Below are 57,086 nucleotides of genomic sequence, written 5' to 3'. Positions count from 1 at the left end.
AAAAAAAAAAAAGAAAGAAAGAAAGAAAAAAGAAAAAAAGAATGTGTTTCTGTTATTATGTTAGGCATATACCTAGGAGTGGAATTGCATATATTCAACTTTAGTAGACACTCAGGCATCATGCTTTTAAAACACATCATTATGAAAAGTTTTAAACATACAGAAAAGTTGAGTGAATAATAGAGTGAGCACCTGTGTACTTAACCATCTAGATTATGCCATTAGCACTCTGCATTTTACTATAATTTATCTTATCTTCATAGTTTGTCCATCCGTCTATCCATCTATTCATCCATCTCTCTCTCCTTCTGTTTTGGTCCAGTATCTACTTATAAGAGCAAAAACCTTTCCAGTTTCACTTCCCCATCTCTCTTCCTCACACCTCATTAGCCATAATTGCTCCCACGCCCATGACTCCACCGATCACTTCCAGGGAAATGGAGTGGCATGATTGACGTGGATCAGTCATGCCCTGGAATGAGGCCCCCGCCCCTCTGTAGCACAAGGCCACCTGATACCTGAACAAGATCAGAGTCTGGTATTGAGGAGGAAGAGGGAAATGGCTGTTGCTTCACCATTCAACTGAGTTTTTCACACCATCTCCAGAGACCACCTCGACAGGCAAGAAAATGGGCTGTGTGGGACTTGAGCGTCCCCCAGGGAGAGGAAGCGTCTTCTGCACGGCTGTGAGTGGGAGCCGACAGTTGGCTTCCTTGCCTCATTTGCTCCTCCTGATGTTCCTCTTGGGCTTTAGCAGTTTCAGGGAGCTCAGGGAGCAGGGAGTAGATCAGCTTTTCCCATCAGGGCATGAGGGAAGCAGGATGCCTGGCACCCAGCCCTGCTTTCCTGGGCGGGCCAGGTAAGTTGGAGCTGAGCCCCGACCTGTCCCTAGGGTTCTGACCTTGGGGTGCTAGTGTCAAGTTGGAAGAGGCAGGGCAGAGCTAAGAGGCCGGCCTCTGAGCGCTTAGCATGTACCATATGTGCCCCTGGCACGTCCCAAGTGCTCAGGACATATTCTGCTAAGTCAGTGTTTCCAAGATTGATCCTGGGCTTTGGGTAAATTTCTGCTCCTCCCAAGGTCTCAGGTTCCTAATCTACAAAAATGGGAAAGTAAAGAAACAGAACAATTGATAGAGCAATCTCTGTCCCACTTTTTAGGGTTTCTCGTCTCTGGATCAGGAAGCAGTATCCGTCACCTCCTCCAATCCTTCCTTCACTAAAGGACTAGAGAGAAAGAAGACCTCTGGACCTGTGGGTCTCAAAGTGCGACCCCCGCAACCAGCAGCCTCAGCAGCATCTGAGAACTTGTTAGACACACACATAGTCGGGCACCCCCCGATCCCAGGCCTCCTGATTCCAGTGATTTCTATGCAGCTTGAGAAACTCTGAGGTCCCCAGGTGACACTCACACTGCTGCTCCGGAACTGTACTTTGGGAACCCCTCAACCCTGACTATATGCTAGAATCAATAGGAACTTAAAAAAAGGTGAAACTCAGCCTCACCCCTAAAGATTCCGAGTTGATTGATCTGAGATGGAGGCCTAGGTGGTTCCAACCTGGAGCCAGGGTGGAGAACCATTGCTTTCAAAGCTTGGGGGGGATGCTCTGTCGCTTAACTATCTACCTACATTTGTGTATGCGTCAGTTCATTCATTCTTTTGCGTGTATACTTGTTTCTTTGTTTCTTTGGGGAAGCATATTTAATGTGCTTTTAGGTATTCTCACTGGTTCTTCCAGCCAGCCATTGCAATCCACATAGTTGTTGAACCTTTACAATGCAACAGGCATGTGCTCAGTGCTGGGGAAGCAATGTCAGGAAAAACAGTCCCTGTCCTCATGGGATTGACAAGTCTAGCTGGGGAATGAAAATGGGAAGAGATTAGTGGGGTACACTTATGCCCAGATGGGCAAGTCCAGAGGCCCTAAGAACACAGTGAGGAGGGCCTGGTGCAGGGAAGGGTTCTGAGGGAGAGGATGCTCCAGAAGGTTGCAGTGGGCAGAGATCACCTCCAGACTCCTTTAGCTCTTAGGCAGTATAGAAACCAAATTGACATCAGGCAGATTAACAAGAGGAAAGCGTACACTTTGTATTAGTTTTACATGTACCCAAGGATCTTCACAAGAAAGTGAAGTCAGAAGTGGCCAAAGCAAGATGCTTTTATACTTTTTGGACAACTGTAAACTTGAGAAGAAATGACAGGACAAAGAAAATTTTGATAGGAACAACAAATTTTCTAGGGGAGCCACTAGGAGATACATGGGGTACTGGTACGTGGAACTAGTGGATGTTGAGGGTTACTATTTTAAGTATATTCAGTCATATTTATCCATCGCAGCCCCTAAGTCTCAGTCTGTGGTTACAAGGGCTATTTTCTTACCCTGGTATGACAAAGGGTCCCCCCTCTCTCCGAAGGAGTCTTTATCACTTGCTATATGCAGGAAGAGACAGGTCAGCTAGCCCTTTTGGAAATTACAATTACTCCAATGTTTTCAACTCAAAGTAATCAATATGCCAATCTGGCACATTTTGTGATGGTGCATCCTTCACTCCTCCAGGGATCCAGGAGTAGAAGCAGGAGTTCATCAAGGAGACCAGAGAGTCAAAAAGGGCACATCTGGCAGAGGGCAAAGTCCTCTACATCCTATGTTCATGGATTGGAAGAGAAAATATTGATAAGATGGCAATACACCCCAAATCAATTGAAAGATTCATGCAACCTTATCAAAATTCCAGCTGTTTTCTTTTGTTTTTTGTTGTTGTTGTTGCACAAATTGGTAAGCTGTTCTTAAAATTCCTATGGAATTTTCAGAGAGGAGAGCAGCCAGATGAGTGTGTATGGGCAGCTAGATGGGGCTAAGGGTGGAAGGCCAGATCAGACAGGGCCTTGCAGGGTATGGAGAGAAAGTTGAACTTGATTCTCAGCATGGTAGGAGACAGTTGGAGGGTTTTCAGCAGGCGAGTCACCTCGCCTGGCTGTGCTTTAGAAAGAGCTCTCTGGCCATGGGTTGCAGCATTGAGGGGAAGCTGGCCTTGTGGCTGCCAGGTGAACCCTAGCAGTGGTATGGCAGGAGGAGCTGGAAAGAAGAGGCCTGCTTTGAGATATATGGGGCGGGACAGGGGAGAAGCCCAGGTCAGGGCCCCACATCACAGGCTGTGGGGGTCTGGGGCTGGGGAGCCGGGGTCTGGCTGCGGCTGAGGAGGTGAGATTCTGAATATCCCAGTTGGCTGTCAAGCCCCATGTGGGGCTAGCCCACATGACCACTATTTGTTTGGGGGTCTCTTCCTTCTTTAAAGTCTAATGAGGCCATGGTTTTGTTGCAAAACAGCTTAAAAATTATTTAAGTGCAAGGGCCAATTTAAAGCGAATGTTTCAGTGGACCAGGACAGGACTTGGCTACATGAGGTAGGGGTGAAAAGAGAGCCAATGTGGGTCTTACCCTGTGTCCCAGGTCCCTTCTCCCATTGGACCAACTCAGAAACCACCTGCTGCCAGCAGAATCATGAAGTCAGCCCCTCCCAGGCGTCCAGCCACCATCCTCTTACTCCTGTTAAGGTGGGGCCTCTGCTCGCACACTCCAAGGACAGGGTGCTCACTCACTACCAAGGCAGCTGGTTCTATTGTTGGACAGTCCTGACCATGAGAATGTCCACTTCCTTAGGTACTGGAGCTTGTCTCCTGAGGTTCCCCTCTTACCCCCTAATACACACACCTTTGGCTTCTCTCGGGTCACAGAGTACTCTGCCCCTTTTTCTTTCATGCGCGCATGTGTGCATTCATTCAATGTTTTTTTTAAAGCAAGTCACTTCATTTCTGTAAGCGTCATTAAGTGGGAGTAATTAGACCTGCCTTACGGGTTTTCATAGGTATTAATGACACAGAGGTTGGGCAGCACTTAGCTGGTGTGTATTGCAAAATGTTGGCTCTCAGGAATAGGAAACTCTTAATAAAAGTGGATCTTTTTTAATCATTGGCACGTGGCAAATTTTGTGCCAGGCCTGGGGACACAAAGACAAATTGAGACACAGTCTCCCCAACAACCTTCAGCCCCTGAGAGGCTCATAGGCTGGGGTGCGAGGAGCACAGTGCCAAGGAGCCTTGGAGCACAGGAGGGTGCTCAGCACCTCCTGGGCAGGCTCCCGGGAGGTGACTTCTCAGCTGGGACCTGAGGAGAAGTTTACCAGGAGAAGAGGGGCAATGACAGGTGTGGGAGTGTGTGAGTGGGGACGGGTCCTGGTGCAAACCAGAGCCTGCTCATCCTTCCACCATCCCCCTCCCCACCGTAGGAACCTGTTCCAAACCCTGTACCTTTCTCATCAAATGAAGGTGACTCAGCTTCTTCCTAGAGTGTTTGTGTTTCAAATAATTCCAGACTTAGAAGTTGTAAAATTCAGTCGGGCACAGTGGCTCATGCCTGTAATCACAGCACTTTGGGAGGCTGAGGCCGGTGGATTACTTGAGGTCAGGAGTTTAAGACCAGCATGGACAACATGGTGAAACTCCATCTCTGCTAAAAATACAAAAAGTAGCCAAGTGTGGTGGTGCACGTCTGTAGTTTCAGCTACTCGGGAGGCTGAGGCAGGAGAATTGCTCGAACCCAGGAGATGAAGGTTGCAGTGAGCTGAGATTGCACTACTGCGCTCCAGCCTGGGCAAAAGAACAAGACTCTATCTCTGAATAAATAAGTAGAAGTTACAAAACTCATATAAAGAGTTTCTGTGTACTCTTCACCCAGATTCCCCAAATGTTATTTTCCACATTTGCTGGCTTTATCGTTCTCTCTTATGCTGTCTCTCCACACACATATTTCATATGTATATAGTGTATTTTTTTTTTTTTTCAGAGAGAGTCTCACTCTGTTGCCCAGGCTGGAGTGCAGTGGCATAATCTCAGCTCACTGCAACCCCTACCTCCCAGGTTTAAGCAATTTTCCTGCCTCAGCCTCCCGAGAAGCTGGGATTACAGGCACCCGCCACCATACCCAGCTAATTTTTGTATTGTTAGTAGAGATGGAATTTCACCATGTTGGCCAGGCTGGTCTTGAACTCCTGACCTCAGGTGATCTGCCCACCTCGGCCTCCTAAAGTGCTGGGATTACAGGCATGAGCCACCGCGTCCAGCCTATACCATATTATTTTTTTTCTGAGTCGTTTAAGAATAAGTCGTAGACAAGTTTCCTCTTTAGCCTGAATACTTCAGCATGCATTTCCTAAATAAAGGACATTCTCTTACATAACCACAGTGTATTGATCAAAATCATGTAATTATCATCCATACAATATTATTATCTCATTTACATATTTTATTCAAGTTTCGTCTATTGTTTCACTAATGTCCTTTACAGCAAGAGAAAAGATATTTTCTCTGGTCCAGGATCCATTTCCGGAGAAAATTGCATTCGTTGTCGTATCTTTAATCTGAACAATTCTTTGGTTTTTGTCTCTTATGACCTTGACATTTTTCAAGAGCATAGGCCTGTTGCTTTGTATACTGTTCCTCAATTTTGGTTCCAGGATTGCTTTTAACAGTATTTCTTGATGTGATGTGTGGCTGACTTTCTCCACTAGAAAGGCTTGAGATGCTTATTAGAATGTAATTTCTGGGCATCAGCCTAGACTTCCTGCATCAGAGTGTCTGGGATGGGGTCTGGGTATCAACTTTCTGCCCAGCACTCTCTCTGATTCTTATGTGCACTGCTGGGTTAAAGCTTTCTTCTTCTGAAATGCAGCTAAGGGTTTGTGCACTGGGCTTCTGGGCTGGTGCTTCCTGGCATGGTCCTTGTGAATTCAGTCTGTGCATTTTACCCTGAAGCCCCCTGCAGGCCCAGGAGGTCAGTGCAGGCCCTCGTCTCCAGAGGGGTTGGCGGAAGATGTGGGGCTAATTTCTGAAGCTAAAATCACCTTTGCAAAAATTGTAGTAGTAAGGGAAATCGAACATACCTGACTTCATCTTGCTTCTACGAGGCTAGTTTGCTTTTGCTTATTCTTGTGCGGAGGCCATAGTAGCCCCTTCCTGGAGCTGTTTCCTTCTTTGTCTGAAAATTGCAATCTTATTTGTAAAGACTAACAAAAGGTAACAAGGTTAGAATTATGCTAGAGGCCTACAACTTTGCTAAAGAATAGGTTGAACTATAACCATCCATTGCTTGTTTAGTTTGCTTTTCTGTAAGTTGCTTACTGCCCCAGAGTCACATAACCGGAGGTTGCAATATTTGTAACTGCTCCTATAGATAACTTCACTATTGTGAAACCTAAAGGACTAGTATTTGAGATATTTTTCAGATTTAGCATTCCAGGAGATCCAGAGATGCCACATGATCTGAAATCCCCTCCCAGGAACTGACTCAGCTGCTCAAAGACAGTTTAGAGACACCTGTGATTTCTGTCCCCAGCCAATCAATTGTTTCAGTTTCCCAGCCCTCTGCCTGCCCAAGTGCCCTTAAAAACCCTAGCTTCTGAATTCTTGGGGAGGCAGATTTGAAAAACATCTCCCATCCTTCTGTTTAGTTACTTTGTGATAATTAAACCCTTTCTCTACTGCAACACTGCTGTCTCAATGTTCTGGCTTTTTCTTGCAGTGGGCAAGAAGAAACCCTTTGGGCTGTGGCAAGACTCCAGCAGGAAAGGGGTAGAAGCCCCCCATATTGATGCCATGGGCTTTTCCTGATCCCTCTCTTGCCTTAACTCTGCCTGGTCTTAGATCTTTGCCTTATACCTTGTGCCATGTTTGTGACCATGGAGGCCACTATGCTATAGTGGAAGGATCTGGGCTCAGGTGTTCAGTCCCGTGACTTTGAGCTGTGTGGCTTTGTGAGAAAAAGTTGCTTTCCCTCTCTGAGCCTGAGGATATTCATCTATAAATGTAGGTTAGTCCTTTCTGTGCTGCTATCAAGGAATATTTGAGACTGGGTAATTTATAAAGAAAAGAGGTTTCTTTGGCTGACAGTTCTGCAGGCTGTACAGGAAGCATAGTGCCAGCATCTTCTCAGCTTCTGATGAGGCCTCAGGAAGCTTTTACTCATGGTGGAAGGGAAGGGCAGTGAGTGTGTCATGAGAGAGGGAGTGAGAGAGATGCCAGGCTCTTTTAAACAACCAGCTCTTGTGCAAACTCATTACTGTGGGGAGGGCACCAAGCCATTCATGAAACATCTGCCCCCACAACCCAAACACCTCTCACTAGGCCCCACCTCCAACATTTGGGGTCACATTTCAACACGAGATTTGGAGGAGACGAACATGCATACCATATCAAAAGGCCAATAATTACCTGCAGTGTTCTTTAGGTTTGTGATGAGGAGTAAACAGTATTCCATGAGAAAGTGCCAGGCACACAGAAGGCATTCAGGACATCAGGATATCTTTTCCTTGCCTCTGCATTCCTGTAATTTGGAGAACTGCTGTGGGGAGTACAGTAGGCTAGTGGCCCCAGTTGCAGTGCCTTTGGGATGTCCCACAGTGTTGAGCCAAGTTTACACTCTCCCTGGCAGCACTGACTGCGTAGTGGAGTTAATAGGGCCTGGGCATTTCTTCAATGTGGAACTCTTCAAAGGACAGCCTTTGCACTGGGGCTCCCTGGCGGACTGGCTGAGACTGTCCCAGTGCTGCACTGTGGTCTATGACTCTTCCCACCCATGCCTCCTTCCTTCTCCTGCTGTCCAGTCATCAATGTGGTCAGATGTCTTCCTGCCTGGCCCTGCCCTTTCTCCCCTGTGTCATTTAAGGGTGCTTACCCCAATAGCTAGAAGAAAAGATCTGAAATGTTCCCAACACAAATAAATGATAAACATTTGAGGCGATCGACATCCTAAATGCCCTGATTTGATCATTTATACATTGTGTGTATCAGAATATCACACGTACCCTATAAATACATGCAATTATTATACATCAATAAAAAATTTTAAGGTGTTTACCCACAGGTCCCTTTTGCTGCTATATTTGTCTTGGCATCTGCTTCCTGGTGGACCTGAACTGACACCAACCTCGAGTAAACCACCAAGACATTCTCTTTGACAGTATCAGGTGAAACATCAGTAAACATATCGCTGGAACCCTTGCTTTCTCCTTTGCCTATGTTAGGATATTGTTAGAGTTGTCTGTCATAGTTGTCTCCTCTCCCATGTCCCATTAGCATTTTTTGGTAAAAGAAAATTTTCCTCCAAAAGCAAAATAAAGTCCTTAATCGTATGTGCATTATAATGAGATGCCTTGTCAGTAAATTGTCCTCCTCCATATTGACAAGCCCACGTGACTTTGTATGTTTTGTTTTGTTTTGTTTTCTTAGAGATAGGGTCTCATTCTGTTGCCCAGGTTGGCATGCAATGGTGCAATCACAGCTCACTGCAACCTTGAACTCCTGGGTTCAAACCATCCTCCTGCCTCAGCTTCCTGAATAGCTGGCACTACAGGCATGTACTATCACGCCTGGCTAACTTTTTAAATTTTTTCTGTAATGATGGGTCCTTGCTATGTTGCCTAGGCTTGTCTTGAGCTCCTGGTCTTAACAACCCTCCTGCTTTGGCGTCCCAAAGTGCTGCAATTACAGACATGTGCCACTGTGCCTAGCCATGACTTTGTGTATTTAAAAATATAGTTTATTATGTATTTCCTATTATAAAAATAATGCTCATGTCTGACACAGACAGAAGTGCTGGATGTCAGAGTGCAGGCACGGTGGGAGCCAGTGTGCACAAAAATGAAGATGGAAAAGGGACTTCAGTGTTATAGCTGGAGCACTGACATGAGGAGTCACCCACACCCCATGGGGTGGTCCCAAGAGAGAAGTGAGAAAAATCTTGTAGAGTGGTTGGTACAGAGCCTCAGACTTAGTAGGGCCTGAATGAATAGTTGTTATCATTATCACTATTGCCATGACTGCCACTACTTCAACACCTGCCTTCTCTGAGCTGCCCTGACAGTGGCTCAGTGAGCCTTTAGGGTGTCCCAGGGAAGGTTCCACGAGGATCATAAAAGGGATGGTTTGTGAGGACAGAGAGAAGAGTAAGCAGCTGACGCTATTGTGTGGTCACAGAAAGTCATCAGAATGGCCCGATCTGAGTGTTTCCTATGTACCAGGCCCTGTTCTAAACACCTGACACTTACTAAGCCATGAATCCTCAGCCCTCAGTGGAAGATGCAATTGCTCTCACATTTCCATCCAAGAGAGGGGCTACACCAACACAGGGTTGGAAAAGGGGATGGCCAAAAACATTTTCCCAGCCTTTGGCTCAAACTCTAAAAGGTTTGGAAGTATAGAAGCCAGGAACTAGAAAACACAAAGACTTCCTTGGGAGAAGAGATATCTATATCTATCTATCTATCTATCTATCTATATCAATCTATACACATACATGTGCATATGCATATATCTCTGCATATAGATATACATACACATGTACATATGCATATACATGTACATATACATACACATATATCTATCCATATACATCCTGTGATTTATTTTCAACATACATAAGATAGTGTTAATATCCTCAATATATTAAAAATAAGTCTTCCAAACAAATAGGACACATACAAAAACAGGATGCTGGCTGGGCACAGTTGCCCATGCCTATAATCCCAGCACTTTGGGAGGCGAAGGTGGGAGGATGGCTTGAGGCCAGGAGTTTGAAATCAGCCTGGTCAACACAGTGAGACTCTGTCTCTACAAAAGAAAAATTAAAAAATTAGCTGGACGTGGTGTCTCATGCCTGTAGTCCCAGCTACTGGGGAGGCCAAGGCAGGAGGACAGCTTTAGCCCACGAGTTCGAGGCTGCAATGAGCTGTGATTGTGCTACTGCACTCCGACCTGGGCGACAGAGCGAGAGCCCGTCTCTAAAGTACAACAAGATGCTTATGAGCTATAAATTCACAAAATAAATACAAAAGGCCAGAAAGGACATGAAAAAAAAGTCCAGCATCAGTAAAATTCAAAGAAATATAGGCTCAACTATTAAGCTATATTTAGCTGTGAAATTGAAAAAGATTTAAAAAAAAATAATAAGACCTAATTTTGGAAAAGGTCTGGGGAAATTGTCACTACCATATACTTCTGAGGGGAATAAAAATGGTCACCACTTTCCCTGAGGACAGTTTGGTACCAGGTATGAACAGCCTTAAAAATGCACAGACTGCTTAACTCAGCGATTTCACTGCTGGGAGTTTATTAGAAAGAAATAGAGATGTGTACAAAACTTGAGCTTCAAAACTGTGAGCCACTTTCATGATCTGTATTAGTTGGATCAAAGGTCGTGATCACCTAGCCCGGAAAATGTTTACTCCTCAAAGCAACCTTTGGTTTAAAGAAAGAGAAATACAAAGTCTGCAGTCAAACATTTTGTAAGACATAGACCCTACCTGGGGTCCTGAACCTGTGACGGTCCCTGGAAAAGTCAATGGGACATCCAGAACCTTTTTTTTTTTTTCCATATTATAGAGCCCAGAGGAAATCACATAATTACAAACCATCCGGGTAAGCTGAGGACCCCAAATGCCACATTTCTTTGCTTTTGCCTGGAATGATATCAGCTTAGTGCTGTCACCCTGGTTACCTCATGCTAATCAGGAGCTCTAATTAGCAGCCACATCTGATTAATAAAAAGGGGGGAAACAGCTTAATGATTAAGCGACAGTTTGGTAGACAAAATCCTTCAAAACATGGGGCTCTGGGTGGGGGATGGACCCCGATTAAAAAGGTTCTTCTAAGGGAACATTTTAGGAACCATTGCTGTAATAACACCACTATTTTTTTTTAAGTGCTCAGTTTGGGCTAGGCACCATGCTATGTTCTTTCCTTGTTTTAACTCATTTCACTTTAACAGCAATTTTGTGAGGAAACTGGGGCACAAAGAGATTTAAGCAACGTGTTCAGAGTTGCTGAGAGAGTGAACGGCAGAGCCGGAACTCACATGGAGAGCTGTCTGACCCCAAAGCCAGTGCCCGCGATGGCTGTTCCATAGCCATTCCTTGCCCATCCATCCATTCTGCCATCCAGCCATTCATTCATTCATTCATTCATTCATGTATTTGTTGAGCTTCTACTGTGTGTCAGGCACTGTTCTGGGCCTCTAGGACACAGTAGTGAATTAACAAATGTCCCCATCTTCCCAGAGCTTCCTTTATTTTTATTTTATTTATTTATTTTTTTGAGACAGAGTCTTCTCTGTCGCCCAGGCTGGAGTGCAGTGGCATGATCTCGGCTCACTGCAACCTCTGCCTCTTGGGTTTACTTGATTCTCCTACTTCAGCCCCCGAGTAGTTGGGATTACAGGCACCCACCACCATGCCCAGCTAATTTTTGTATATTTAGTAGAGATGTGGTTTCGCCCTGTCGGCCAGGCTGGTCTCGAACTCCTGGCCTCAAGTGATCTACGCACCTCGGCCTCCCAAAGTATGCTGGGATTACAGGCGTGAGCCACTGTGCCCGCCCCAAGAGCTTCCTTTATAGTTGGGGGAGATAGAAATTAAATTATTAAGCATGCGAATGCTGAGAATAATAAAAATAAAGCAGGGTGAGGGAACAAAGAAAGATGAAGGAGCATGTTATTTTGGCTAGGGTGGTCAGGGAAGGCCTCTGTGAGGAGGTGGCAATTGAGCAGAGACCTGAATGAAAGGAAGGAACCAGTGGTGAGGACAGCCGGGGAAGAACAGACCAGGTAGAGAAACCTCAGACTCTTATTTTCCAACTGCCCTACAGTGAGTGGTCTAAGGTCAGTTCCTGTAATAAAGTCCTGATTCCATCACATCCAATGGTTCCACTTCCCAGGCTGAGCCTTGACTGACAGAGAGTTAGTGAAGATAAATGTGGCGACATGTTAACAACTGGCAAATCTGGGTGAAGCACAGATGTGTCTGTGGAACTATTCTTACAACTCATCTGTAGAATTCACATTTTTCTAAATACACTTTAAAAAGATAAAAATGTTGAGGAAGGAATCAGTGAGTGAATGAAAGAGTGCCGTTGTTCACTACATGTGCTCCTGTTCTCCTGCAGTTTTGGATCTTTATTTAGTTGACCCCATGCACAGCGAAAGCACCTCCCTCGTGGAGCACACAATCATTTTCTATGACTCTAAGACTCTGGGGAGGTCCAGTTCTGTTTTACTGGGTTTTGAGCCCCAGTCTCTCTCTGCTAGGGAAAAATAGTTCTGTGTGTATGTGTTGTTGTTCTGATGAAAGAGGATTTTGTGCCCCCACCCCAAAGAATTGAAGGTCTGATGTTGTATATCATAGAACCTTTATTATTTATCCTCTAAATTCTTAGAAACTTACATAACGCCCGTGCTCTAGTTATGACACCATTTATAGACATTTAAAATGCATCTTCATTTATAAATATTTTACATTTGGTCCATAGAACAGATAATTTTACTAAATAATACTGTATTTTTTAAAACAGGCTCTGTATATACTTTGAATATGTATATATTACATATATTTTTTATATAGAGATAGATTTACTTGGTGTTCTGAGAATAAATCCTTATTGCAAAAAAAGCATATATGATAATACAATATTCCCCCCCCCGGGCAAATACTAAAAAAAGTTACACATATTCACAGTTCTCACAGTAATTGTACGACACTTAATATTGTGCTCTATAAGATAGGTTTGGATGGAAATCAGTTAGGGGATTTCTTGCCAAACATCTCACTTAGAATTGCTTACAAACATTAAATACACTGCATTTGTCTCAGAGAGACTTGGTCTCAGTTTCACATTGAAGAACAAAGAGAAAGTTGGAAGTCTTCCTGCCCTTAGTCTAAAGGAATTCACACACAGACGGGGAAGTAGAACCATGAGACACAGTGATGGGTTCCTGTCATTCTAAACCCTATCATTTAATAATACGTATGCATTCTGATCATGGATTCACCAGCTGGCACTGGGGATGCCTTGGCAATGAGACTAATTTACAGATGACCTCAGGAAAAGGCTTCAGATTTCCTACACAATATCAAATGAGACCTACGTGCCACACGTGAGGATGAATGCGCATGTTGTGCGTTCATATGTGTACACATATTTTTTTTTTCTCTACAATAATGTGCTTAATATTCTGAGGGTAATATCTTATTGCAAGAACTGGTATGCTGGTCACTTTCGGATGAGAATGACAAGAGATTAAAAACCCCACAGTCACAGTTATTTACCATAGTTATTAAGGATTAGTCATAAAACACGGCTTGTGAGCTAACTAGCTAAGGAGCTACGGGGCACGATGTATGATTTGCTACGTGGGAACCCATCTTCCTGGCAAATGAGACACGCGGAGCTACTGGAGCTTGCAAGAAACTGTCTTCGCTTGAAGTGCCGCCGCCGCCACCACGGAGCCCAGTTCCAGAAAGGAACAAATCATACTTCCCAATGAAGCATTTTGAATCTCGGAAGCACATTGCGGGGGATCCTCTGGATTAACACTAGCTCCTCAGTTAGTGGGCTGGGTAGGTTTTAGTGGCAGTGAGGAGACTCCCGCTGAGGAATTTCAAGGAAGGTGAGGTGGCAGCAGCTTGGGGTGGGTGGCAGTGAGGGTGGTAGTTTAAGAAGGAGAACGAAAGATAACTGTGGATCCGTCTTGACTGTTGGACAGATCCTTCACCTTGATTTCCCCTACAACTGTTTTGTACTCTGTGAAACTGGGCAGCTTAAGAGAAACCAGAGCTCTGGTATAGGAAGTTTCCCCAGTAGGACCTGAACCCCCTGGAATGGCGATAAAAAGAGATCAATTGTGCTTGTGGCAGTTTTCCAGCAAGCAGGGCTTGTCTGGATGGATTGCACTGGGCCAGGTCCAATCAGAATGGCCCGGCGGGGAAGGGACAGGGACATCGGGCTGCAGAACGCTCATTCATTCGGGCGGCGGGGACAAGGACACTCCACAGACTGCAGGAGAAGCGGCCCTGGGAATATCGACGGATGCCCTTGGGTTTTTTTTTTTTTTTTGTCCAGCTGCCTTGGGAAGGAGAAAACCAAAACACGAAAGCCAGAGCTCCGCTGACTTCTGGTACTTAAGAGCAAGCCGTTCCCGGGAAGTCTCCATTGTACAAAATGCCCTTTTCCTGTGCATGGAGCAGCGTTCAGAGGGAAAGTAACTCCTGCAAAGTCCGAGATAACAGTCATGGGTTTCGGCAGTAAGAGAACAGTCAGGAACAGGTTTAAAAGCCAGGGGCACAGGTGGCCTCGCTGCATCACGCTCCCTGGCAGGATAAAAATGATCTACCGCGGCGGTTACCAAGGCCGATCGTGGGACGCTGATGGAGCCTGGATTAAAAAGGTCACCAGCCCGCCGGATGCCGGAAGCCACCGGGTATCCTTGCCCATGGCAGGGCCCACCTAGGGATCTAACTGTCCTCCCACCTCCCCTTTCTGCGTGGTGATGGTGTCTGGACTCGCCACTCGAGGTAGGTTGAGATGGAAGGTATCCTCAGACATCAAGTGGGGGTCGCACTCAGCCAGGTCGGGGGGTGAGAATGTCGGGTCGGTGAGCGGCCCTCACCCTAGATGTAGGCCTCCTTGCTGGTGGAGCTGCCGGCCTGGGGCTGCTCGGGACCATTTTCTGGGCGAACGATGTCTTCGCTGGGTTGGACCATGACTTGGATGCGCTGTGGGTACCGGGGAGGAAGGCATGAGGCTCTCTGGGGAAAATCCCAGGCTAGGATGACCGGGAACCTGCAGCTTCCCTCTCCTGCCCTCTCTTCAAGTGCATCCTGTCTGCTCTGCCTGCAAACTACACCCAAACTCCAGCCACATCCGCACATCCTGCATCCCTGCCACAGCCCCTCTCACTGGGGTTACTGCAAAAACTCCCAGTCAGCCCTCAGCTTCCACTCTCACCTTCATTCTGTCCTCTCAGCAGCAGGAGAGTTCTGTGAAAACCAGACTCAGATCACGCCCCTGTACTCCTCAGGACCCACGGAAGGCTCCCATTTCACCAAGAGGCAGCGCCAAAGTCCTCCAAGGCCCTACATGACCTGGATCCTGCCACCTCCCAGTCCTCAGGGTCCTCTCCTCTTCCTCACGCATCCACCCCATCTGCATGGGACTCCCCAACGCCCCGCAAACACAGCAGGCATGTTCCCGCCCCAGGGCGTTTGCACAGACCTTGCCCTCTGTCTGGCACAGCCTTCCTCTCAGACAGCGGCAGCTCGCTCTCCGCCTCCCTAGGTCTTGGCTCAAATGTTTCGCCTTCTCAGTGAGGCCTCACCCGGCACTCCCTAAACCCCCTACCTACTTGATTTTTCTCTATAGTGCTCCTCCCCACCTCACATGGTTTTATTTTGTTAGTTGCTTATCTGCCTCTACCAGAATGGGAGCTCCAGGTGGGTGCAATTACTGCTTATCTTGTTCATGGCTGTGTCCCCGGCACTGACAGTAGTGTCTGGCACATCATCAGGGTTCCATCCATGTATGCTGAGTGGACGGATCCCCCACTGCCTTCGTCATCCTGCCCCGTCAGCTCACACCCTGGCCTCAGGTATGTCTTGGCCCTTCCTACCGCTGGGCCTTTGCACAAGCTGTGCCCTTTTCCGCTAGGGCATCCCCTTAACCTCTTGCCACGCTAAGACCCAGCTGCTATTTGAGGCTCTTCAGCGGATCATGAAAAAGGAAAGCTTTGGAACTGCATTGGGAAGAAAGGGCTGAAAGCCCTGGCTCTGCTCACAGCTTCCCGAACTGGGAACCTGCTTACTCAACCCCTGTGGTTCCTCAGTTTCTTCATCTGAGGTTGGAGGAGGATGGCCCAGTAACTCCACGGCGGCACATAACCTGCAGCCCAGCTTCCCTGTGCCTCGGACCTGAGAGCGCTTCCTCTGGGTCTGGCAGGTGCATTTCCCAGGGAACTACAGTGGACAGCCACTCATCCAGGGCCTTCTGGGGCGGCCCTCACGCTCTGACTCTCCACTTCTCCCAGTGGCATCTTTTCGGCCTGCACACACCTCATCAATGTCTCTTTGGTGGCACCTCCAGCACTTCTTTGCTTCCCTCAAGAATCAGTGCAATTTAACAAAGTGCGGGCATGGACAGAGAACCCTATGTGATGGTGAGGCCCCTGCTGTGGGCAGCAGGTCTTTTGTGCTTTGTCTTTCCTTGCGGGTAAGACCGCATGTTCTCTATATCAATCCTGCAAATGAGATCTAGAGTGAGCTCTGAGCAAATGTGATCCCATCCTCCATCTGTTCCAAGCCCTTCATGACACCCCATTGCCGCCAGGATAAAGTCCAAAGTTCTTGTCCTGGTTTTCAAAGCCCTACATGATCTGGCTGGACCTGCTTACATCCCAGCCTCATCTCTTGTCACACCCTCTCCTCACACCCCTTTCCACTTTACCCTCCAGCCACCTGATCTCCCTTCAGTTCACCCAATGCAGTTTATACCCCTGGACCTTAGCACATGCTTTCCAACCTCTCCTCCCCTCCCTCTTCTAGGAACATTCTTTCTGCTTCTACTTTTAAGTTTGGTTTAGCCCCAGGCCTCGCCTTTGTTATCCCCTCTTCTGGGAAGCCTTCTTTAATCCTCCTTAACCCAGGTAGGGCTACGGGAGGACTGTTTGCTCCGACCCCCTTGGCTTTCCCTAATCTCAGTGTCTCTAATACTCTACTGTCATTGGCTATTGACTTGTCTGTCTCCCCAGCTGGACTGTGAGCTCCACAAGGGGTGGGGCTGTGCCTGGCACAATGGGAGAAGGGCTCTGGCAATTTGAAGGGTGGGGGAAGGGCTTACCTGCTTCAGGGAGCCCTTTAAGGTGAGGAACATGTAGGCCATGTACCCGGGGATGAGGACCATGGAAGACAGAGCCATCAGCCAGCCCACACCCTGGCCCCACTTGGGGAAAACATAGTTTCCCATGGTGAGAGGCGTCATCTGCACAGCACTGAAAATGAACACGCCCTGGAAAGGGGGGAGGGGAGAGAAGGGAAGAGGAGGAGTCAGTCAGCCAGGATGGACCACCCTGAAGCCAGCAGGCTGACTGCCCTCCACCCTTACCGCGAGGCTGACCCTTACAGAGGCCCAAAGTCTTAGGAGTCCTGCACTCAGCGCCACTGCTAGCACTTAAGGTGCCTTTGTGCATAATAGAAAAAGACACCCTCTCAGGGAAGATCAGTAGGAAAAGGCAACCCGTCTAGGGAGACTAATTAGAAAAGGGAACCCCTTCCTCCAAGTTCCCCAGCTTCAAAAGCGGAGCAAGGGTGAGGTATCAGCTCCCAGTGTGCCGCTGGCGGGGTCCCCTTACGTGGTACACAACATATGCAGTGGCTCTGCCACCACCTCAAGAACCTCGGGTGGCCTCTTCCAGGCCTGCCCCTGCTTCAGCTCCTGCTGGTGGGGATAAGGGACCCTGAGAAGGAGAGTCTCCAAGTGCCAAGAGCTTGGCCTTGGTTCGAATCCCAGCACTGACTAGCTGGGTGATACTGGTTAGGTGAGCCCCAGATCCTGCAGCGGTAAAGTGGGACAATAATACCTCTTTTCTGAGGTTTGTGGAGGATGATATGATGTGTCTTGTACCGTACAGGGTGCAGAATAGATGCCCAACAAATGGTAGAGAGAAGTATTATTAAGGAACAGGGTTTCTGGGGGCCTCTTCTACCTGCCTCTGCCTCTAGAGGTTTCTCCCTGGACCTGAGTCCTCCCAGGGCTTGGTCTAGCCTCATCCTAATAGGGCTAGTCAGGCCTTGTTCTTACCGCCACAATGATTGGTGTGAAGAAAGACCAGCAGAGTTTCCACCAGATGCAGGGCCTGGATCCAACCATCTCTTGGATATTATCATAGAATCGGTTGACACCTGTGACATTGAGAGCAGAAGGGATGGATGAGCTGTGGGTGCTTCAGAGTCAAAGCCTGGTTCTACCACTTTCTCACAGTGTGACCATGGGCAAGTCACCTAACCTCACTGAGTCTCAGTTTGCTTGTCTGTACCGTGGGGGTAATGCTCTGGGGGTCCTCGTTACCAGGTATTTTTCAATAGCCCAATTCTCACAGCAAGTGGGTTGTGTAGGTGAGCAAGTCACTTTAATGTGAAGATATCTACCAACAAAAGCAGACTGACAAGATGATCCCCCCAACCCTTGCCACTCTCAGTGTCCCTCCCACTCAACATCTATCCCAGCCATTCCTTCAAAGGCTTTCCTGGGCAGGGGCTGTTTTTCCCTGATGGTCAGATGCTATAAGAAACTGGCAGTCTGCCGGACGCGGTGGTTCACGCCTGTAATCCCAGCACTTTGGGAGGCCGAGGCGGGAGGATCACCTGAGGTCAGGAGTTCGAGACCAGCCTGGCCAACATGGTGAAAGTCCGTCTCTACTAAAAAATGCAAAAATTAGCCAGGTGTGGTGGCAGGCACCTGTAATCCCAGCTACTCGGGAGGCTGAGGCAGGAGAATCGCTTGAACCTGGGAGGCGGAGGTTGTAGTGAGCCAAGATTGTGCCATTACACTCCAGCCTGGGGGACAAGAGTGAGACTTCATCTCAAAAATAAAATAAAATAAAATAAATAAAAGAAAAAGAAATTGACAATCAATTGCAAAGAAGAACTGCAAATCTCATGAAAAAGAAAAAGCCCAAACCCCAAACTGGTGTCTCGAAGTTCACCAGAGTGGCTTTGGGCACTGCTCAAATTACAAGCAGAGTCACTGACCAGTGAGGATCTGACCATATTAGAACAGTTAGACAGAGAAGGTGTTCTTGGGAGTGTAAATTAGTGCAACCTCTATGTAAACCAGTACAGAGATTTCTCAAAGAACCAGAAATAGAACGACCATTTGATCTAGCAATCCCACTACTGTCTATCTACCCAAAGGAAAAGAAATTATTATATCAAAAAGATAACTGTACTCGTGTTTATTCACAATAGCAAAGATATGGAATCAACCTAAGTGTCCATCAGTGGATGGCTGGATAAAAGAAATATGGTATACCTACACAATGGCATACTATTCAGCCATAAAATAGAATGAAGTCATGCCTTTTGCAGCAATGTGGGTGGAACTGGAGGCCAACATCTTAAGCAAAACAACTCAGAAACAGAATATCAAATACTGCATGTTCTCATTTAAAGATGGGAGCTAAACACTGGGTACAGGTGGAATAATAGACACTGGAGACTCAGAAGGGTGGGAGAATGGGAGCTGGGGTAGATGATGAGAAATTACTTAGTGGGTAGAATGTACAGCTGGGTGTGGTGGCTCATGCCTGCAATCCCAGCACTTTGGTAGGCTGAGGTGGGCAGATCATGAGGTCAGGAGATCGAGACCATCCTGGCTAACACAGCGAAACCCCGTCTCTACTAAAAATACAAAAAATTAGCTGGGCATGGTGGTGGGCGCCTGTAGTCCCAGATACTTGGGGAGGCTGAGGCAGGGGAGTTGCTTGAACCAGGCAGGCGGAGGTTGCAGTGAGCTGAGTTTGCGTCACTGCACTCCAGTCTGGTGACAGAGCAAGACTCTGTCAAAAAATAAATAAATAAATAAAATAAATAAAAATAAAAAAAAAAGTACATTATGTGGTGATGGGTACACTAAAAGCCCAGACTTCACTACTACACAAGATATCCAGGTAACAAAATTGCACCCATATCCCTTAAATTTATACATATAGAACAAACATAAACAAAAAAGAAGGGACAATGACAAGAGGGATGAGGTGGTAGATATTGCAAAGGGGACACAAAATATCATGTTTCTTTAAACATTTGCTCTGATGGGACGATCAAAGGTGCAGGAAAGGATGTCTTCATTTTTTACTGTCATGCAGTTGGCTCAAGAAACTTAGGCCACAAAATAAATAAAATCAATGTTTCTTTTGTTATTTGTTTTAAGATAGTGCACACTTTTAATTACAGCCTAGCTTTTGTTAAATATATAACTTTAAAACTTTAAAAAATAGTTTTGGTTTCCCTTTTCTGGATAAAATCTCCAAAAACCCTTTTTATTCCAAAATTTATGAAGAAAGTTGGCACCTATTTTAAATGAATTCATTTAACTGCTCTTATATCTTCCAAACATGGGGGACCCCTGGACTAACCTCATTTAATTGTAATGTGACAAATAAAAAAATACATAAATGTAGGGAGAAGACCTGGGGTTCAAATTGCACTTGTTGAATGATGACTGAAGAAAGGAATGAATAGATGAATGAGTGACTGAATAAGGGAGGAGGGGCTGATACTCACCATAAAACCAGGAAATAGAGACACATTCAAAGAACACGAGGAACAGCAGGCTCATGCCACTGGCAGAGTAGTAATCAAAGAGTTTGAAGACGTAAATGCCCCCCTGCAAGAGGAAAAGAGGTGAGAACAGGTGCATTGCCCCCGATGGCCATTGCATCCAGTTCACAGATGACATGGACTCTGGAGGCTGATGGGGCTGGGATTAGGCTGCACTGCAGCAAGAAGTCTTCAGGGTAGATTAGATGAAGCACTGAGGGCTTTGTGACCATGAGAGGTTGTGGACATTGACAGTCTGGGGATTGGGAAGGAAATGTCCAGGTGGTAGAGGAAAATGCCAATTTCTGGTAAGGTTGGAGGGCAGAAAGAGGAGTTGGTCACCAGTGCCATCTTTTTACAGTGTAAATCAGTCATGTCTCTCCCCTGCTTAAAACCTTTCATGACTTAAAGGAGACAATAATATAACACATAAATAAGCAGAGAGAGAGAGATCTAATCCAAACCTATGCCATCCCATCCCATCCCATCCCATCCCATCCCATCCCATCCCATCCCATCCCATCCAAATGTCTTGGCCTGCAAGGTCCGCATGGGCTGGTTCTTTGTCTCCCACCCATTGCCTCACTCCCTCTGCCTCCGCCACACTGACTTCCCCCGCCACCCGCCCCGTCCCTCAAATGCCTCAGGGCTTTTGCACCTACTCTGCTGTCTTTCCCCAGATCTTCGTCTGGCTGGCTCTTTCTTATCATTTAAGTCTCAGCCCAACTATCGCTTTCTTGGAGAGAGAGACCTCCCTTGACTACCTTGTCTGAGGGAGCGCCCCTCCTGTCCCACTGGCCATTCTCTATTCTGCTATCCTCTTTTCTCCAGGGCACTTGACACTCTCCGAAATCATCTAATTTGTCTGTCAGTCTTATCCACCAAAACATAAGCTCCAAGACGGCAGACACGGTAGTATCTGTCACAATAATTGCCGAATTTCCAGGGTCATGCCAGGCCCATAGTAGGTGTTCGACAACTATGAATGAAGGGATGAATGAATACTAACTCTGGAGCAGAACTACATTTGGATCTGGGGGGTGATTTGTGGATTATAAAAATCAGACCCGCAGCGCTGAACTCATGTTGCTAGAGTTGTTTATATTTATTGTACAATTCACCAGCTCTGTGAGCATTTCTCATTCATGTCAATACAAAAGAAAAATGGGAATGAAAGAAAGCTTTGGGCAGTGTCAACTTCAAAGGCCCATCTCTAATTTGACTTTCTGGCTAATTTCTGTGGGCCTTTCTTTTTTCTTCCTTTTCTTTCTTTCTCTCTTTCTTTTTCTTTCTTCTTTCTCTTTCTTTCTTTCTTTTTCTTTCTTTCTTTCTTTCTTCTTTTTCTTTCTTTCTCTGTCTCTTTTTTCTTTCTTTCCTTTCTTTCTTCTTTTTCTTCTTTCTTTTCTTTCTTTCTTTCTTTCTTTCTTTCTTTCTTTCTTTCTTTCTTTCTTTCTTTCTTTCTTTTCTTTCTTTCTTTTTCTTGCTTGCTTTCTTTCTCTCTCTGTCTTTTCTTTCTTTGTTTTCTTTCTTCTTTCTTTCATTTTGAGACAGAGTTTTTCGCTCTTGTTGCCCAGGCTGGAGTGCAATGGTGTGATCTCAGCTTACTGCACCCTTTGCCTCCCGGGTTCAAGTGATTCTCCTACCTCAGTCTCCTGAGTAACTGGGGTTACAAGCACCTGCCCCAAAGCCAGACTAATTTTTGTATTATTTATTTATTTATTTATTTATTTTTAGTAGAGATGGGGTTTCACCACATTGGCCAAGCTGGTCTCAAACTCCTGACCTCAGGTTCCCCCCGCCTTGGCCTCCCAAAGTGCTGGGATTATAGGCATGAGCCACCGGGTCCGGCCTTCTGTGGGCCTTTCAAAGCTCAATTCCTACATCCTTTTCTCCAGGAAGCAGTCCCTGGTGCCCCCAGTCCAGTTAGGTGCTTCATTCTCTAGCTCTGTCTTGTATGTCCTAGCTTAATGTTTGTGTTTCCCACTAGCCTGGGAGCCTCTGGAGGGCAGGGACCCCATCTGACTCACTGTTATGTGCCCAGAGCTTGGCACAGAGATGATGCTCAATGAAGGCAGGAAAGGTGGGATACAACAGAGGAGGGGAAAGGAGGCCCTGAGTGTGGCCCTGGGCAGTGCTGGGGGAGTGCCAGGTGCTTACTGAGCTTACCTGAGTGATGTTAGAGAGGCCGATCAGGTAGGAGATGATGCAGACAGCAGCAATGAAGAGCTCTCTGCGGTTGCGGAGGAGCCTGGGGTACTCATCCACCAGGGCTGTGATGAAGCCCTCCACAGTGCAGAACTTCAGGTAGGAACAGAGGTCAGCCACCTACAGCAGCCCCAGCCCTAATCCACCCAAAGCCTGACCTTCTAAGGAAGGATGGGAGGCCCAGCAGCACTGAGCCAGGAGAGCCCAGGGTTCAGCCTGATTCTGCCTGTGACTCACTTTGTGACCTCAGGAGAATCCCTTCCCTCTGGGCATCAGTTTCCCCTTCTGGAAAATGGAGAAGGTGGCCGAGCTGTTCCCTGAAGTTTCATGCAGTGGAACATTCTAGGGACCTGGAATTTCTGGTCATCTTCTTGGCAGCCTAAGAGTGGCCTCCTCTCCCTGCTTACTCGGGGACTGAGGAGTCTGGGGGTGGAGAAGCTCCTGGGGTGCAGGGGGCGCCCTCACCTGGCTGTCAATGCCCAGCATCAGCAGCATGGAGAAGAAGAGGATGGCCCAGAGTGGGGAGATAGGCAGCTGGGTCACCGCCTCTGGGTATGCCAGGAACGCCAGCCCAGGGCCTGAACAGAGAAGGGCAAAAAACAAGAAAAATAAAAGGTACTCAGCACCTACAGCCTTTCCAGCACATTGCCCATTTTCTAAGCCTTATTTCATTTCATCTTCAGAGTAACCTTTCAAGTGAGTGTTTTCAGCCCCTTTTTCCAGATGCAGAAAGAGGGTGGGGGATGAGGGGCCATAGTAATTGTGCCCAGAAACAAGAGGACCAGTGAGGAGCTGTGGCCATCATCTGGAGGGGGGACAGCATGGCCTGGCCAGTGGTGGGGATAGTGCAGGTGCAGAGAGGCAACCAGATAGAGATGTGGGGGGCGGAGGGGCAGGTCCTAGTATCAGCTGGTTTGCAGGGTGAGGGTGAGGGAAGAGTCCAGGATGATGCTGAGGTCTCCACCCTGGGCACTGGATGGTGAGACCCTTCTGTGATGGGGAGCATAGCGGAGGAAAAGGCTTTGGAGACTTGTTTGGCATGTGTTGCGTTTGAGTATTTGGTGCAGGTGTCTAAGAGATCAGGAAATCTTGGAATGAGAAGGAAAGAGATTGTAAGCTCCCTGTCTGGCTCTGGATGGGGGTGGTGGAATGGCTGGGGAGTTGCAGAGAAATGAGATGGCGGTTGCCCTTGAAGGGGAGATTAGAACCGGGGCAGAGAATGCTCCTTTCACGGGACCAGCGCACTTCTTCAAGGGACCAGTTGTGTGGCCTCCATGAGCCTCAGGGGCCTCTGCCCTGAACACAGCGAGTTCCTCCCATTGGCTGCTTGCCTGGCTGTGCAGAGAAGGGCTGTCTGGGGTTTTCCTTGGGTTCTATGGCATTGATGACTGTGTGGTGAGCAGACTTGGCATGGCCCACTTGGTGAGAACATTTTTGGAGCTGAGACAAAAGCATGGATTTGGGGGTCTTTGTAGTATGGTGATGAACATATCTGAATTGAGCCAAAGTTTATACCCCCAAGGCAAGAGTGGATCTTCTCCCCAAAATGTCCAGGTTTGTGCTGGATGTGCCAGTATAGCCAAGAGACTAAGAACCCAGGCTTGGGAGTCAGCCAGACCTGGGCTCCAACTCCAGATCTGCCACTTTCTAGCTCCATGCCCTTAGGAGGTGAGTCTCAGTTTCTCATCTATGAAGTGGGCTAACAATAGCATGTATCGCAAAGTGTTGAGAAGAATCACGGGTACAGTCCATGTAAAATGCTCAGTGCATTGCCTGGCACATAGGGAGTGCTCAAGGCCAGTGAGCCACAGTGGTGGTGTTAATGGTGATGATGGCAAAGGCCAGCGTGGTTAGTGCCCCCACGCCAGGAGCCCGGCCCCACACAGTGTTGCACTGACCTGAGGCCGCCACGTCAGCAATGGACCTCTTGGTGACATGGGCCATGAAGCCCACGATGGAGAAGATGACGAATCCTGCGAACATGCTGGTGCACGAATTGATGCAGCAGACGATGATGGAGTCCCTGGAGAGAGGGAGGGGTGGGGTCAGGAGGGTGGGACTGGCAGACAGTGTAGCTGCTGGCTGTGGTTATGAAGGGGTGGCCTGGAGGAGGGAGCTGGGAACAGGGCTACACATTGGGCCCCAGAAGCACAGGCCCTAAGAGCAAGCTAGGGGAGGGCAGAACCAGAGGATCGGGGTCAGGAAAAGGGGACAACAGGAAAGTCTGTGTCTCCAGAAGGAGTGACACAAAGGACTGGCTCAGGGAGAGGTTAAGCTAAGAGTGCAAAATGGCCAAAGAGGGCCCTAACACATGAGTGTGGGGTGCGGACTCGAGGGGCTCGGCCAGGAATGAAGGGGCTCCCACAGCTGTCCTCTCCAACCTGTAGACGTTGTTGTGGAAAGAGTTGTAGCTCCCAAGAGCGATCAGGGACCCCAGGCCCAGCCCGTATGAGAAGAAGATCTGGGTCGCCGCATCTAGCCACACCTATAGGCAGAATTATCAAAGACCGTCAACAGTAATCACCATAGCCATGGCTCACCAGGGCCTTCTCCATATGCCCACCGGCTCTCCCTGGCAACAAACCCGGTCTACAGTGAGGGTCAGAAAGATGTAAAAGCTTGTCTCAAAGCTGCTAAGTGGTGGCTCAGAATCCAGGCCGGGAGGAGCGCTCACCTCAGAGTCGGACAGCTTGCGGAAGTTGGGTGTGATGTAGAAGAGGATGCCCTCCTTGGCTCCGGGCAGCGTCACTCCGCGGAAGAACAGGATGATCAGCATGATGTAGGGGTATGTGGCTGAGAAGTAGACCACCTGGGAGGAAAGTGGGTGACAGGTGACGCCTCCTCCTGTACACCCTTGCTTCCTCCTCCCCCATTTCCCCTACATCCGTATCTGTTGTGGCTCTGGCTTGATTCCAGTTCTTCCAACTCCAGGAAGCCTTCCCAGATCCTTGCTCTCCTTGGCCACTTTTCTGAAGCTCCTCCTTGGAGTCTGAGCCAACCAGCTCACATTTGGTGTTTCCCTTCCCCTGTTTCGTCCTATTTTTTGACTTCTAAATTATCCAAGTAATGCATGTGGTGACAGGAAAACTTTTAAATTACATATGCACACACACACATAAAATGAAAGTTCCCTTCACCAGCACCTAGAATGTAAGTTATGTGGGGGGGTAAGGCTTGTGTTGTTCACATCCCCATACCTAGAACAGTCCACCGTATATAGTAGACACTCAATAATTGTCTGGCGAACATATAAATGCATGGATGTTCCTACTTTAATGCTCTTCTGAAATTCTCCTTTGCAGATGTAATCACATTTTCTCACAAAATGAGGTTCAAATTAGGTACTTGCCTTTCCATGTAACATGTTTAGAATTAAAAAACAAAACACAATACATACAGGTTTGTTTCTCATTTTGTTTACTAAACATTGTTTTATTGCCTCATGAACAATTTGACATTTTAATTACACAAAACAGTCCCTCAGAAGGTCTTACCACTCTCTTTTTAAGTTTCCCCACTGTTACGCGTTTAGGTTACCTCCAATTTTATGCGACTCTAAATAATACCACATTAAATACCCCCGTATCTTCAGCTACAAAATTATTATACCACTCTTGGGAAAAATTTCTAGAGGTGGAATAACTGAGTTAAAAGGAATAAATTCATCACAGGTTTTTGATCCATATTACCTTGTTGCCTTCAAGAAATGGAACTTCACCTAGTATTACAGAGAGTGTCTTCCTGTCACAAGACCAGCACTGGGTATCATCATTTAAACAATTATTTTTTGTCAGATTGATCATCATTGTCTAAAATTGCATTTCTTTGCTCACTAGTGTGGAAGAGCAATGTTCCAGTTCAATGACCTTTGTATCTCAGAGTCTAATGTGAGCCTGTTTCCCGGTCAGCATGGACAATTCACCAGCTTAGCTTCACCTCCATGACTTGACCCTGAGATTCTGCAGGATTAAGGAAGGCAGCCACAATCCAAGAGAAAACCCACTGTACTTGGAGCTAGGAAAAGGGAATTCAAAGGCATCTGTGTCACCCACAAGTTGTGTAACTTAGGGTCAATGTCGTATTTTCTCTTAGCTTCACTTTCTCTTGTCTGGAAACAGGCACAGTCACACCCACTGCTCAGAAAGGTCAGTCACATGGGGACATACTGCAGGCTTATAATATGTCACCTCCGTCTCGTACTTCCCCTGCCTTCTGTGTTCAGAAGCCAGGCACATAGTAGGTATTCAATAAATGCTTGTGGATGGATTGGTTGACATCCTCAATATATGCAGTGAGGGGGCCCTACTCTCTGTCCCCAAGAAGTGGCCAGTCTCTTAATGTAGCAGGAACTCTAATTACCACTCCAAAATGATTATAATTAATACTATGTGTAAGGCATATGCTAAGCATTCTACTCATCTCCCTCGGTCTTTGTGACAACCCTGTAAGGTACTGTTGTTGTGACCATTGAACAGATGAGGAGACTGAGGCTCAGAGAGGTGAATGGCTTGCTCAAGTGCACACAGCTAGAAGCTCAGGGACTGAGATTCAAACCCTTCCATAGCCCATAAGCCCTATACTTTTCTGCCCCGAAAGTTAGACTGGGAGACACCTGTGCCCTCCTCCGGCATCCTTAGTCCTAGGAATGGATCAGAGAGATTTTTACACCAGCCTTGGATTTGAGAACCCACTGGGTCCAGAAGTTCCCACTAGATGGAACTAGGGCTGCTTTTCATCAACTCTGCCAAGTGTGGAATTTGTTAAGGTTCTGCTTGGTTCATTTCTACTACTGCTTCTAGAACCTTGCATCCACTTCTTGGGTAGTTCTGACCTTCCCGCCTCCCGGCTTATTCAGTACAAATCTCTTCTCTGCCCTTGACTTGCCATAAGATCTGAGACAACACACTTGCCCTCTGGGTTCCCTTCAGGTCAAGGCCAGTGAGAGACTCTGCTATATTCTCTCCCCAAGCTCCTGGGGTAGGGCTTGAAAGGCAAAAGAGGTGGAGTAAGGCCAGTTTTCCACCTCCTGGGTGTCCCTAGGCTGGACATCCCAATAAACCAACAGATAAGTATAATTATGAGCCCCGTTTTACAGAGAAGGAAACTGAGTTCCTTCTCTGTAAAATGGGGCTCATAATTATATTTATCTGTGAGGCAAAATGACTTGCCTGAGCTCACAGCTAGTAAATAGTGAGGTTGGGATCTGAAATCATGGACTGCTTAACACAGAGCCTGAGTCTTTAACCATTAACCTATTCATCTCTGTTGTTCCTCAAGGGTCAGGATGTGAAGCTGTCATCTCTGGAGCTTCTGCACCTAGCGCAAGGCTTGGTGCAGAGCAGACGCTCTGGGAAAGTTTGTTCAACAGTCCAGGAGCAACATTTGCCCTCTGTTTTGAGTTGACTCTGTTGGGCCCAGTAGAATCCCATGGGACTCGCTGTGAGCTTCCCACTGTGCTGTGTGCCTGACTCGCACTATTTCCTTTCATCCTTATAACCACCCTAAAAGGTAAGGTAATGTTATTATTCCCATTTTACAGGAAAAGAAACTGACACACCGAGTGATGAAGGGACCTGCTTAACTCAGGGTTAGATGGGACTCCTGGGAGTTGTGGGCAGAGCTTCCTTTGTAGACCTGTTCGTCTATCCAGTGCCCTCCTGTCCCCACTGTGCACATATATCCCTTACCTTTCCAGTCCAGCCGACACCCTTCCAGATACAGAAATACACAAGGATCCAGGCGATGGCCAGCGTGATGGCCAATGGCCAGCGGATCTGACCTGGCTTATCCAGCCCGTCTGTCATCTGATGCATGTTGCGCCTAGTCAAACAGTGGAGGGAGGAGAAAGTCACACAGAGCTGGTGGGAGCTGGAGTGATCAAGGGGTGCCCAGGGCATGGCCACAGACGATATCCCCGCCCTGGAACTGTGCTGACACCGTCATCACTGTGATTCAAGAGGTAGCTGGGGACTGCGAGGCCCATTATACTAATCGGTAGAAAGTGCTGTTTGGTCAAGAGATCAGCCAGGGCCTTGGTCAGCCACCACTACTGCTCATCTGGATGGCCTGGTGGCCTCCTAGTGGGATGCTGCCTTCAGTGTTCCTCTGTCCCCTCTCCAGCCCCAGAAAGCCTTCTAAATTGCAAGTCTGATCATGTCACTCCTCTGCTTACTGCAATGAATAGCACCCGCTTGTTCTCAGAATGAAGCCCAAACTCCCTGGCCAGCCTTTCAAGGCCCTTGCATCTCTCTCTCCTCTCAGCACTCACTGCAGCCTGCTTGCCGGTGCCTGGCCTGACCTCATCTGCCTCCCAGCCTTCACACTGTTCCTCTCCAGCACCTGCCTGCCCTGCAGTTTTCTCCTCTAGATGCCACTCCCCACCTGGGCTGGTCCAGGGGCCTCCCTGAGGTCCCCGCAGCCCAGCCGCCTGTGCTTCCCTCCTCTCTGCACTGGCCACCTGGTGGTGCCATTGCCTGTCTGCACGTCTGTGCCTGTCATCAGTAGGCACATAGTAGGAGCTCAAGAAGTGTTTACTGAATAAGTGGTTGAATGAAATGTTCGAATGTGCCTGAGAGCGGCATGTGGGAGCTGCCGGAAAGCAGAACCCACCGGAGCAGAATTTGATTTTTATTTGTAAGGAAACAGTGTAACCACGGACATTGCACCATGAAGAGATCAGGCAACACTGATTCTGACGCTGCCTGAGAACAGTTCCTCCTGGGAGCTTATCCAAGGTACTCTGGGACCTTCTAGACTGCTCCTGGATCCCTCAGAGCTGTCCAGCATGGATGCTTCCTTCATGCCAGAGAAATTTGAGCCCCAGCACCTCACTGTGTCACATCAGTGCCCCCCAACACACATCTCTACAGGGTACTCCCCTGAAGATACAATCAGCATGGCCTTCACTATGGCCGGAGTGTGTGCATGTTTATTCTGAGTGACTCTAGGTTCGTAAGTAGATTGGGCCAGTTTTCAGGATGAATCAGGATATGGTCGACCTCTCTACGTGATTCTAATTGGCTATGCTGGTTATTCCCCTCTACTTGCCTCTCTGATCCACTCTCCCCCTTGACCACTCTGTGCCAGGCCCCAGGATGCTGACAACTATGGCTACATTATCTGGTCCCCTGCCCTCTGGCTTCTAGCTGAGTTCGATCACCGGGAAGCGCTGGCAGGAGATTAGAGGCAGAGATGTTGGGGAACATATTGTCCCTGCTAGACCGTGGCTTTGTGGGTAGCTGGGTTTCGCTATCAAAGGTCAGAGTTTGTATGTCTTATGGCTTCATCTATGGTCCAACTCTTTCTGGGGAGAAAAGGCTTTCAGCTTCCCTTGTGGCTGCCTTAGCCCTTGCCCTGCCACAACTCTGCAAGTATAGTCATGTGTCACTTAACAACGGGGATATGTTCTGAGAAATGTGTTGTTAGGCAATTTTGTTGTTGTGTGCATATCATAGCGTGTACTCACACAAACCTAGATGGTGTAGCCCGCTATACTCCTACACCATATGGTGTGGCCTATTGCTCCTAGGCCACAAACCTATACAGCACAGGACTGTACTGAATATTGTAGGCAAATGTAACACAATGCATTTCTGTACTAGACATGTCTAGATGTAGAAAAGGTAAAGTAAAAATATGGTATTATAATCTCATGGGACCATCATTGTATATGTGGTCTGCTGATGACCAAAATGTCATGTGACACATGACCGTAGCCCCTGGCTGACATTCCCCGTCCCTGCCATCCCCTGACGGCCTCATACTCACTCCCAGAACTCTACCACAGCGCTGGTCATGTTGGTGGTGTTGACCATGCTGTAGTTGGAGAAGCAGCGGTCCGTGTTCCAGGGGTTGTCGCACTGTTTCCACGGCAGTGTCTGCAAGGACACAGTCATGAGGACACATCCCGCTGGGCTCCCAGGGGCTGGCATGAGTGGTCCCAGTGCACCCTGCCCACCCTCATGGTCCCCAAGCCTCCTCACACCTCCCCATCCCAGCAGCTCTGGGCATTATGATCCCCATTTGACAGATCAGAGAGGGATAGTGACTTGCTTGCAAATACATAGCTACTAAGTGCCAGGGCTGAGATTTGAACCTCAACCTGTTCACTATGAAAAGAGCCTTCCAAGCTGCAGCCGGGGCTACTTCCCCACCATGTGACCTTGGGCAAGAGATCTCGCCCATCTAACCCTCACTGCGACGACACCAGCAAACACTTACAGGGCTTGTTCTCTGCCAGGCGCAGTTCTAAGTTCCTTACACATATCTGCTCCTTAATCCTCACGAGAACCCTATGAGGCGGGTTTCACTTTTTGTTTTCTTTCATTTTTAAATTTTGATAAAATTATACATAACATTTACCATCTTAACTGTTGGTGAGTGTACAGTTTAGAAGCATTAAGTATACCCATAATGTAGCTCCCTTAGCCCTGCCACACCTCTGCAAATACAGTCAGGTGTCACTTAACAATGGGAATACATTGTGAGAAATGTGTTGCCTAACATTGTCAGCATCCAGCTCCAGAACTTTTTTCATTTCGCAAAACTGCAACTCCACCCACTAAACAACAACTCCTCATCCCGCTACTCACAACCCCTGGCAACCATCATTCTACTTTCTGTCTCTATAAATTTGACTACTCTAGGGAACTCATATAAGCAAGATCATACAGTATTGTATTTTTGTTACTGGCTTATTTCACTTGACATAATATCCTCAAGGTTCATCCATGTTGAAACACATGCCAGAATTTCCTTCCTTTTAAAGGCTGAATTACATTCCATTGTATGTATAGACCACATTTTGCTTACCAATTCATTTATCAATGAACACTTGGCTTGCTTCCACCTTTTGGCTACTGTAAATAGTGCTGCTGTGAACAGGAGTGTACAAATATCTCTTTGAGAGCCTGCTTTTCATTCTTCAGGTAGCTACTCAGAAGCAGAATTGCTGGATCATATGGTAATTCTATGTTTAACTTTTTGAGGAACTAGGGCAGATTCTAATTTTATTTCCATTTTGTAAATGAGGGCACTGAGACTCAGAGAGGTTAAGTCTCTTTTCTGAAGTTGCACAGCTGGTATATAGTAGAGTCAGGATTTGAACCCAGGCTGTCTGTGTCCATATAAAATGGACTACCAATACACATTTTAGAGGAGCGTCATGAGGATTGGATGTGAGCCTACAAGGAGGGTCTGGCTCACAGGAGATGCTAAATTTGTGAGGCTATGGCTGTTGTGGGGAGACCAAGGCCCACAAAAGACAAACCAAGTTCCCCACTCCTGGAGGAATGACCTTGTCAGCAGAGTGGTGGCCACGACAGGCGGAGGGTGGGCTCTGGGTGTGGCTCCTGCTGGAGGAGGTGGCCAAAGGGACCACTCACCGTGGTGAAGGAATTGTACAGGTAGTAGATGGCCCAGGAGATGATGACGATGTAGTAGATATTCAGCCAGAATGACAGCACAGCAGCCGCAAGGCCCACGCCTGGGAGCAGAACGCAGACACACATCCATTTAATACAGACTTAACATGAACTGTCCTGGCGTGTTCCACGACCTCTACAATCTTATTGATCTCAGAGACAGGCATTACTGAGGACACTGAGGCTAAGAGAGAGACAGTGACTTGCTGAAGGTCATGTAAATCTGGCAAGCCAGGGTGCCAGGACTCATGTCTGGGGCCCAGTGCAGACTGGTGGCAGGCAGGGCTGGGGTTTCAGCTTGCTGGACGAGGTGGGGCCCAGGCCCTCGGTCAGTGAACATGACTCACCATGTATCTACCTGGGTGCCTGTCAGGCGCTGAGCACGAGGCAAAGCAAGTCACACCCAGCTCTCTCAGGGGAAATAAATGGGCTAACAGGACAGAGCAGGCTGATGTGCGGGAAATTCTGAATCGGGCCTCTTCACCTCCAACTCCCTAGTTTCTGACCAGCACTGTCATCTGCCACCTGGCCCCTTGCAACAGCCCTCACTCTGCTCAGACATGCACCTGATGGACGGATATGTGATGTCAGCCCTGGTCTGGGTAGACAGCTCCCTCTCTCCAGAGGGGCAGGGGTGTGTGTGGGCAGGGACACCACCACCCAGGGCTCCACTCTGCAGACTTACCCTTGAACATAGGAGCCAGCTTCCATACCCCCAGCCCCCCGATGGAGGTGTACTGGCCCAGGGAACACTCCAGCAGGAAGAGTGGGACCCCCGCAAAGATGAGCGTCAGGAAGTAGGGGATCAGGAAGGCTCCTGCAGGGGAAAGAAGACAGAGCTCGTGGCCCCAAGACTTTCAAGACCTGCCCTGGTAGAGGGAGTGCCATGGTTCCGGGTCCCCATCCAGGATTTCTGTATACCTGCCTCAAAAGTAGGACCCACAGCCAACTGCAGGCCCAAGGACAGCCTTACGTGAAATACATCCCATTTTTTGCAGGTGAGTAGATGAACTTCTTGGTATCATTAACAGAGGACAATCGTCCTTCAGGAATCTTTTGATAAAGGGATAAGAAACAAGAAATGGGGCCTGGTGCTCCCTCTGGAGTCTTTAGGGGGGGCTTTTCTCCTACAGTTGCCCCAGGAAAGTGCCTAAGCAGGATCCTTTTTGCAGGGTCCAGACCCAGCCAGGAGGTCGCCAGGCCAGCACCTACCCCCACCATTTTTCCCGCAGAGATAGGGGAACCTCCAGACGTTGCCCAGGCCGATGGCATAGCCCACACAGGACATGAGGAAGTCGAAGCGGCCCTTCCACGTGTCCCGGTCGGGGAGGTCCGCTGCCTTCTTCTGCACCTTGACCACCAAGGTTTTGGGCTTGTCATTGGCCACAGGGGCCTCGCTGACCTCGGTGGAGATCTGCCCATCAGCCACCTTGCTGCCGTTGGTCGCCATGTCTCGGAATTTGGACGCAGGGGTCCTGGCAGATGGACGTGCGATGTCAGCCCCGGTCCACGTGGACAGCAGTTTTGCGGCTCAAGGGCACCCTAGGAGGACAGGGGTTGGGTGACAAGCACAGAAAGAGAGTATGACCTTGGAGTTGCCTCACCCTAAAATGACAAAAACAAAATAACGCATAAACAAACCAGGGGCTTGAAAAGGCTCTCTATAAGCCCTCTTCCTCTCACCCGCCCTTGCTCCTGGAAGAAGGAAGGTGACTTTTGTTTCCCAAGACACAGCGATGGTTCCTGGCCTAGCTTCAACTCCGGCCATCTGTGTCCAACCCTCTGTTGTATGTCCTGCTCAGAGGAGAAATCTGAGGCCACCAAACTTCCAACAGGAAATATTAAGTATTTAATCATAAAATCTTTAACTTTGCCTTCAAGGATGCAATTGGGAGCCTTGTCCCACTCTGCAGCCATACTAGCCATGGCCAGGGCAAGCAAGAAAGAAGTTCAACCTGTGGTTGAATGGGGAGAAAGGTGTCCCCACTATGGAGGGTCCCAGTGAAGACGACAGAGCCTAGGAGTTACAACCTCTGATTCCAGTCCACTTTACCACTTTTGAGCTGTGTGACTTTAAGTACACTCAACCTCTGTGTGCCCGTCTTTTAAAATGAGGATGATACTGGTACATCTCTCACTGGGTTGCAGGAAGCCCTGAGTCTATACTTTTAACAAACTCTGCTAAAGGAGATTCTTACACTGGCAGCCCAGCCCTGGCCCTCAGCTAAGGACCACTGGTTTAGATGACCTCTTTCAGCCTTCAGTCACCGCAAGATATTCTACTGACACCCTGAAGCCTTCTTACCTTTTTATTTCCAGGGGCAGCATGGGGTACAGTACAGTGGAGGAAACTGGGCTGAGACCAGTCCTGAGTTCAAATCTCCAGTCTGCCTTCTACCTGCTGAGTACTACTGCTCAGTACTACTACTCAATACTATTAAGTACTGCTCTTGTTTGTGCTCAGTTTCCTCATGTATAAAATGGGGGCAGTCCCCTCTGGCTTGTAGAGTTGCATCAAAACTCAGCTGTAATCGCTGCAAGAGTGCTTTTCGTCAGCCTGGTTAAGAGGGAGAACTCCACTCATGGATGTTGTTACTGCGGCTGTTGATGTTACCTGATGGTCGTCGGGGGTGGGTCAGCTCCAGAAGGGCTTCTTCTGCCACTCTGGGTGAGAGCCTGCAATGCAGAGAAGGGAAGGAGAAGAGGGATGGCGAAGCAGCGGTGGGGTGGGCAGGCAGCTCCTACAGAGGGCAGCGGGGGTGCAGGAAGCCTGCCAGGTCGTCCGGGCTGTGCATGTGTCCCGCAGAGCATCCCCAGCCACGGTGGCCGCAGCAAGTCCATGCAGCATGGCACTGGCCCTTGGGGTGCTGGGAACATGCAGGAGTGGGGCCTGCTGCCCTCGGGACAGCTGTGGGGGTGGGATGAGGGCAGTGTGGAGAAGACATTCCATAATTTTGACAGAGGAAAAGAGAAACCAATAGAGGGGCTGCTGAGACTTTTCTCCATCCTCCATCCAAACTCGTGGAAATGTTACAAAAAGGCCACGTAAGAACACGAGAAAGAGCACCTTGTTTTGGGGTGAGAAAGGCAGGTTTCCAGAGAGGGTTTATTTCGAATTATCCAATTTTTGCCCCCCCCAAATTTATTTTTAAAAAGGATACATTCAAAGATGATTACAATGCTTAGTTTATGAGTGCCTTTTGTGTTCTTCTTTGTGCTTTTTTTATTTCATAACGTTCTACAAAAGTGATTTAAATTAATAATATAACACAAAATAAACTTATGGAACCCTCAGAACAACCAGAACATGTGAAGCACCAGTCTACGGACCCTCAGAGGTGGGAGCTGCGCCAAAGCGAGGTGCGGCGTGGCCCTGGCCCTTCCCCGATGACCTCCTCCCAGCAGCTTTGCCTGGTGGGGGCCCAGTCTGCTGTGCACTCGCCCTCCAGCCCTTCACATGCAGTCCCCATTACCAAACACCATCATCTCCTCCCAGAGTTCACGGAGAACCAGGCCATCTTCAGATCATCCAAACTTTCCTGCCACCCCTGGTCCTCATTCTCAGGGATGGCCTGCTCACTTTGAGCTCCTTCACGGCACACAGGCTGGTCTTGGATGCCCATCTAGATCCTGGCCTGGGCATGGCAATGTCAGAGAGAGCTCTGGACTCAGTAGGGTGCCTGCCTCCCCTCCTCGAGAATGGCAGGAAGTAGGAGGTGGCCGATTCTGTGGTCTACCAGGGAGTCTTGGGATATGCAGGAGAGAGCAGCCTCAGCCATTAACTGTCCTAACAATGATGGCCTTGACTGTCCCATGATCTACCCTTATGGGCTCCAGCTGCCATATTTGTTCAAAATGATCCAATCACCTTGGATCAAGACTGACCACCTGACCCAGGCTAGCCAATCAAATTCCTTCCCTGGAAATTTGGCATGGGACCCAGGAAGAGGGGCAGTTTTGCCAGTGACTTGGGGACTCTGGGGCAGCCATCCTCTGCCCATCTTGTACTCAGAGTGAGAGTTGGTCTGCTGAGGAAGGAGAAAACTAGAGATCAAAAGATGGAGTGTCTTGAAGCTCCTAGTTTGCAATTCCAGGCTTTCTTCAGGCTGGTACTTGGATTTTACAAAACATTCCCATAGTCATGAAATAGATGTTTTGCTTACATTGGCTTGGGGGTTCCTGTTGCAATCTTAAATCTCTGCACCATCCCTCTGGTTCACCAGGAAGTTCAGTCCATGAGTTCTTCTCCATGACTATATTGAGCACCTCCTCATGCCAAGCCCTGAGCAATCAGAGATGGGGGCTGCTCTGAAGACCTCACCATAAAGAAGACATACATGTGATTTCCAATTTCTGGAATATGGGGATATGTATTCAGATTCAGCTAAATGCCTATAACTTCCCTCGGAAGAGCCACATGACTATATTTGGAGTTTTCCTTTTAGAAGATGTGGCACATACGAAGATAAACAAAGTAAAGCCATGAATTGATACAACTCAAACTTCTTTGAGGATTTAGGACTGAGAAGGCTCTTTGACTTATACAGCAGCAAAGCCACCCTAGTGCTAAGTCAGACAGACCTCGGCTCCCTCCAACACCTACTAATGCTGGGTGAGTTACTTCACCTCTCTGACCCTCATCTATAACATGGGAGGATAATAATACCTCCTTCAGAGGGTTATGGTGATGATTAAATGAGATCATGTGTGTTAAGCTTGTACAACTATGCCTGGCACCTAGTTAGGGCTTAGGAAATCTCAGTCATTGTTATCACTGCAATCGCCACCATCTGAGTATGGATCCATTGTTCTTAATCTGGCATTCACAACTTCCCAGAAGGCTACAACAACAACAACAACAATAATACCAACTAACGTTTATTAAGGGTTTACTATTCAGGTCTTTCAGTGTCTTCAGCATTTTAAAAACTCCAATGGAAATCATCCTTTTAGTCCCCCTGGGAAATACCAGCTAACAGATGTCAAGTCTCTTGGCGTTGGGCTCGCTTTGTACCAAAGCAAAGAGGTCTAGCTCAGCACCTTGGGCCAGTCAGAAGCTGGGAGTGGTACATGTGTTTGTTAATACAAAAATAATTATTCTGTAATAAAGTCTGGTAGTAAAAAAAATCCCAAACATCTAGTCCATGGGCGGAAATTGATAAAGAGCCTCCTGCTAGTGAACGCGCCTGGGACCCAACGCTTAAATGGAGTGGTCCCAAGAAGCGTGCCTCACCCACACACCTGGGGAACAGTGCTTCGGCAATTTTAATTCCTGGCACTTCCCTCTCCTATGAAAAATAACATGCAGAAAGCACAGGTGTGTGAGAGTTCACGGCAGGGTAACTTGGCTGTCTTTCTAGAACATTTCTCTGAAGCAGAACCAACCTTTTTGCAAGTTGTTACTTTTCCTTTCCTGAGACACACCCCTGTATTTTGTGGCTCTCTGGGATCATGTTGGAGGACAGCTCTGTGGGTCTGTAGTGGCAAGACCATGCGTTTCTTCCACCTTGTCCTGAGTGCCAGTCTGTGATCAGCCTCCTTTACTGGCTGGTGGAGCAGGCAGAAGAAACACCTCTCACCTTCTCATGATCTGGGCATTTTTCCAAAGCCTTCTTCCAGCGTCTTCCCATTCTACTTCATCAGGTAACAACATTCTGGAGACCCAGAATGCGGCTCCACATTCCTTCAGGTGCATACTATACCATGATTAACTTAATTCCACCAAAGCCACGTTCACAGGGCACTACTAATGTGAGACCACTAGTGACGACAGGTCAGGTCCTCTGTACTCGCTCACTAACACATTCATTCTTCAAGTATGTACTGAGCACATGCTGTGTGCTGAGATGACAATGGAGCCGTCTCTTCAAGCATTTTATATTCTGAACTACACCCTGGTCGCCAGAATCTGAATCAGTGAACTAACAGGTTCCAGCAGAAAGATTCATTTCTGTAAATACTTAGTGAGGCCTCCTATGTGCGTGGAGCTGGGGTGGACACTCAGGGTGTGAGAATTTAGTAAGACAAGACACTTGCCCTTGTCAAGGTCATGGCCTAGAAGGAGAAATATTTCTGCCTATAGCTGATCATAATACCCCATGATAGTGCTGCAAGAGGTGTAAGAACAAGACACGGTAGGCCTAGAAGAAACACGTTAATACAGCCAGAGAACGTATCCTAGACAAGGGGTCACTTGAGCAGGGCTTTGAAGGTTGAATAAGTGTTCATCAGGTTTAAAAAGAGAGAAAAGGTGTTCCAAGTGGAGGGAAACACGTGTACTAAAGTACAAAGTGTGAAGCTAGGAAGGTCAGTATGTGAAGGGTCTTGGACACTGGGCTAAGGAACTTAGGGACTAGCTGCAGGGATGGGGCAGGGCTGATAATGGGATCAGATTAGTAAACCAGAAGATGACTTGCTCATGGGGCCTCTGGGAAGGATGGAATTGGTGAAAGACACTCCAGGCAGGAAGATGGAGAAAGGTTCCCAGGATATCCCATCCTTCCTCAGTGTATGCTCTATGACCAAGTGTTAAAGCCATTGATAAAAATGGGGCCAAACCAAGCACAAAGAAGTCCTCTGCCAATCTCTGAATGACAAGATGCTTTGTTAGGGAAAGAAAACATGTACAGTTTGGAAGCCCTACATCAGAAGTGGCAAAATGGGTCAAAACTGGCCCTTGGGCTTGTTTTATTTGGCCTGAGAAAAAAAAAATTCAGTCTGAATTAGGAGCCAGAAATGGGACTTTCTGGGATACAGTATTTCAAACAGAGGGAGCAGCAAGTGCAAAAGCTCTGAGGCAGGAATGAGCCTGGCACCTTTGAAAGACACCAAGGTGGCCAAAGTGGCTGGAGTCCAGTGTGAGAGGAAACGGATTCAGGAGGAGGTGTTGGGCAGGGGCCAGGTCACACAGGTGTCAGAGGCCACAGCAAGAATTCAGGTTTCATTCTAAGTGGGATGGGAGGAAGTGCGGGGTTGCAGGGGTGGGGGAAGAGTCTCCCTCTGGCTGCCCAGAAGAGGCTGCATAGGGGCAAGGGGGAAGCAGGGAGACATGATCAGAGGCTGCCTGTCCAGAGAGATGATAGCGGCTTGCATAGGGATCGCTGGATCAGCAGAAGTTGGGGAAGTGGCACTGGCACCCACGATCTATTCTGGAGGTGGGGCCCTTGGGCCGTGGGCCTTGCTGGATGATTGGCTATGAGCAGCCCAGCCCTGGACGAGATGGCAGGCAAGGGGGAGGGGAGTGCGTGGAAGCCGCCTTGGACAATCTCCCTCTGTCCCACTGCATCAGAGGGACAGGCGGCTGTGTGGAGTGGGGACCTAGGCAGAGACCAAGAGGCCAGGGCTGGAGTCTCAGGGCTGCCATTGTCCCAGGCCATGGCCCCACCATGGAGTGAGTGGAGAGCCCTGAAAAGCCAGGGAAGCGAGGAGGGGGAGCAGTGGGTCTAGAAGTAGGGCCTGCTCTTCCCCTCCCCCCACCCCACCCCCACTCCCTCCATGAGGCTGTGCCTGCTCTGCTTTGCTCTCATTCTGTAATTACAGAAATTACAGAGGCTCGCTTCGACTGCAATCACTCTAGTTTGCCTTTATTTCTTTTTGAAACTCCGTGGTTCAAGAAAGAAATTAATATTGAGTTTGGCTTCGTTCCAAGGGGAAACATAATACAGTTTATTCTCTGCCTTTGGGAAAAGTGCTAGGCTCAATCCATTGGACAAGGCTTTATTGAGCATCTGTTGTGTACCCAGACTCATGCCAGGTCCTATCGAAGGAGAAGAGCTAGCATTTATTGAGCGCCTATTGTGTGCCAGGCATTTCGCAGGCACTATGTCATCCAGGAGTCATTCCATCTATGTAAGCCAGGGCTACTTCACCCATCTGATAGATAAGGAAACAGCCTTGCCAGCCTGGGGTCTCAAATTGCCCAGTGATTTCAGGGCCTTGCTTCTCAAAGTGCGGTTCTTCAAGAGACAGCATCAGCATCACCTGAGAGCCTGTCAGAAATGCAGAATCTTGGGCCCCACTCAGGACCTATGGAATGAGAAGCTGATTTTTAACTAGGTTCCATGATTTAGGCACATACAACAGCTTCAGAAGTTGTTAAGTTAGGGATGACCCAGATTATTTCATGGGACTTCGTTCAAATCTCTGTGCAATAGGGCTAGATATCTGGCTTGCTTGAGTCCCGATTTTCTCATCTGTAAATGTGGATTTCACAGAATTGCTCTGAGAATTGCATGATAATGCATGGAAAGAGGCCAGCCAAGGGCCTGGCACACAGGAAGTATCAATAAATAGCAGCTTAGGCTGCCACTCAAAGAGATGAATGGCCGCAAAAGTGCTTTGTAATTGAAAAATGTTATACAAATGTGAAGACCAATTAATAGTGGACGATCAGGTACAGAAGGTTAGAGGGAGGTTAGAATTGTGCAGGACAGCCAGTGCTGTGGGCAGCGCTTGCCACGCACTGTCCTGGAGATCAGGGAAAGCTCCCTGGAGAATGTGCCCTGATGGAAAGGGAGCTGCCAGAGAGGGTCTCCAAGGCCCAGCATTTTAACAAGACCTCAGAGGCCAGCCAGGCCTGTGGTGGGATGCAGGCTACAGGAGAAATGAGCTGGTTGGGACAGCTTGCGGCCTAAATGGGAGGCCTCCATTCTTGGATCCTCAGCCCCATGCATAGTGGTGCTTAGGGCCAAGACACAACTGGCCTCCTTCCTGGTCAGACTTGCTCCATGCCAAACTGGTGCACCTGGTCTACCATGGTATTCTATAGATGAAGAAAAAAACCCACCGAGGACTGGTGGTTGGCCCAAGGTCACACAGGATGAGAGTGGCCTGAACCTTACAGACTCCCAGCTCCCAGCCAGCCGCATACTCTTACTCAAGAGATGAAGGAAAGCAGTTTCATGCCTTGGTATAAATCCCTCAGTTGCCTCAACGTACCTGAGAGGGAATTTGCAGAAGCCAGTGTCTTTGTCAGTAGTATTTATTGCATGCCTACTCTTTACAACATCCCACTGTGACTTTCAAGTAAGCTACTTATTTTCTCAAAGTGTTTGTTTTGGCCGGGTGCAGTGGCTCACGCCTGTAATCCTAGCACTTTGGGAGGCCAAGGCAGGTAGATCATCAGGTCAGGAGATTGAGACCATCCTGGCTAACACGGTGAAACCCCGTCTCTACTAAAAAATACAAAAAATTAGCCGGGCGTGGTGGCGGGCGCCTGTAGTCCCAGCTACTCGGGAGGCTGAGGCAGGAGAATGGCGTGAACCTGGGAGGCGGAGCTTGCAGTGAGCTGAGATCCGGCCACTGCCCTCCAGCCTGGGCGACAGAGCAAGACTTCGTCTCAAAAAAAAAAAAAAAAGTTTTTGTTTCTTCGTCAATAAAGGAGGTCAATAGTGACCACTTCCCACTCTGTGATGACTGGATTTGAATTTTCTAGCACCGTGCTCAGTTCAGGAAGTGCTAAATACATTGAAGCTAAAATGATCGTTTGTCCCATTTTGCAGATGATGGCACTAAGGCCCAGAGAGGTCAAATGACCTGCCCAAAGTCACACAGGACTTGACCCAGACCCTCTGACTTATAGTCTGGTGCTATTTGCTTGTCTAGGAAGTGCCTCCCAGGCACTGGCCTGTGTGAAATTCCCTGAAGCCATTAGACCTTTTGGCCTCATGACCTGACCTGCCCAAGCATGCCTGCTGGATGCCAGAGGGAAAGAAATGTGACTGCATGGAGATGAGCTTGCCTAGCCTCACTGTCCTAGGACAGATGAATAAATGGAGTCTCTAGCCCTTCCCCTCTGCTCTCAGCCTCTGACAGCCTAGAAGTCAGATTTTCTAGGACACCTCTGAAACCACAATGTAGAAGAAGGCCAGAAGGCATCCCCACCCTGACAACCCAGGCGAGAACAAATTCAACTTTGCAACTACTGGAATATGACAGACCCATCCAATGGTGAAACAGATTCCAGGAGTATGGTTCTCCTGCTTCTGCAGCTGCCTGCAGAAAACAAAAATTCCCTAACTTTTCATTAACAAGGGGTGGAAGAAAAAGAAGAGCTCAGTACAGGGAGGAAGTGAGCTGGACACGCTCACTAATGTGCCAGGGGCCACTCTAAATGCTTTTTGTCTATTAAATTGCTTTTAGCCCCCATTTTATTGATGGGTAAACTGAGGTACAGAGAAGTTAAAGTGACTTGCCAAAGGTCTCCCAGTTAGGAGCTAGGGGCTCCAAGCCTTGACCCAGGCAGCCGGGCTCCTGTGTCCAAGCTCTTAGCCACTCTGCTGTCTCTAATGGGGTACCTGTGGAACCCCTCCAAGCCCTCCATTTGGGGTGTACAAGTATGGCCTATCCCCAGCAGCCACCTCCCTCCAGGACAAACCTCCACAAGGACAAGGCCTGCTGTTCTTTTTAAGAAACTCAAGAGAGGCTGCCAGCATAAAAGCCTCTTGAGTTCTGGCTCCAAAATGGCTGCTACGGTTGTGCTGGACGAACCCTACAGGTATCCAGGGAGTCTCTGGGAGGTCACGTGGGATTCTGGCTGAGCTGTGGGGCTGGAGGTTCTAATCAGAGTTCCCAGGAGGCAGCCAGCCTCTAGGGGCAGGACTGCCCTCTTGGAGACCCCAGCTGTCCTCTAACTGCAGACATGGCCTGTGCCTTGCAGCTGCCGTGAGGAGCTGACCTGAGGAGGAAGGGCTTGACACCCTGAATTCCAGTAGACACAGGTTTGAAACCTCACCCTAAACTTACTAGCTGTGTGACCTTATGCCAGTCCCTTCCCCTTTCTGTGCCTCAGCTTTCTTCTGTGTGTAAGCAGGAGAGTCAGACTCCGATTTCCAGTTCCACCTCACTCTGATCCAATCCTGCTTCTCTTGCTTACACCATCAGTGGTTTACTAACGTCTGTTCCAGCCCCTAATTATCTGTAGTGCCCAACTGAGCACCTCATTTTGTCAAGGCAATTTTCAATCTGATCCGCATCTACTGTGCACCTCCAGGGAGCCGGGCCTCATGCTGGGTGCTGAGGGACAAAGATGCAAGTTGGAGTCTGAGTCCTGCTGCCACTAAGCTCTTGGGATAGCTGGGAGATGGGCCATGGACAATCCACATCCACGGTGTAAGTTCTTCCACAGCACACAGAGAAGGAGAGGTGGCGCCCTGCCCTGGGGTCTGGGTTCAGGCAGGCAACTGGGAGGGGTAGCATTGGGTTTGGTGGAAAACGGAGCAGAAGTGGGGATATTTTTAAAATAATCACAGCTAAAGGAGCAGGACCGGACTCCTTGCTCTTAACTGTAACCCTAACTGCTCCTGGTCCATTCCAGGCAGACAGAACCAAGCCAAAATACAGAACATATTTGGAGACAGTGAGGAGGCTGGCTTGGGGGCTAGAATCTGGGGTGATTTAGGGAAACGTGGCCAGGAAGCCGCCAGTAGTAGTAAAGAACTCTGATGCAGGAAAAGAGGGCACAGTTTACTCTGTAATGAGAATGATGATCACACCGAAGGCTGAGGAAGTGCTTAATGTATTTACTGCATTTCTGTACTGCACACTGTACAGATGAGGAGGCCGAAGTTCAGACAGTCAAACAACTTCTCAGCTCCCAGACACTGCAGTTTGATTCCAAAGCCCATGTTCTTAACTATCCCTCTCCGCTGTGGGCATGGAGTGGTCACCAGGGCTGCCACCTGAGCCATGGAAGGTGGGGAGATTTGATGTGATGGTGACTTGGCAAGATCCCCCAGCAGCTGTGTGGAGAGGAAGAGAGAAGAGGGAGCATGGGTGGAGGTTGCTGTAACAGGGCTGGTGAAAGGATGAGAGACAGTGCCTGAGCCAGGACCACGGTGGGGGCGAGGAGGAAGGCCTGGTCACCCTATACAATGTGGCTTCTCTCCTGACTAATTACAGATTCTTCTGTCTTAGCTTCCCAGCTGTACTGTCACCTCTGCAAGAACAGGGCTCAGATCTTCCACTTGCTTTGCTTCCCCGACAGCAGGCAGCTTAAACAGTGCTAGATATGTGTGCGCTCTTCTGGGTTCTGCCCTCTGTGGCAGCAGACATTGTTCTTACAAGGCCTCAGCACAGAAACGTTTGCTTCGGAGAAGGCGGCAGGTCTACAGAGCAGTGGTGTGCTGGTAAGTTTTAACAACGGGCTCTTAAGAAAAAAACCAGAACACTCAATTTGCAGCACCTGCTGATTTCTGTGGTATAAACACTCCCACCGCGACCCGTGCAAAGTACTAATACAAGGTCATAGGACTGGGTGTGCGCCATCTGCGAGCAGGCTCCAGCACGCCACTACGCCATCAGCCTAGTTCTTCTTGTGGGGCCAGTGAGGCATGCTCTTGGGCAGAAACTGGCCTTGCTTCCTGAGTGGTTTAATGCTGGAAACCCTCTTGATTGCTTCCTGTAAGGAAAGCCCCGGATGCCACCCCCTGGGCTGGCCCTGGAGCGCATGCTGGGGCCGGTGGGTGCCCGCAGAGATGCCTGCTGCAGGGCAAGGAACATCGCACCCTGGGATCAGATATGGGAACTTGGAGGCATCCCCCGGGTGGATTTGAAAAAGCGGAGAGGGATGGAGAGAGAGGAGGGTGGGAAGGAGGGGGAAAGGAGAAAAAAGGGAGTGGAAGGAGAGGAGGAAAGAAACAGACAAGGAGGAGGCTGGGATAAAGGAGCAGAGTGATGAGGAGGAAAACAGGAGGAAGAAAGGCACACAGGAAGGGATCAGAAAGGGGAAAGAGGAAAAACAAGGGCAGAAGGAAAGAAGGACGGAAGAGAAAACAGATGTGCCATCCACTGCTTGTAAGCTGTCCAAGGCTCCACTGTGTCAGCTCACTGAACCCAAGGAGGGAGGGAGGTAGCCTACCTTTCAGCCAAGAGAAGCCTGAGGTTGGCGAAGGCCAAGGTCAAAAGTGGCAGAGGAGCCGGGATTTTTGAACCCAGGCTGCAGGGCCTCTTCCACTGACTTCCTTCAGATGGTTCTGACTGTATTTGCTGGGGGCCCATTAGTCTCAACCTTCCACGCAGGGCAGCTGCCTCCCCACACCAGCTGGAGCACCCAACCCTGTGCTGGGTATGAGGGCAAGCCCCTGTGGAACAGGTCCGGGTGCCCTCCCTCTGCACCCTCACCACCTGTTCCAGGCTCCTTTCTTCCTCCTGCCTCTGATGGGTGTGGGACTTTCTGGAGGACTTCAGTTCCAGGGGATGCCTCTGTAAAAGCCCTGTGCTCAACCGGCCAGAAAGGATTAACTCAGACCAGGAAATAAGAGTGGCATGATGACCTTTTGCCATTCTTTTACATCACTCTTTGCCTTTTAAAACACACTTGTAAGAAGCCCGTGGGGTTAAAATAGCTGTTCATTTCTGTTCAAGATGTGCTTGGAAGGCTCCGACGGGCATTAAGATAAAGGCCCTTTAAGAACTCAGATTTGGGGAAAAGAAAACATAACACTGCAAGGGCTGCCTGAACTAAACGATGAACTAAATAAGTCACGTGCAGGAGCACAGCCCAAACGGAGAGCTGGCTTAGCGTCGCAGAAGGCACATCCAAGACAGTGGCTGCAGACAGCGCCACGGCTCTTTATCAAGCGTCCACACCTGGGACTGCATTCCTCTCTCTCTCAACAGCTCTGCAGGCTCTATCAGCCCCTTCTAGAGACAATCAGACTGAGCCCCAGAGAGAAATTGTCTGGATCAAGATCACACAAGGTCACAATAAGAACCACCAGGGATCTCAACATGGTGGTTGTTTTGGGCCGAATGGATCCCACAAATATGTTTGGTTAAGTGGTGTCGGATTTGAATTTTAGAACTTGAACTTGCATGTGTGATGTGTTTTCTAGTTTACTACAAGTTCCACCATTACTATCATCCTATCCCTGACCTCTTTACGCATTTCTGTGACCTGTCTGGCCCTCAATGGCCCCTGAATTTGCAATCCTTGTATACACGGTGCAATCTGAGTCACTCAGTAGAGCTCTTTCTCTAAGCAGTGGAAGATGGATGAGGGTTAATATCCCCTTCACTAGGGAATATGTCGAACTCTTGGGGATGATGAAGTTTGAAAAAGCATGTTTGGTGTTATAATTTTATATTTAGGAAACAACAAATCCTATTGTTCTCTTAATAAAAGCTCAGTTGGATTTTAAAAACTGCAGAGAGACTCTGCTTTAGAATATTCTGTAAGAATGAGGGAGGCGTGTATTTTCAGAGTCAGTTAAGGGTCAGATTCCAGGCTCTAAAATATTTTCCCACAATATAAAGGCTAATTTTATTTTTAAAAGACTTGAATGCTCACGTTCACCAGTGCATCTGTTCTTGACTCACTCACTTAGCTGTGGAAAGGAATTTTATGGTATAGAGCCCCTTGTTTTTATAAGGTGGAAACTCCTATGTAGCAAGAACAGTCTACCCATTTGGTAAAATCGGATTATTTATTTATTTATTTAATTTTTTTCTGAGACAGGGTCTTACTCTGTCACCTAGGCTGGAGTGCAGTGGCATGATCTCGGCTCACTGTAACCTCTGCCTCTCAGGCTCAAGCAATCATCCCACCTCAGGCCCCCAGCTAGCTGGGACTACAGGCATGTGCCACTGTGTCTGGCTAAAAATCAGATTTTTATTGAACAAATTTTCTTTAAGTCCTATGAACAATAAGCAATGCCCTCTTCTGCCTGCCCCTATCAAGGCTCCTGACAAACTTCTGATCAATCTATGATATCCCAAGCAGGAGCTCTTCATAAGCATGCTCATTGTTCGCGGGACTTAAAGAAAATTTGTCCTTCCCTAGGGGCAAGGACACCTCGTTTTGAGTTTCAGCTCCGGTTCAATGCTGTGTGACTGTAGGTTAGTCACCTACCCTCTCTGTCTAAAACAGAAGTGATAACACCTACTTCTAGCGCTGCTATGAGGATTAAATGGGAAAATATGTAGTTAGTACAGCATCTAGGACATAGTAAATGCTTGATAACTGGCAGATATTATAATAAACCACCTGATCAGGGCTTTCATTTATATTTTAGTTTCCCTAAAAATATTTATATTTTTAGGGAAAAAGTTCTGGGTGGAAGGAAGGCCAGTATTATGTTTTTTTTTTTTTTGAGACGGAGTCTCGCTCTGTCGCCCAGACTGGAGTGCAGTGGTGCAATCTCGGCTCACTGCAAGCTCCACCTCCTGGGTTCACACCATTCTCCTGCCTCAGCATCCTGAGTAGCTGAGACTACAGGTGCCCACAACCACACCTGGCTAAGTTTTTTGTATTTTTAGTAGAGACGGGGTTTCACCGTGTTAGCCAGGATGGTCTCGATCTCCTGACCTCATGATCCACCCACCTCCGCCTCTCAAAGTGCTAGGATTACAAGCGTGAGCCACTGCGCCCGGTCCAGTGTTATCTTAACCTATACACAATCAATATAAAGGAATGGTGGGAGTCACTGGGAGATGCTGATCAAATCAAATTCTTAGAGCAAATTGTTTATTAAACACGATTCCCAAAGTGGTATGTGTATGTATCCTGCAATTTGGCACACCCGTTAAAATCCTGGTTAAATGTCAACTGTCTTTATTTGTCCACTGAATCAGTCTCCCTGACCCCTCTCCTGCCTGCCTGGAATAGGGGTGTCAAGATCCAAGGTCTTCAGCTCATTGCCTCATAGCTTGGCATCCAGTCCCAGAAACAGCAGCGAACAAATGACCCTCTCTCTCAGGGGACCCAGAAACAGGTTGCTATCTCTGGGGGTGGATTTGCTCAAACAGGTTTGCGGAAACAAACAAAATGGTTGCTTGCATCTAAATCATCAGGATCCCAGCTCGCACCAGCGCTTTTGAAACAGCCAAATGCCTGAGTCCAGCACCCTCTTTCCGCTTCCAAAATGGAATGGGGTTGTCTGCCAGCCTGTATCTTTGCCAGCATGCAAATGATGCACTTTGGGGTTTCACAGGGTATTAACCCCATGTTCTCCAATCCCTGATTAGGGAGGTAAGTATACTGCACCAGCTGTGCTTCTAGAAGAGAAACTAGGTGTGTGGGTGAGAGTGTTTATTTTCCAAAAGCGTTTGCAGCATGGGGTCATTTAGACAGCTGGCATAGAGAAAACACAAATTCCCCCAGTGAGGTGTGCATAGAGGTTTTTAAGGACAGTATGTTTGCAGTGAGGTACACCATTCACACTCTTCAAATGCAAAATATTTATGTATATTTTTGGTGATGGAGCTGTTCATTTGTTCTAGTGATATTTACTAGCCTGGAATGAAGAACCCTGTTATGTACCATGCTTGTACTATGTTAGCCAGTTTCACTCTTCCAACACCACAAATTACAAGCCGATAGATGGTTGGGAGTGGACCCTTTTCCTAACCTCTCCCCGTTGGTTCATAACAACAGCTGCTGGTGATTGAGCTATGGCCAGAATTGGGGCTTGATGCTTTATCTGCCTCATGATATGCAGTCTCACCACAATCCTATGAGGTAGGTGCTGGTATTATCCCCATTTTGCAGATGAGGGCACTGAGGTCCAGAGGGAAAGTGACTCGCCCAGGATTACACAGTTTAGGAAGTGGCAGGGAGAGATGTGACTTTGGCTCCAAAGCTGATGCTTTTAGCTACCCTGACATTCTGTTTTCTCCTCCTCTTGGGCTGGGATTGTCATTCCTGGCCCATCAGGACCTCCACAGGCACTTAAGACTTTAGAAAGGTCTCTGTCAACCATCCCCTGCCCCTGCAGGGCAGCCTCCTTCCAGGCCCTCCCTATAGCCTAGGCCCTCGTGTTGGTTGGAGGTGTAATCCCAGCTCTGGCTCTTTCCTGGTTGTGACCTGGGGTGAGTCACTTCACCTCTCCTCACCTGACTCTGCACCTCCATGAAGTGTAGGGAAGTATCCCATTTTGACAAGGCTGTAGGAAGGATGGAAGTAGAGGAGGCAAGTTGCCCCACCCCTACCAGTCCCGCACCTCCTTCTTGGGGAAGCTTGAGTTCTAGACACAGTCCCCTCCACTCTCCTCTTGTGCTCACTCTCACTCTAGCAGCTCCCGAATCAGCATTCAACACACATCACTCTGCCTTGTGCAACGCCATTATCTCCCGAGGACACAGGCTCCGTTGTCACGGCAACCAGAGTCCTTCCACCAACTCTATTTAATAATTTCTTAACGGAGGAGCTGGGCTGGCTTGGTGGAAGGGAAAGAGCACTGTGTTAGGGGTTAGAAGCTCTAGGTCCTAGCATCTGCAAGACCTAGGACTCTTCCTCTCTAGGCCTCAGTTTACCCATCTATAACACAGGTGTGTCTGAAATGGGTGGATTTTGTAATGTTCTCTAGCCTACAAAGACCTGAGAAATGGCTTTCCAGGTCCAGGAAGCTGGGAACAAGTGACCTGAGCTGCTGGAAATGAGTTGGGGGTTGGAGTGAGATTTGAGTGAGACCCACAGGAAGAACCAGATGCCGCCTTTGGTGACTACACTCTCTGCTGAATTGCCTCCAGAATGTCACTCTTCAAATGTTTATGAGGTGTCTGTGATCCTCCAGATTCAGGGCCAGGGTTGGTTAGGAGATGATTGTTTTGCCTGCAGCCATCATAGCCCTTATCTTCCCCATTTTGCAGATGTGCAAACTGAGGCTCAGAGACTGCAAAGGAGTTGCCTGTGGTGCCTTAGCAAGCGGAAAACCCAGCTCTTCATCCACATCATGCCTCGTTTCAGAACCTGGGTCTAAGCCGTGCAGGAAGGTCACGTTGCTTGTACCTGGAGAAGACAGCCTGACCTGGCCCAGTCCCCTGCCCACCGATCTTGCTCTGGCCACAATCTGTGTGGCCTCTGGTTCTCATTCAAGGAACCAGCAGATAATCAAAGTAATAAAGAGGTACCCACTCTGTGTTCTTGACTACGGGACCAGAGACTCCAAAAGACAGAGCATTCCTGCTCTTAAGGAATCTACGGTTTTCACTGCAAGCAGATCTTCAAAGGGCAGCAACAGCACCCAGTTTCTTTCTACAATCCAAAATAGGACCTAGCACACAGTAGGTGCTCAGAGTTTTATTCGGTCCAATTGTTTGTCCACATCTGCCCCTGAGGGTAACTAGTCTAGGCCCCCCAGGGGCCTTTAAGAAAATCTCCCAAAGCAGCCACTGATCCATGTCTCCAAGGAGCTGCTTCGGACCCTGAGCTGAAGAGGGGTCTATGACCAATGAGGGGACCCTTCCTTTTGATTCCTGTCTAGCTCCAAGTTTGGGGAGGAGGCTGTTCTGCTCTGGCCCAGGCTGATGGCACCACTTTTAAGTACAGCCGTTGCCAGATCAGTGGCACTATTTAACTCCTCCAGGGCTGGCGTTTTCATTTAATACCCGTGGAATAATCAACAGTGCTGCATCTGCTCTGTCATTAGTGGCATTCACTGCCATTTGGAGAAAGGGCTCTTATCTTCCTCAGTCATTAGTCTCGGGGAGGCTATTATAGGGGAAATGGAGGAGGAGAGGAGGAAGTGGGGCGTGCAACTTCCCTCCCCTTGCCTGGAGAACTGGCGCCTGGCGCAGGGAGCAGCCGATCGTCCTATCCAATGGTCCAAACCCCTTGGCTGTATGAACTGAGCATGCAAAGCCAAGAGAGGGGAAAGAACCTGCCCACGGTCCCCCACAGGCTTGAGGCCCAGCAGGAGGCAGCTCTCCCACTTCCTTCTCAGGTCTGCAAGCCCAGGCCTCGGAGCCCTGCAGCCTTGGATCTGATTCCCAACTCTGCCCCGTGTCAGTGGTATGACCTTGGGCAACTTCTTGAGCTCCCTGAGCCTCAGTTTCCTTATTGAGGATCCTGGGACAATGCTTGTGAAGTACTGGCTTAGTGCCTAGGTCACAGGCAGAGCCCAAGACTGACAGATGTACATATCAGATCATTCTGTGTCATTATGCTGAACCAACCTGCTAAAAATGCATATGTAATACATGAGTGCATTTAAATTCCACCTTTAAAAAAATACTCTTCAGTAAGATGACTTCTTCCCTTTCCCCAGGCCTACTTTTTATTTTTTTTAAAATCATAGGTGGGTCCTTGATCTTAAGCTCTGGAAACACCGGACTTGGGCAGGAAGGGGCTTAGTCAGCCCAGGCGGCAGTGAAGCTTGGATTGCAGGCTGGCAGCTCAGACAGTGCCCAGGAAGCTGGTGGTTTTTGCTTTTGGCCACTTCTATTTTGCATTGCTTTCACTTTTTCTCAGCTCTTGCATGGCACAGCCAGAAATGGCGAATACAGAGAAAAAGCCCCTGGCTCCCCCACAGTTATCTTGTCTCAGGTGCTTTTCAGAAGCAGTGTGAGGTTGGCATCACCAAGACCTGGGTCCAAACTTGGTCTGTGCACCCCGTGGCGAGTGACTCCACCACCCTTGGGCTCAGGGTCCCCTCTGGCAGAAGGGGAGAGTAGCACCTATCGTCCAGCATCAGCCTGAGCTCAGGGACCAGTGCCCAGCAGGCCCTCTGAACTCATTGTCAGGGTCAAACTGGACAAGTTCTCTCCCCACCATCCAGCCAGGGAACTGTCAAACCCTCAGGTCTCTTGCCTCCCCCAGCGCCTCATAGGGAAGCTCCTAGAACTCGTGATATTTCACAGTCTCCAGCATGGCAACAGTCCAAAGACAGAGGGGAGTGGGTCATGGCCAGGGTAAAGTGGTTTCCGTCCCATATCCCCACCCCATCCCTGCCCTCTTGCCTGGGCATGGCTCAGAAGCACATAGCCTGCTCCTCCAGTGGGTCTGAGCTGAAGTTCACATACAAACACTCCCCACAATCTTCCTGGCTATGAAGATCTTTAGATCCTTCTATGAAATCTCATGGGGGCCCCTGGTGTTCATTTCTCCCCCAATTCACTGAGAAAAGCATTCTTGTGTGCAGGTAGGTGTTTGAGAGCAACCATCCCTTCCTCTCCCTCCAGGTCTGGTTACTGCTGGGAGCCCCCAGCCAAATGATCACTCTTTGGACCCAAACTCTGGGTATAACCAAGGAGATGTTAATCTCTGGCCAGAGCTCAGGTACGGTTAGAACAAGATGCCATGGCCCTTTTCTCCCAAACCTCACAGCCATACCTTCCCACACTCTCCTGTAAGTCTCGATCTTTGAGTACTCTGTGCTCTACCTCCTACCAGAACTGGCCTCATCTGGACTACTTCTCAAGGGGCTACCTGGTGAACCTGGATTTCAGCCTAGTAAAGGTGATTTCCATCAGCTGGGAAACTAGGGGACAGAGATGAGGAGTCAGGGCTCACTGAGCCTCAGTTTCATCTTTTGGATGGGGATAATAATGGTACTAATAACAACAATAAAATTACCTTCAGTTGAAACTCCCAGGGCTGTCACAAGCTTCAACTGAGAAAACACTTTGAAAACTGAAATTCTACGTTAAGTGTTAACATGTGCATGTAAGCACATGTGTGCAAAGGAGCCTCATTTGGGTCAAGGTCATTCTGATTTGGGCTTTATGAGAAAACTAGCTTAAAATAAAAGTCACTCTTTATTAGAGAGAGGATTCTTCTCCAGGATCTCAAGGACCATATTTTCTTCCCCTAGAATACTTCATATATGATCAAAAGAAAGAGCAGCTGCAAGAGCATTTTTAGCAAAGTATAACGTGTGGTTCTGATGACCGGAGTATCGTGATCAGTGCTAAGTTGCAGCAAACTGCAACACTGATGCCAAATGTCTTTGCTCATCTCCCTGTGGCTGCTGCCCTCTCCCTGCACAGAACCTCCTTATCAAACAACACATTCATGAAAGCAACCTGCTGTCGATGTTTCAGGGCATCTTTGACCTTGAATGTCCCTCTGGCCAGGGCTCAGTTATCTCAGGAGCTGGCGTGAGACACAGATCTTGCAGACACCAGGCCACTGACAGGTGGGCAGAGCTGCAGGTCACTGTCCAAGGCAGTCACTAACTCCTGCATCCCCAAGCCTGGCCTGTGTGCCAGGATCCCATCCAGCCCCAGTAGCCAGGGGACCCCTTTCACAGCCTACAGGGCTCCTGGCATCCTAAAGTGGCCCGTTCCATCTAGTTGTACATCCCCTGCTTTCAGAGCGCCACAGCCAATCTCTCTGCAAGACCTGGCCTCCTTGTAATTTCCAATTTGTGAGAAATGTAAAAATAGAAGGCCATTCGCTGCAGGCGGCTTGCATGGAATCGGATGCCACTTTTGTGTCACGTCAGATCACGGTAAACGCAGCTGATGGCTTTGTCAGGGCACTCTCAATAGCTTCCTGAGCAGTAAGATGGTGGGGACAAAATTGGGAGACACCCGAGAGTTAGGGAAAGGTGGCTGAGTGCACGACATCAGCACTAGCTGCAAATGAATTTAAAATCTAGGTCCCAAATATGTTGTAACAGGCTGGACATCTCAATTTGAACCCCAGTTCTGCAACCTAGCAGCTGAGGGACCTTGGGCATAAATTCATCTCTCTGCAAGTCAGCTTCCCCAGTTATCACGCAGAAGTTATGCCACCCAGCCTCCCAGAGCTGTGGCAAAGCTCCACAGATGGAATGGATGAAGAAGTGCTTTGTAAACTGTGCGGCTCCTTAACTGGGGTGGAGGCGGTGGGGGGTGCTCATGGTCATTGCCAAGTAAGCAGTGTCAGGGGCTTTTCAGTGGCAGGGATTTAAGCATGCTGTGACTGGGTTTGGGCTTTAAGGCTATTTACTAGCCCAGTGATCCTGCGCAAGTGCCTTAGCCCCTCTCCTTCTCAGTTTCCTCACCCTTATAGGGATCATTATGCTATGTATCTCACAGGGCTTTGTGAAAATTAACTGCAATGATATAAGGAAGGCACACAGCACAGTCCCTGGCATATTGCCAACATGCAGTAACTGACAGTTATTACTGTTTTTGATACAATTGCATTGGAACAATATTTAGTGTTTTCTTCCTTTTCTGTTTATGACTGAATTCCAGGTCTCTGCTGAAATATCACAGCTTGCATTCACACCTACTGCCTATGCCAGGCAACTCTCCTCTCTGCTACTGGCCCACTTCCCACTGACTCCATAGCCCCTTCCCCTGACCCCAGAGGTCTTAGGTGAGCATGGAGTAGATGAAGATGCTGGGTGTTCATACGCTCACTGAGACCCATTTCCTGGGAAGTCCTATTTTGGGGTGCACATCTGGCCTCCCAACTTTTTCCTTTTCAAGCACCAACCTCTTCCCCTCCATCTCCCAGCGCCCTTCAGAAAACGGGGTAAAGTTGGCAAGAAGAGCCACCTGAGCAGGGCCTGTTTGAGAAGCCAGCATCGAGGCACGCCACGCCACAGAGTGGTGGACACATGATGATCTTTTCACCTTGTGGGGGCAGTGCCCAATGCTCTTGGCAACTGAGGTCAATTTGAGGTTGCTGTCATCCAGCGGGGCTATACCCTGCCCAGCATTCTCCAGACACAGAGAAGCTCAGGCGACACTGCGTGGTTGAATTGAAGGGGTAGTTCCGACACAGGCAGAGACAGGCCTGCTGACGCTCGCATTTTAGTTTCCATTTGGGCAGAGGCGATGAAGTGGCTCTAAGTGGGTTTGGCACTGGGGCTGTGGCTGAGGAGAGGGGCTGCTGGGGCGGGGGTGGTGGTCAAGGGGAAGGTGGGCGCATTTTGGACTAGGCAACAGGGATGGGCTCCTAAGGACAAAGGAGATGGACTTGAGGATGCAGGCAGCTAAAGGTGGTGGCAAGGCTGAATCAACTGTCATTAACAACACCATGCCTGTGAACCACTGACAAGTAAGAGGGAGGAAAAAAATCTCCAAATTCCAAGTGGCGTAGAACTCAATCTCAGCTGCTGAGCTCACAGCCAAGCCAAGGAACGGCGTCTTTGTGTGATGGCAAGAAGTGGCCTGATATTGGTGCTTTATTTCATGGTGCTCTCAGCGTGTCATATGCCACCAAGGTAGAGGACCAGCCACTGCTCCAATGGCAGGCCCACAGGAACTACCACCCCATCACTTCACTTTACAGATGGAAAAACCGAGGCCCAGAGACCCACAAAAGGACAAAGTTGGCCTGCAAATTAGAACAGTAGGGTTAAGATCCCTGCCCTTCCTCCTCCTGGCTATGTGACCTTGGGCAAGTCACTTCCCCTCTCTGCATCCAGTTTCATCACCTCTGAAGCGGGGATTAGAATAGCGCCTGCTTCACAGGGTTCTTGTAGGAATAACCCCTGGCACATTGGAAGCTTTGGGTACTCCATTCCTTCCTTCCAGCAGGAACAAGAACGTACCCAAGGTCACCCAGCCAGAAATAGCAATGCCTCAGCTCAAAGCAAACCCTCATCTGGGGCTCATTCATTCCCGGCTATGGGTCAAGGGGCCACATTTTATAGCCTTCCTGGCTGAGCAAGACAGGTGGAGATTGCAGGTAGGTCCATGCCAGTGATAGCATCACCTTCCATACATGCAGGCTTTATTTTAAGAGATTTATTGAGGTCCTGCTATGTGCTGGGCCACGTGTAAAAAGTCTTTGCTGCTCTGGGGTCACCAGGCATGTAAAATCCATGGCAGGCAGGAGAGACGTGGCCACTGTGCATCTTTTGGCTTTGATGGACTTGATTTTGCCTCATTTTTACCCTCTAAGCTACTACTCCTTGGTCTCTAGACATCCTTCCCAGCCCCATCTAAGTTCCTGGAGACTCACTTTTCTTCAAGCCTCCAGACCTGAAATAAAGTGTCCCACATCAGTACAGAGGGTCCCTGATTTTACTTCCAGAGTGGCTGCCTCTCTCCTGTGTGTTCCTAGGGGAACCCCACTTTCCAGATGCTCTGCCAGACAGGCCGGGCTGTGTCTCTCTGCCTGGGACTCACTGTTTGTCCTCCAAGGACTGGCCACTGAGCCAGCGCTTGGCTGGAGACAGAGCTCTTTCTTTGTTTGCTGCCTGCCTGACGATTTATTTCTGAGGCCCGAGGGAGGCTCAGCCATTTTGCCAGGGCTGCTCTGGGAAAAGGTCCGTCCCACTCCGGCAGGGACTCCCACTTCTAAGGGCAAGTTCTTTTTCCCCTTCTCTGCCTTGGAGAGGGTCTGTGCCTGCTCCTACCAGACCCTGATCTGGAGCTGGGTCAGTCCTTCCTAATGCGCTCCAAAGGTAAAGAGAGAACATGCAAGATGCGAGTAGCTTTCACTGACCTCTTTTGTTTTGGAATTTGGGGGACAGGGATAGTAGCCTTTTTAGGCTCCCTTAGGAGGACACTTCCCCCAAAGTTCCCAAAGACACAGAATCTAGGCACTATCCAGCACCTAACATCCCCTACTCCCTTGCCAAACACCCACCTTGTGTGTCACAGAAAAACAAAGGTAGACCCCCAATGCCACTCAGTCTGACACGGTCTCTGATTTTTGGGGTGTCACAAAAGCTCAGGAGCCATTTTATTCCCTCTCCCCCATCCCCCGCCAGCTCTTCATGGGGATAAGGCTGAGCTTCCTGGGAAAGGGAATGAGCCTCCAGCCCCACACTGGGGAGGAACGTGGTGTTATCATTTGGCTTTTAAAAATTCCAATTTTCTCCTTGAGGTTCATGTCTGTTTTGTGAGGATATTAGTTCAGAGCCTCAATAGGGGATTGCCCGGTCTGAGTTTCTTGTCTGAAGACCGAGCGCCTAGAACAGGACATCTGTGGGTGCCACCCGTGGGGACGTGTGCTCAGAACCCAACGGACACTGCCCGAGGCTACCGTGGTGAGCAGTGTCGCCCCGGGGAGTAAACGCAGAGAGCAAAAGCAAGAAGGGGAGCGCGGTTCCCGAAGCAGCAAGGAGGCACAGTCCTCCAGCCCTCTAAGGGACCTCCCGCACCCCATATCTCTTGGAGAAAGTCGGGGCTGGGGTAGCGCGACGCGAGCTCCGGTGCACTAGGCTTAGCTCCAGGGCACTCAGCCCAAGCCCAGGTGTGCTTTTAAGCCAACGTTTCTGAGAGCTTGGGCTGTCCCAGAGATGTCCCATCCTCAAGTCGCACCTGATTCCGCCGTAGCCGCAGATAACAAATGAGGGACATAGGTCTAACTCGGCTCAGCTGAACCCAGGATTGGGAAAGTGGCGCACGGTCCCCTAACGCTGTTCGTGTCATTCACTCCGCGTCCCCTCCATCCCCTGGGGAATGAATAGGGAGCTTCGACGGCTCCAGCAGAATCCAGCGCCAACTTGCGGGGCCAGAGGGGCACCGCAGGAGGGAAGGGGCATGCAATTCTCGCCTCTGTTGGCGCTCCCCTGCCTCCCGCGTGTCTCAGGGGATGGATGCCCGGGCACACGTCGGGGTCCGAGCGGCGCCCAGCTCCTTCATGTGGCTCCAGGGAAGGT

General features: G+C 48.7%; 1 protein-coding gene and 1 long non-coding RNA gene across 2 annotated transcripts; one reads left to right on the top strand and one right to left on the bottom strand.

The window, feature by feature from the left end:
* Nucleotides 1-12,214: 12,214 nt before the first annotated feature.
* SLC6A1 (solute carrier family 6 (neurotransmitter transporter), member 1) lies at nucleotides 12,215-34,498 on the bottom strand. The gene is made up of 15 exons (XM_011952297.1): nucleotides 34,433-34,498; nucleotides 33,031-33,423; nucleotides 32,504-32,635; nucleotides 31,780-31,880; nucleotides 30,164-30,273; nucleotides 28,084-28,216; nucleotides 25,071-25,205; nucleotides 24,778-24,881; nucleotides 24,295-24,419; nucleotides 22,862-22,974; nucleotides 22,358-22,489; nucleotides 20,156-20,258; nucleotides 17,673-17,773; nucleotides 16,713-16,880; nucleotides 12,215-14,596 (listed from the first exon to the last, which is right to left on the bottom strand). Exons 2-15 carry the CDS (start codon nucleotides 33,266-33,268, stop codon nucleotides 14,492-14,494), a joined length of 1,800 nt encoding a protein of 599 aa, XP_011807687.1. The 5' UTR covers nucleotides 33,269-33,423; nucleotides 34,433-34,498; the 3' UTR covers nucleotides 12,215-14,491.
* On the top strand, nucleotides 31,254-44,130 carry LOC105519086. Its single transcript, XR_001002924.1, has 3 exons — nucleotides 31,254-31,358; nucleotides 42,740-42,927; nucleotides 43,732-44,130. It is a non-coding gene; the product is annotated as an uncharacterized LOC105519086 (long non-coding RNA).
* The last annotated feature ends 12,956 nt before the right edge of the window (nucleotides 44,131-57,086 follow it).

Source organism: Colobus angolensis, unplaced genomic scaffold (genome assembly GCF_000951035.1).
Source record: "Colobus angolensis palliatus isolate OR3802 unplaced genomic scaffold, Cang.pa_1.0 Scaffold34, whole genome shotgun sequence".
NCBI lineage: Eukaryota > Metazoa > Chordata > Mammalia > Primates > Cercopithecidae > Colobus > Colobus angolensis.
This window is presented reverse-complemented; position numbering and strand designations above follow the sequence as displayed.

Coding starts and splice junctions, on each gene's coding strand:
- SLC6A1 (XM_011952297.1), bottom strand. CDS start 33,268: ATGGCGACCAACGGCAGCAAGGTGGCTGATGGGCAGATCTCCACCGAG. Junction 25,206..28,083: donor GTGTCGGCTGGACTGGAAAG/GTAAGGGATATA, acceptor CTTTCCTCCCAG/GTGGTCTACTTCTCAGCCAC. Junction 14,597..16,712: donor TAAAGGGCTCCCTGAAGCAG/GTAAGCCCTTCC, acceptor CGGTACCCACAG/CGCATCCAAGTCATGGTCCA.